This window comes from Mangifera indica, chromosome 10 (assembly GCF_011075055.1).
Source record: "Mangifera indica cultivar Alphonso chromosome 10, CATAS_Mindica_2.1, whole genome shotgun sequence".
Taxonomy (NCBI): Eukaryota; Viridiplantae; Streptophyta; class Magnoliopsida; order Sapindales; family Anacardiaceae; genus Mangifera; species Mangifera indica.
Genome location: NC_058146.1, coordinates 11,062,046 through 11,117,851, shown reverse-complemented (window position 1 = coordinate 11,117,851; position 55,806 = coordinate 11,062,046). Strand labels below are relative to the sequence as shown.

At 31.8% G+C, this 55,806-nt stretch overlaps 1 protein-coding gene and 1 pseudogene across 2 annotated transcripts; both read right to left on the bottom strand.

Moving 5' to 3' along the window:
* Nucleotides 1-34,391: 34,391 nt before the first annotated feature.
* On the bottom strand, nucleotides 34,392-37,943 carry LOC123226733 (annotated as a pseudogene).
* Nucleotides 37,944-42,516: 4,573 nt separating this feature from the next.
* On the bottom strand, nucleotides 42,517-47,217 carry LOC123227695 (putative disease resistance protein RGA3). Of its 2 annotated transcripts, none has more exons than XM_044652804.1 (5): nucleotides 44,084-47,217; nucleotides 43,795-43,921; nucleotides 42,894-43,580; nucleotides 42,711-42,809; nucleotides 42,517-42,628 (listed from the first exon to the last, which is right to left on the bottom strand). In XM_044652804.1, the coding sequence occupies exon 1, from the start codon at nucleotides 47,164-47,166 to the stop codon at nucleotides 45,808-45,810; it is 1,359 nt and encodes a 452-aa protein (XP_044508739.1). In that variant the 5' UTR covers nucleotides 47,167-47,217; the 3' UTR covers nucleotides 42,517-42,628; nucleotides 42,711-42,809; nucleotides 42,894-43,580; nucleotides 43,795-43,921; nucleotides 44,084-45,807. The 2 variants fall into 2 exon arrangements, with proteins under 2 accessions (XP_044508739.1, XP_044508738.1); XM_044652803.1 differs by having other exon boundaries at nucleotides 42,517-42,609.
* Nucleotides 47,218-55,806: the final 8,589 nt, after the last annotated feature.

Below are 55,806 nucleotides of genomic sequence, written 5' to 3'. Positions count from 1 at the left end.
ATCCTTGTTATGTTGCATGTTTTAGGCTTTTGGTTCCTTGGATCTATGTTATAAATGATGATTTTGAAGTTGAGAAATGTTGTTTTTCCATTTGGGGTGTCTATGTGTGTGATTTTGTTGATGGCAGAGAGTTGGATAATATTTACAGTTTTGCCACTGAATTTATCCCATGTTTTGACTATCTTATCTAATGAATTATGAGTGTTATTATAGCTTGTTGGAAAGCTCTTTGAATCCTATTTTCAATGATATATAGCTTGTATGAATTAGAGATTGTTTGGAATGTTAAATTGCTTGAACAAAAAAACTGTCTTATCAAATAAATAGTGAAGATAGTTTTTTGCCACTGATTTCATCCCACGTTTTGGCTATCTTATCTGATGAATCATGAGTGCTATTATAGCTTCTTGGAAAGCTATTTGAATCCTCTTTCCAATGATATATATCTTGTATGAATTAGAGATAATTTGGACTATTAAATAATGTATGAACCAAAAGGACTGCTTTACCAAATAAACAGTGAAGCCAGCTTTTTGCCACTAATTTCATCTCACGTTTTGACTGTCTTATCTAATGAATTATGAGTACTATTATATCGTGTTGGAAAGCTCTTTGAATCCACTTTTTAATGATATATAGCTTGTATGAATTAGAGACTATTTGGACTATGAAATTGTATGAAAACGAAGGCTGCCCTACTAAATGAACAGTATTTCACAGTATTTGGGAAAGAAAGAAAAGGAAAGAAATGAGAGAAAAAGAAAAACAAGAAAAGGAATTTGGAACTCAAGATTCAGGGGTCATCCCAAGAATATGGTCTAATGAGTTATGAATAGATTTAGATGGAAACAAGATTAGTAAGATATAAGGTACGAATGCATGCTATGAACTATGAGGGGACATTTTACGCTACACCGCCTACAATAGGACACGTCTGCAGTAGGACACATCCGTAGTTGGACATAGACTCCCAGTAGGGTCCACTCACAGTAAAGTATACTTGCAATAGAGCTCAATTCGAATTCAAAAATGGTGTAGTGAGAGAAAGAAAAAGAGCTCAAGCTTAAAAAAGTGTCAAATCCCTATAGTTAGCTTCTAGAAAGTATCAAATAAACACCAGATGGGACAAAGTATGACCCAAATAGTAAATAATGAACTAGATTACCCCCTCAATCTCTTATAGAGGTTATGATGTGAGGTTAAGTCCTGAGATTAAGTTAGAACAGGAAAAGAGATAGTTTACTTGATTCTTTCCCCTTACTGAGTGTTCTTATCTCTCACTTTCTTTTCTTTTATGATTATAGGTACAGGTGATCGAGGTAGCTGTGAGGTAGGGTCAAGTTAGCAAAGATAGATCCGATTGGAGCAGGTAATCACTGGTTTTTATTACATGTATACAGTCGTATGTTTTTGTTGACTTTTGACTTTTTTGAGATGATTGTACAGTTGTATAGGATTACTCCATATTTTCAGATACTTCCAGATGAGTTTTTATATGAGTATATACATCTTTTGTTCATTTCTAAATTTTCAGTTTTTTTGAATAATTTCTAAATACTTTCAATAATGAGTTGAGTTCAAAGTAGTTTTAAAAAAATAAAAAAATAGATGCTCCGGATATTAATTCGTAACATTTCTTCGTTAGTGGGTAGTACTTTTAGGGGAGGGATGTTACAAGTTGGTATCAGAGCATGATTTTGGGAACCCAAAAGATGTTTTCTAAAACAAAATGGAGTAATCCAAAGTAACACAGAGATGGAATACCCTCCAGCCACACTGACTACCCTCGCAGCCGATTACTGTAAGTTAAGTTTTCACTTATACCTGTTGAGTTTTATGGGACTAATGTGTTCATTTTAATGACCTATGAGTAGAACACTAGTAGATCCCTCTCAGAGGAGTCAAAGTGAAGGAGCAGTTCCCCAAGTACCCCAGAGGGGACTAAGTGCACAAGATGTACAAGAGATTTTCATAAAGATGATAAGAAAGCATAGCGGTGCTCCTACACAGGGAAGTGAGACGGTGCATACGCCGTTAACCCAAGGACATGATATGAGGGAGGTTACTTCAGCATCTATAGTAGCCCTAGTGAGGACTCAATTACATCTTATTTTCAACCTCCCTAGTATGCACCAACCTAAAAAATTTGATAGTGCAAAGGACCCAATAATAGTTGAAGAATGGTTGGAATCAGTAGAGAGTGCAATGGCCCTATTTGATATGACTGATCAGGAGAGAGTGAGATATGCCACTTATCTTTTCAAGCCAAGGGCAAGAATATGGTGGAACTTAGTCGGGGAGACAGTCAATGTCTTAGAGATAACATGGTCCGAGTTCAAGCGTCAATTTGAGGCAAAGTATAGGGGTGTCGATGTTATTGTATTAGGGCCCAAGAGTTTATTAATCTAGTGCAGAGGACAGATTCAGTAAAGAAATATTCTATAAAGTTCAATCAGTTGTCCCAGTATGCCCCCGAGATAGTTAGCATAAAAATGAGGCTTATACAAAAGTTTGTGTACGGGCTAGATCTAGAGATAGCTTGAGATGTTATGATAGGGGTGTAACCACCTAAGACTTATACAGAGGCCCTCAATAGAGCTTTGAGGGTAGAGGTTTTTGTTAGGATGAGTAATCATTCAATTTCAACACAAAGAGGCCCTCCTTCAAAGCGAGACAAGAAGGGTAAACGACCTCTCCAGTTTAGAGGCATGAAAAAGAATTGAAATAGTGGAAAGAAACAAAGAGGACTTGAGATACCTGCTTGCCAGAAATGTGGAAAGCAACATAGAGGAGAGTGTTTCACAGGCCAGACAGTCTGTTTCATATGTCATCAGTTTGGACATATTGCTCATTTTTGTACAGCTGCCCTATAAGAGTAGAGTAGCAGTAGCCTATCAGAGGGGCTACAGCCAGAGTTTATACGATCACCTAAGGCCCAGCAGAGGCTAACCTATCAGTAGTTACGGGTCTGATTCTCTATCTTGATACTCCTATTTATGTCTTAGTTGATTGTGGGGCTACTCATTGTTTTATAGCCAAGAGTTTGCTTGAGAGGCTAAAGGTACAACCCATTAGAATAGCCTTGAGGATTATGATCGAGTTGCCTATGGGGGGTTAGTCATTAGTGAGATGATGCTACTAGGACAGAGTATTATTATTCAAGGTTGACAGTTATTAGTGGACCTAATTGTGTTCGAAATGTCAGATTTTGACATGATTTTAGGGATGAACTTTTTGGGGAGATATGGAGCTGAGATTGATTATAAAAAGAAGAAAGTGAGATTTAACCTGGACTCTGGAGATCAACTCGAGTTCGATAAGGGTCATATCCGAAGTTTGATAATCAATATGTTGAAAGCTAGTAAAATGTTGAAAAAGGGGTGTACAGGATATTTGGCTCATGTAGTGAGCAAGGTTGAGTTAGGCCCAACTATTGATGAGACGCCAGTGGTACATGAGTTTCCAGATGTGTTTCCAAGTGAGCTATCTGGATTAGCTCCTAAGCAAGAGGTTGAGTTTAGTATAGAGTTGGCACTTGGCACAATAGCTATTTCAAGAGCACCCTATTGAATGATCCTTACCGAGTTACAAGAATTGAAAAAACAGCTTCAAGAGTTATGAGATCATAGTTTTATCAGACTGAGTCATTCTCCTTGGAGAGCTCCTATCCTATTTGTGAAAAAGAAAGATGGGTCCATAAGGATATGCATTGATTACAGAGAGCTAAATAAAGTCACAGTTAAGAACAAGTACCCGTTACCTAGGAGGGTGTGCAAATTTAATTAAAGTATCTTCAAATGGAATTCCTTTAATTAATTGAATAACAAATACCGATTGCTCATTACGAAAGCCAAAACATAAAAACATTCATCAATTCTACAATATTTTGGTTTGGAGAATCATAAATACAATACAAGGAACAAATTAGGACAAAGCATAAGAACGAGTTGAGTTGCAAGCATCATTACAAGTAAACACTATTACCTATCAAATACAAAAGACAAACTCAATCTCATTCTCCTATTTGCAGTCACAACAAAATTAGCAAAACTAACAAAATCTATTTGCAATCGCTCTAACTTCTATAAGTTTTCAATTCTTTTTATCCCTTTATTGCTTCATCAGAGATTGTCTTTCATGCTAAGTGACCAAATTTCAAAGAAACACCTCGTTTATTACCTATAGGTGGTTTATGTGTAGTGGTTGGCCTAGAAGAGGGGTGACTACTTCCTCTTAGAGGCAATGTAACCTCAATTTCACTATAAATTTGCATGAAAATATATGACATAGATAAATAAATAATAAAACTATGTATACATATTTTTTATATATAATTTGGATATATAAATAATATATTATCATGCGATTAGATGATTTTGAATTAAAGATAAAGTAATACTCAATCAAATGATGATACATCATTTATATACCTAAATTATGTAAAAAAATATGTACATATAACATTGCTCATAAATAAATAAATTAGATCGCTAACCAAGGAAATGAATGATAAGCAAAAGGAATAAACACAGGCTAAAATTGAGATTGGTGACGGCCTTCCTGACATCAGGTTGACTAGAAATTGTCTTGAAGCTCTAAAACAAGCTGGTTTTGAGGCAAGACTATTTATGCCTTTTTAATTTTAATAATCTGTTTCAGTTTACCTTTTATGTTTTACATTGTCTTATGGTCTGTACAATAATTATATATATTTTTATATATAATATTGTTTTATTCATGAAGGTGTTGTGGGAGAAAGATGTTGCTGTTAACTTTAGCTAGAATTCAATTTGATTAAAAAATGAATTAATCTTTTTAGTTTGAACTTAATAAACTAAATAAATTCAAACTGAAACTGAACCACTTTTAAAACTAATTAGCTTAAAGCTATTATAAAATAATTGTTACCTATCCAAGTAGCTTTCCGGTTAATCAAATCAGTTGATGCAGTGGGAATGCATTTAAATGCCTCTCATCTTGTACAATTGAAGTTCATTCATAAAAGTAACTTATAATTAAGTTTCTCAACTTGCCTCTCAATTGTCTCAACTTTATATTCCTTCGGTTATAATATAAATCTATCTCTCAACTCTTCTTCTTCGTATATTTATTATATTTATAATATATTATTACTACGATTTATTTTAATATTAGTTATTTTTTAATTATATTACTATTTTATGTGTATTATACAAATATAAATATCTCAATTATGATATTATCCTATTTGTATAATACAAATTGTGACTGTTTTAATTATTATTCTGTTTAAGTTTTTTACTATATTTATTTTTCCTTTTATAAAAAGCTAACTGTAGTTATATCAATTTTTATAATTGTTTCATATTCGTAAATGCAAATTATAATTGTTTCTCATTTGTAACCCGAAGTTTGTAAAATCATGAATCTGGACCCGAAATCATAATGTCATTTGATCATTTATTTGTATTATAGTAATTGTATCTGATTTGTAACTTCAAGTTTACAAAATTGTGAGAATATATATTTATATACATATAGGCTCAAAGTCCCAAATTTCATCAAAATATTTATTTGTTTTATAATAATTATATCTCTTTTGCAATCTGAAGTTTGCATAAATTAAATATAGATTTAAAATCTAAAATATCATTAGAATTATAATTTAAAATACTATAATATTTTGAATATTAATACAATAAAACTATGTGTACTTATTTTTTGTACACAATTTGTATACACAAATGAGGTGTTATCATATAATTGGATGTTTCTTTATCATATGATGACATATGTTTTAAAATCACCTAATTACATGATGACACTTCATTGTGTACATGAATTATGTACAAAAAATGGGTACACATAGCATTGCTCATATTAATATTCTAAATATTAATTCTAAACCCTAAACCCTAAACTAAAATTTTTGTAAATATGAGATAATATGTAAACCTGAAGTTTCAAAGATTAATCTCAATATATTATTTATAAAACTATAAGTTTTGTGAGTATGGACAATATTTGAACTTGAAGTTTCTGAAATTGGATAACTATAATTAAATTGACTTTTTACATGACTCTACCTAGAATTTATGAGCCTAGAAAAAGTGATTAAATAAAATGTCCCAAAATGACAAATCTAATGCCATTATATTATAGACATCACATTCCTGAATGATTGCAAAGTGAATATGTGGATATAATGATAGATATCCTAAATTTGTGGAGAAATTTGAAAGATAAATGTAAATATTAAATTTAATAATACTCCTAATAGCTCTATAATTTAGTACAACTTTGCAATTTTTAGAATGTTTTCCCTAATTAAAGTAATGTGAAAGAGAAAATATTCTCCACATTTCATCTTTATAATGTGCTCCTATAATAACAATATCAGGAAAAGAAATTCTAAATTAATGTTATATTTCTTGTTAATGAAACACTATCAAACTCTCCTCACAAACAATGCATCATTCCCTAAAGTAAACGCAACAACTAGAATTAATTATCATGGGTGTGAGCAAGGTCTTGGATGAAACAATTTTGACCCAAAAATGATTATAATAGAAAATCTCAATCATACCATTAGAAGTAAACTAAAATTGAAATGAAATAAAAAATAATGCAGAGTAAACTATAAAATAATCAGTGTGGTTGTAAACGTCATTGGTTGCATATATGTAGTATACACAAACATTGGGTGGATTTATATTAAATATCTATAAAAAAATAATCAATTTTTTTGATGATTTAAATCATACTGATCTAATGAATCTTGATGTTTCATGACTTCTTTCAAGAATAAAAATATGCCACTTGACTAATGACATGCATGCCCAAAAATTTTCATAATTAAAATCCATAATAAATCCTTATTTTGGAGTTATGAATATTATTTTGTGTTTTATTATCATGTTTTCCTTTATTTCACTATTTTGTGTACGTTATAATTAACGTAATTTTTAAATGAAAGGATATGAACTCCAAAATTGAAACATAAAAACTTCAAAAACTGATGATGGAGATATATATTTGGTGGACAATACAACAAAATACACAATTCTTAAAGAAAAGAATTTTTTCTTAATTTTAGCACTAATTGAAGCTAAAGTAAACATTATTTCAAGATCAATAAATCTTGTTGAAAGCTTCAAAAAAGCCACAATTTTATTGAAAAATGAGACCAAATTAAGCATAAATGATGTATTATATTCAAGTAGATCTAATAAAAAATCTACTTAAGTTTAAAGATATAAGAAATAATATTATCACATAGAAACCATGAGTGAAAGTGGTGTAGAATTTCTTTGTATAATTGGTAATGCTTCCAAAAAAAGGCTTGTACTAGAAAAATTGTTTACTTTATCATTAGATTGTATTATATAATTATAAAGGCAATTGAAAACTACGCAATATTGAACAAGAAGCTCTCTGATCCAAAAGAATTTATGTTTTGGCATAACTGTCTAGGCCACTCAAGATCTATAATAATACGTAAAATTGTTGAAAATTCATATAAACATCCATTAAATAATCATAAGATTTTATTATCCGGTGTAAAATTCTGCATCGTCTATTCACAAGGCAAATTAGTAATCTAAAATTAGGGATGGACTCAAATTGAGTTGAGTTTGAGTTTTAACTCACTTGAGCTTAACTTAGCATAAAAAGAGTTGAACTTGAGCCTAGACATAATCAAGTTCAATGAGATTTGAAGGATATACGCTCAAGTTAGAGCTCAATGTGTCGAGTGGTGTTTACACTCGACTTATATGGACTCAATACTGTAGATACAAGCTTAATCGTAATTGAGTTCAAGAATTAAAATGTAAATTTAATTAAAGTATCTTCAAATGGATTTCCTATAATTAATTGAATAACAAATACAGATTGCTCATTACAAAAGCCAAAACATAAAAACATTCATCAATTCTACAATATTTTGGTTTGGAGAATCACAAATACAATACAAGGAACAAATTAGGACAAAGCATAAGAACGAGCTGAGTGGCAAGCATCATTGCAAGTAAACACTATTACCTATCAAATACAAAAGACAAACTCAATCTCATTCTCCTATTTGCAGTCACAACAAAATTAGCAAAACTAACAAAATCTATTTGCAATCTCTCTAACTTCTATAAGTTTTCAATTCTTTTTATCCCTTTATTGCTTCATCAGAGATTGTCTTTCATGCTGAGTGACCAAATTTCAAAGAAACACCTCGTTTATTACCTATAGGTGGTTTGTGTGTAGTGGCTGGCCTAGAAGAGGGGTGACTATAGAGATGACAATTTGGACCCGACTTTAAGGGCCTCTACCTTCCTCGACCTTAAAGGGGAGGGGATTCCCCGATTAAAACGGGGGTGGGGATGGGGACAAAAAAAATCCTCGTAATTAGGGACGGGGATACATATATCCCCGCCCCCGCCCCGCCCCTCCCCTCCCCTCCCCGCCCTGCCCCATCCCCTCCCCACCCCCTAAATATAATTTATTAATATAATAATTTCTAAACTATTAAATTCTAAAAATTTTTACATTATGATTTATTAAAACTATAACTTTAATTTTACTAATTTTTGAATTATCAATTATCAGCTTTTACTAATTTCTGAACTATTAATCTAATATATTAAAAAAACCCCAGAATCTCATTATCATAAAATACAAATACACCAAATTAATTCTATTTCAACTTCAAAACATAGTCAGTTAATCCACTAGGTTTTACAAAAAAAAACAAATTATAAACTTGATAAAATCAATTGAAGTGAATGAAAAGTGTTAAATTTATTGTTATTATAAAATTACCCTAAATCATATACATGAAGAGCTACTAATGAAGAGATTGATTATTGCATATTGTTAGATTTTATGAAAACTTTGTATTTGAACTAAAATAATAATGAATATTTTGTAGCTCTTGTAGCAAGTGATATTTTAGGAGAATATGATTTATTTTATTTATTGAAATACGTAAAGAAATTAAAATTTATATTTACGGGGATGGGGAAGGGATGGGGAGGGGATTTTCCTTCGCGGGAAGGGGACGGGGATTATTTGTTATCCCCGTAACGGGGACGAGGCGGGGACGGAGATTGATATCCCCTACGGGGACGGGGACGGGGATTGATATCCCCTCCCCGCCCCTCCCCATTGCCATCCCTAAGTGACTACTTCCTCTTAGAGGCAATGTAACCTCAATTTCACTATAAATTTGCATGAAAATATATGACATAGATCAATAAATAATAAAACTATGTATACATATTTTTTATATATAATTTGGATACACAAATAATATATTATCATACGATTAAATGATTTTGAATTAAAAATAAAGTAATACTCAATCAAATGATGACACATAATTTATATACCCAAATTATGTAAAAAAATATGTACATATAACATTGCTCATAAATAAATAAATTAGATTGCCAACCAAGGAAATGAATGATAAGCAGAAGGAACAGACATTTGTACAAAGTAACTGACTAACTTTTCATATTTTTTCATCAATGCATGCTTCTGACTTAACCACATTCATACATAAACATATTTATAGTTTTTATAACTAAAGATTTGCTATATTATTCTAGAAGAAATATCGAATGTTCTTAGAGGCCACGATTTCAATTGCTTTAAGGGAAAGCATTTTGTCCTTGTTTGGATTGTCTTGCCAGTATGGAAGTGTATTAAAATATGACATGATTGAATACTGGGCAGTCTTTACACAACTTTCTTTTAAGTAGATTTCCAACTTTAACTAAATAATTGGTTCTTATTATATCCTCCTCGTGTGCTTCCTTAAGCACTACCAAATTTCATTTCTAACTGATTTACCATAGGAAATTCGAGACTTGGATGTTTTGCCTACAAGGTTGACATCCAAATAAATACATAATATTTTAAATAAAGTTTTTAAACAAGTAGTTAATGAAAAATTAGACTTGATTCAATAAACTGTGTTTGTGATTGTGCGATGCTTTATTTTTTTAAGGAAACAATGTCCACACGTTCATTGTATAATGATTCTATTGTCTTCTATTAACGATATAAAATGGGAAAAGTCAACTTACCATATCAAACTTTATCATAGAAAAATCACAAAGATAAATAACAAAGTAGAAATAAGTAAATTAGTAATATGTCTAATTGAGAACAAAATATGTAAAAATAAAAAAAGCCACAATTCATTTCAAGTTATTTACCTCAAATCCATAGTGCTTGGCAATAGCCATAGACACATTTACCTTTCTTAATACTTATCAAACTTAATCGTTATCCTAGTAATCATGCTTGCTACATACGGATCAACATCAAATTCTTATTCTGTAAAAATCTCTTTAATCTTGTTACTATATTGGTTACGTCATTGAAAATCTTCAAAAACTCACAATGACAACTACCTCACCTCACTTGTTTTGACATTCTTAACACTTTCTTGGATGTTTTTAATAACTTGTTTAATCTCATCAACCTTATCTTCAACCAATAGATTGACAATGAGAGTTGTGCACCTAATGTGTTATGAGATTTCTATCACACAAGAATGTTGCTGGCGATGTGAAACAGAGTCCTCAAACATGGCAATGTATCCAATGGTGGGATATGTTTGCATCTTCTACATTTTTTAATACTAACTGAAGTTAACTTTGTAAGAGAAAAAAGCCAATCACACAGTTTAATGCCTATGAATGATCGCACATTGATTTTTTTAAGATTTGGGTGTGGCTTTAGACCTTCTAACACCTTTACTTCATCTATTCCTTCATTTCCTTGAACCTCTCTATCATCACTTCTTCACCAATCCAATGTCAAAGACCGAAGAAATTGTTTCCCTTCTAAGTTAGTTGACTTTCTACTTGCCTTAAATTTTAGGTTTTTAATCTTAAGTTTTCCTCTCAAGTTGTTCAGCCCATAAAATTCCTCTATCCCACTATGATTACTTTTTCTATTGGCTCGTTTAGTACTTTGGCTTACTATAGATAGTGGAAAAGTCTGAAGATTAGTTAAATGCCTCAATCCATTTGGTATTCCAATTAAAGAATTACACTTTTTATTTATAAGAGGCCTAAGGTTCACCATTTTTTTAAAATATCTCTTGGTAGTTCCATAAGTTTACTATAGTAAAGGAGGTCTAATGTTTCCAAATTTACTAGTCTCTACAATGAATCAAAGAGTAGTTTAATATCTATACCAAAAAAATTAAGATATCGTAAATACTTCAACTCACCAATTAAACTCAAAACTTCCTCATTTGAACTCAACAGTTTTTTTTTTTTCGCTAAGTATGTAAGTATTGAATAAAGCAAAGGAACCCGAAAGCCTGAAACAAAGGAAATGGTAAAGTCAAAGACATATAACAACCCAAGAACACCACTCCCTTTCTTTCTATCCCGCCAAACAAAAACAAGATTGAAAACAATAGAGAGCATTGCACATAAAGACTAATGAAGAAACCAACCCAGATCACATTTACAACCATAAACAAAAATAACCATATACATCTATTTACACATGTACAACAAGACAAGACGACAACACCAACCACAAACTTTATGCCTTCTCAAAATGGAAAGAAAAGCAAGGAGCAACTCCAGGAAGCAAAATGAAGTTGTCCAACCAATAAAAAAGATTCCTACAAATTGAAACTAATAGAAGCAGCTTCCTTAAAGGGCAAAATCTAACAAATATCAATGCAGCTACCTAACCAGAAATAAAAGGGCAACATAGCTTCTGCCTTTAAAATTCTTAATGATAAGGAGAATAAGGGGCCAACAAGAATCAAGGAACAAATAAGAAAGGCCTTCAACATAACTTTTATCTTAAACAAGACTATCAACAACTCGACTAAGCAATCAAGAGATAGACCAATAGGACAAAAACAAGAGCAAAAAAATAACCAGCCACAAGAAGCAACAACAAAAAGGTTATTCATCTTTTTGCTAGACCCTTGCGAAACACACTACTATGAAACAAAACTGAAACCTAAGGCTCAACCTTCTTAAACAACTTTGACCATCTCAACGTATCTAACGTAAACATGAAAAATAACCCATAAGTTAGATAAACCAGCCACAAACAAGCAATCCAAAGTATTAACATTGTAATTCTTCTTTGAAGATACAACTCGACAAACCCCATCTTTTAGCAACTTCTTCATTCCTTCTTGATTTTTCCATATTCTCAAACTCTGCTTCTTTATGGCCATAAACTCTCTTAATGTTGCCTATAATCTGCACTTTGGAAGAAAATACATTTGAGAAACACCTTCAATTTCTTTCCATCCAAATTGCATACATCATGGCCGCAAGACTCATCTTGCATATCAAATTTGTCAAGTTGTTTTTCCTCTAAGAATGAGTGATCCCTTCCATATAAATGCTCTAAGGTTGACAAATTTATCTTTTATGGCATAACTTCAGCAACCCATACCAAATGAATTGGCTAAAAGAGTATTAGATGAGAATATCGTTCAATTCTTCCTTCTTTTCATTACAAAGGACAAACTTTGCCAAATTAATAACACCATACTTTGTAAGTTTAGCTATCAAAGAAAAAGAAGATGTCTAAGAATATATTTGTTATGACATACCATCCCACTCCAATAAACCTATTACCTTTTGGCTTTAATTTCATTCCAAGCTACGTTGATAGAGAACTTACCATTATGGTTGGGGAGCTGCACCAACCTGCCCCTTTCACCTGAAGGCAAAAAATCAATTAGGTTTTTAACCTCCATTAAATTCCAAGACAAAATAGTAGGCTATCTCCAAGCTTTTCCATTGACTATCATTTTCACTTTGCAATTTAAATTCAAATGAGCTTTATAGGTAATTCTTTTTCCAAACCTATCAATAATAGGACCAAGGGGATGCCAACAATCCTTTCAAAGAAGAGCAGCCTTACCATTTCGAATCTCCATCTTGATTCTATTATTAATAAACTCCCTAAGCTTCATTAATTTCTTCCAATTCCAAGGGTTAGAATTTTCAACATTTATCTCCCATAAACTTTTATTCCTAATTCTATTAGTTTTAATCCAATCTACCCAAAGAGAGGTGTTTGAAGGGTTACAAAGGTCCTATATGTGTTTTGAAAAGATAGCCTTGTTTTATTCCTTGTAGCTAAAAATTCCAAGACCTGCTTCATTTTTTGGTTTGCATACTTCATTCCAAGGTACTTTGACTTTCCTTTTATTTTGACCAACTTCATCCAAAAGAAAGCTCTCACCATGGATTCAATCTCTTTGATTACCTTAAAGGGAAGCATGAATATAAAGGCCCAATAAATTTGAATGCTAAATAACATGAAGTTGATAAGCACAAGTCTATCAACCAAAAAAAGAAACTTGTTTTTCCAAGAAAGAATTCTTCCTAGAATACGACTTAAAAGAGGTTTGCAATCATTAAAGGAGAGTTTGGAAGAGATCATAAATATACTAAGGTGAGAAAAAAGAAGAATCCCTTCCTCAAAATGTAAGTGCCTAGTCATCTCAAGCTTCTTATTCTTAGTTACACCAGAGAGAAAACACAACTTTTGTTCTCATTAGCCTTCAAACCTGGCCACTCAAAAAATTCCACTAAGTTAATAGTTGTAAAACTAGCTTTAGAAAAAATAATGAGATCATCCGTAAAACAAAGGTGAGTGACACCATTCTTTTTGCACTTCTATGAAACTCAAACCCATCTTTAAGTACCATCTTTTAGAGGATTTTAGAGAGACCCTTTATGGAAATAACAAAGAGATAAGGGGATATAGGGTCCCCTTGTCTCAATCCTCTAGAACTCTTGAAGAAACCTTTTAATTCCCCATTTATGCAAATAGACTAGGAAGGAGTGGTAATGCACTCCTTATTCCATCCTACAAAAGTAGAGTGACCCCAATCATATAGAAAACTTTGAATAAAAACTCTCATTTAATTGTATCATAAGCCTTGAAGAGATCAACTTTTATGACACATCTTTTGTTGACCCCATTCTCCTTATGGTACTTATACATTAGCTTTTGGCAAAGAAGGATATTATCACCAATCTTTCTTCCTTCTACAAAGGCTATTTAGGTTTGATTAATGAAGTTAGAAAGGATACACTCGAGTCTATTTGCCATAATCTTAGTAATACATTTATATATTGTATTACAATAAGAAATAGGTCTAAAGTCTTTACAAAAAGTAAGATTAGGACATTTAGGAACAAGCACAATAATGGTGCAATTTACCTCTTTAAGGAGAGCACTGTTCTTGAAAAAATCCTTGATAGCTTCAGTCACATCTTGACTAACCACATTTCAAGCCTTCTTGTAAAAATAAGCTCTAAAGCTATCCAAACTTGGGGCCTTATTATTAGCCATGGCAAAGATGACTTCTTTTATCTTTTCTCTTATGACCTCTCCAATCATGTGATGACTTTTCTCTGTGGGAATTTTATAATCAAGCACCTCCTCAATTTTCCTCTCCTCCTCCACATGACTTTGCTCTTGAAGAAGCTTTCTAAAGAAATTAATGAACTTTATCTTTACCTTCTCTTTATCCTTCACAAGTTCTCCATCCTCACGACAAATGTTTTCAATGGCATTTCTATTAATTCTCCCTTTAGTGCACTTATGGAAATAACAAGTAATTTGATCATCCTCTTTTAGCAAATTCACTCTAGATTTTTGTTTCATAAAATACTCCTTTCTCCAACTTAATCTTCTAAACTCTTGAGCTTTCTCTTTTTCTTCTTCAATAAAGCTACCATCATAAGGGGATCTAGAAAGCTTAGTTTGACTTCTTTCTAGATCCTTCCTAGCAAGCTTAACTCTATCAGATAAACACTAATGCTCTTTCTTGTTTAACTCCTTTAATTTAGCCTTGACTAATTTATGCTTAGAATAAAGCCTACACATAAGACTACTTCTTATATTTTTCTTCCAAACACTCTCCATAATTTGTATGAAGTTCCAATCCTCCACCTAACAGTTAAAGAACTTGAAAGGAGGCCTTCTAGTTTACATATCTTTCATACCAATAAGGAAACTCTAGCAGTGGTCTAAAATGATTTCGAGAAGGAACTAACCAAAAGATCTTGGAAATTTGTCCACCTACTTTTGATTTGCAAGAATTCTATTAAACTTGCAACTCACTTTCTTTTCTCCTTCACTTTGGTTGTTCCAAGTGTAGAAACTACCTATATATCTAAGGTCATCCATTTGAATATTCTTTCAGCATTCATTTAATTCATCTTTATGTCTTTCCCATGAATTAGAACCTCCATCTTTCTTTTGACTATTTCTTATGACATTAAAGTCTCCAAGGATGATCCACAAGGATTGATTTAAGCATCCATAAATCTTCTCAAGCGTTTCCCAAAGGTTTTTTCTATAATATAGCAATTCATACCATAAACCATAGTCATAAAAAACTTATCTTTGTTAGATAAAATAATAACCTCTATATGAATGCTTTGTTTATCTATATTGATAATCGACACATTCACAATTCTGTGATTTCAAGCCACCCAAATACGACCTCTAGAATGTAGGTTATTGTTATTCACAAAATCCCAATCACTAAAAATATTTCTTCTAATCTTCTCTATGTTTTCTTTCCTCACCTTGGTGTCAAGAATAGCACATAAGTCAATCTTATTCGTAGCTATAACAAGTTTTATTTCCTTTTGTTTTAGTGGGGAGTTCAATCCCCTAATATTCCAAGCTACAAGATTAATCATTAGAAGGTTTGGTGGAATTGGACTCCCTTCTCTTCTTAGCAAGTTTCTTCTTTTGGAATTTGCTTATCGTGATACTTCAGGCCCTATTTATATCTTTTTCATCTACCTTTATTAATTTTTTGAATGTTATAACTAAAGAAGATTCTATTTCATCATCATTTGAATTAGGCTCTTCTTCCCTTTTCCCACCTTTATTGATTATAATGCCTGAAGGTTTCCCATTTTTGTTCTTACTTATCAACGACTCTTTTTCTTTTCTCTTCTTAGCTTGCTTCTTACTAATCTTAATCACCTCTTTTAATTTTTCTGCTAATTTAGCCTCATAAGCCTAAGGAATTGACTCAATCCTTCCTGCTTTCTCATTGAACGTTACCTTCTCAACAAGGTGACAAATTGTTTTGGGAGCTTCTTAGTTCTATTACCAATAATATCCTAAGTTGGTAACACCCTACTCTTACAATTTTTTTTTAACAAAAGCCTCTTTATCGTTGCTTCTTTCTCTGCTTCCAAGACTCCTTTTAGGATGTAGGCCACTACTTTAAGACTTCTTCTCAATATTTATTCTACATTTTTCTTGAACATGGCCATAACTTTTACATTTACTATATTTCAACAGCCTTCAACTGTATTTAACTTTTAATTCCATATTACTTCCATCTGGTAGCTTAATGTCAATAAAATTTGAAAAATTTTCTTCTATATTTATTTCAATACACACTCTTGCAAATTCCAACTATAATCAATCATCTATCACCGAGTCCAAATAAAGTGGCTTTCCAAGGCTACTCATCAAGTAACTTAGCCATTTGGCACTCCAAAATTCCAATGGAATATCATAAATTTCCACAAGTTATGAATGCTCATAACTTGTTAAAATTTCATGACCATTATCCAAGTTGAAACCCTAATTTAATATATAAAACAAAAGCAAAGTTCTTATATTATTTCCATTATATAACACAACTAGAAATGTCCATGATGTTTTTACTTCACCACAATCAAGTGATAAATGGCGATATCTTACATTCACATTTTTAACCTTATCAAAAGTTTGCATTGTGCATTCAATTCGTATAATTAATTCTACAAGGTCATGCATATGATCATGCATCTTACAAGTGAGTATATTACCCCATCTATCATGTTATGGATTTTGGAAAAATGATCCTAAAAATAAAGTCCTAAAATACTTATTACTAACATCTTTTGGACATTCACTGTTTGACATTTGAAGAAACCTCTGTGCCATCCAAAGAAAAATAAATTTTTGTTTCTTAATCTTATAATCTTTAGGAAACAATGCATAATACGCAAAACATTGTTTCAATTTTGAAGCTAGATGATCATAACTAAGCTTGAGTGATGGTAAAATATCACCTTTGGCATTTCATTATCCTTAAAATTTAACCAATATCTACCTTAGTATTACCAGACAATAATAGTGCTATTATCATTATGATAAGAGGTACTCCACCACACTTTGCTACAATCCCCTTTCCCATCTTTACTAATTTTGAATCTAATGATTCCACCCTATGTTTAAAGGCAATTTGAGCAAACAGAGACCAAGATTATTTTTCATCTACTGCTGCCAAGGTATAGACATAGGATTCAAGTTTACAAGTAACTTTAGCAACTACTTTAGTACGTGCAGTAACCAATATCTTGCTTCCTTTTGAACCATTCATTAATAGATTAGTCAACTCATTCCATTTATTTTGCTTATCATTCCATACATCATCCAAAACTAGTAGATATCTTTTCCCATCAATTTCTTTTCTATCGTGTTGAATACGTGATGAATACGGGACAAAATTTTTTTATCCTAAATTATATAGTGAATTAGTGACAAATTTTTTCGTCATTATTATACAATGAATTTAAGACAAATTTTTTCGTCCTTTATTATGCAATAAATTAAAAACAATATTTTTTGTCCTTGATTGTATAACAAATTAGGAATAAAATTTTTCATCCTTAATTGTATGTTGAATTGAGGACAATTTTTTTTTTTGTCATTGATTATATAATGAAATTAGGGACAAATTTTGTTGTCCTCGATTATGTGATGAATTGAAGACAATGTTTTATGTCATTGATTATATTGTGAATTGGAGACAAATTTTCATCATTAATTATGTGGTGAATTAGAAACAAAAATTTCCATTCTTGTTCATATAGTGAATTTGATACGGGAATTTCATTCTTAAATTAAAATTAATAGTTATATTAATCCTCAAAATTCAACCATTCATGCAAAACATCATTTCAACTAAGTAAAAAAATATTAATTATATTAAACTATTACTACTAAAATCAACTAATAACTAAGCATTAAATTGTTAGTACTACTACAAATCATATTAAAAGCTTTAACAACAAGCACACAGGGCAACATGACTACTAGAAAGTTGGACAACCCCAAACTTGTCCTCCTTGCATGAGTGCACAGTCAAAGAAGAAACTGCCCCCACACACCAAGCACATAGCTGCATAAATTGGCCCAAGTCATTGAATTTGTTGATTTGTCATCATAATTCACATAAAACAAACTTAAAACATACCTAATCTTTAATGTTGGTTGATCTATAGCACGAAAGTTGCCTCGATGAAAAGTTTATTCCAAGAGTTTTGAATGATTGTACAAATTGTATCCTAAGAATCAACACATAATAATATGAAGAAAAAAAAGAATCATTGACAACAGCACAAGTCATCAACACCTATTCTTCACATACATTAGTATCTTTTCCCAAATGCAAACACAGGCAATATAAGGATAACACAGAAACAAAGATTAATGCAGACCACTTCTTAGGCTAATTAAACAGACAACCCTCTAAAACCATTAAACAATGCCTAACATTTCTTTGCATCATACAACAAATACTGACCATCTAATATGACAAAACACTTAAATACATTATTTTACAATTTTAATTTACTAATCAAAGATATTGTTTTGTGGAACTCAAAAGCAACATATAGCCAAGACTTTTTTTTTTCTTTTTTTTTTCCAAGCATCAAAACAGAATAAACTTGTATTACTCATTTAAAAAAAAAAAGAGTTCACGAAGGGATAGAAGGGAACAAACTGTCTTGTATTCCACCCCACCATAGAGTATTTTTCAAAGAAATGTCATATCTTGACACAACCCATTTTGTACTTTGAAGCCACTGAAACATTACATCATAAGTTTAAAGTAATGGCACAGGACAGAGAGACGATGATGTTTAATGCTAATAGTTTATAAAAATGTGAAAGAAGAATCATGAAAACCTTATGGCTTGTAAGAATATATGATTAAGATCACATTATTTTGACTCATGTAGCATTGAAACAAGCTGCTTCCATGGAAAATACATGTCCATTGACAATGACCAGAATCCCTAACTCTTCTATAATAAAGCAAGATTCTTTCAACTAAACTATCCAAACCAAATTTCATTTCCAATAAGGTTGAATCACCATTTTCCACCTCACAATCTCTTTTACCTTCCCTAGATCCACCATAGAAAATGACACATATGAGTAGTTTCACCTATTTGCCACATTAACTTGGATTCAAAAGAAAGAATGAAAGCATAGAGACCAGAAAGATGACTGCAGTAACAATGACATAGATCCTACGACCTTGCTTATGAAAAAACAAAAGATAGTGTTGCACAAGATTTAAAAAAAAAATCAAATTAAATAAGTTATCAATTGTCAACATATACACATAAATATAGTAAATTGGACCTATAAGATTAATCAACAACAATTTCTTTTATCTAGAAGTTGTGCACTAGCTCAAATGACATAATAGTCATGTCGTAAACACACAAAAAATAAGTCATATATAACAGCCATGCTCTGTAATTAGCTTTAGCGTAAAAGATGGAGCGTAACAGACACATGATATACATAAGACATTTTACGTTTGTTAATTAGGTTTGACTAAAATTTAAAAAAATCAATTAATACCATAGACTCAAATAAACCTTGCCTAAAACAATGAACACATCAATTCGTGTTAACAATACAAAGCAAAGGTCATATGCAACATTAATGATCGTCTAGGAATGAACACAAAACACGAAATCTAACCATATGGAAGGTCTGATAAAGGACAATAAAATGAAAGTTAAGAAGCCAAGAAACTAGTTAGGTCAAGCTTAACTAAGTTGACTTACGATTTTTAGTACTCACTCCATAGATATCAAACTGGAGATGAATCATATATCAAAATGAAAAATTTTCTCTAACACAATTAAATATGAAAAAAAAATTCTACAAAAAAATCACAAATGGAAACTAAAAAAAAAAAACACTTCAAAATTCATAAGCTACCACAAATTATCACATAATATATAGGCTAAGTAATATGATTACTAGTGACTGCGTATTTTTGTGGTTTCATCAGCTGCATTTTCCACCACCATAAAAGAATCAACGCTACGTTGTTTCTCGATCAAAAAGAAAAACTGCTAAAAAAGCGAAATTATAAAAAGAATTCGCTCGAGATTAGAATTAGCAAGTGAAGTAGTGATAATTCAGAAGAGGATTTACCTTCAAAGAGGAAGAAATGTGATTGATTTTGGAGCCTTGTTTTTGTAAATGCTATTTTTTGGATTTCAGAGAAAATTAGCGAACCAAAAATAATATAATAAAAAAAAGGAACGAAGGAGGTTGCCATGAAACTACCCAATTGAATTATAAATTTGTATCTAACTTAGTTATGAATTTAAATTGAATCAAGATCTAGATTTGAATTATTGATCAAAAATCAATCTGAAACAAACATCTTTTAACTCGAGGTTTATTTGATTTAAAATAATATTTTAGGATAAAATTAAAATTAAAATCATTCTAAAAATAAATTTTATGTTTTGGAGATGAAATTAAGATTTTGACCCTAAAAGTAACATTCCAAGATGAAATTAACATACCCTTTAAAAACAAATCTTATGTTTTTTAGATAAAATTAAGATTTCATCCCCTAAAGTTATTATTTTGGGACAAAAATAAAATCATCCTTGGAAGTGATATTCTAAGACGAAATTCAATTAAACACTAAAGATAAATCATACATTTTTTGGGACAAAATTAAGATTTTGTGCCTAAAAGTGACATTCAAGAATGAAATCAAAATTATCCCTAAAAATAAATCTTAACTTTTTGGAGATGAAATTAAGATTATGTCCCTAAAAGTAACATTTTGAGAGAAATTAAAATCATTTCTAAAATAAATTCTATGTTTTTAGGGACAAAATTAAAATTTCATCCCCTAAATTTATCACTCTAAGACAAAAATGAAATCGTCCCTAAAAGTAACATTTTAGAATGAAATTAAAATTGTCCCTAAAAATAAAACCTATGCTTTTGGGGATGAAATTTTAATTTCGTCTCCTAAAATTATCATTATGGGATAAAAATAAAAACGTCTCTAAAAGTGACGTTCTAGAACGAAATCAAAATCGTTTCTAAAAATAAATCTTAACTTATTAAGGGCAAAATTAAAATTTTGTCCTTAAAAGTAATATTATAGGATAAAACTAAAATTGTCCCTAAAAATAAATTCTATGTTTTTGTGGACAAAATTAAAATTTCATTCCCTAAATTTATTATTCTGGGACTAAAATAAAATTGTCCCTAAAAGTGAAATCCTAGGACAAAATTAAAATTGTCTCTAAAAATAAATCATACGTTTTTTGGGACAAAATTAAGATTTCGTCCCCTAAAATTATCATTTTGCGACCTTAATTAAATTGTTTGTAAAATTATCATTTTGGGACAACATTGAAATTGTCCTTAAATATAAATCTTAACTTATTGAGGATGAAATTAAGATTTCGTCCCCTAAAATAATTATTTTGGGACAAAATTAAAATTTCGCCTTTAAAAGTAACATTCTGGGACAAAATTATAATTGTCTCTAAATATTTTGTTCTTAAATATAATATTTGTTGTAGTGTATAATAAAAACCATTCAACAATAAACCAAATCCATAGAAGTCAATACTATTATATATATTTTAACCAAGTTCCTAGAGAAATTCAAATTATATCTTAGTTTAAGTAGAACAAGCACTACGACCAAAAATTCATTGAATATCTAAAGCTTATAGGACTTTATGTAGATATAGGATCTGACTATCTTGCAAAACTAATTTACATATGTCTATTCCTTTTACTACACCCCTAGAATTATTGCCTATATAAATCCATCTCATCTCTTTAAAATTCGATGAAATTCCATAAAAACCCATTTATCATAGGCTATATGGTTTGTGGTTCCTAAATCTAGAGTCCATGTAGAATAAGACTCAGTTAATTGTACAGTAATGGAAACTAACGTTTCATCACTTAAAGTAGAATGAGACAATATCTTTTTTGGCTTCGTGCATTCACAGGCGATATAACCTTTATTGCTACAATTGCAACATGTCATTTTGGTTTTGTCTCTTCTTCTAGCATGTTTATCACTCTATGTCGTTTTAATTGCTTGTTCTTATAATTTGAGCCTTATGTGACCTTTTTCCTTTTCTTAGACTTGTACCACTTACATTTGAAGCTATAAATAACTCTTGGAACTTGATTTTGCAACGTATGCATGAGTACTTGATCCAATTACTTCAAAGCACTTGTCTTTTAGCTTAATGTTATGAGAAATGTCAACAAAAGTCTTTATATTCTCATTATAGGTCATATGCACCTTTATATGTTCCCAACTACCAGGAAAATATCGTATTCCTACATGAACCTATATTTCATCCATCAAGTTGTGTCTAGTTCACTTCAGTTCCATAACCATATTTGACATGTCCCTCAGATATTATTTCATCGACTTGTTGAGGACCTTTTTCTATATGTCAAATTTGACAATCAACTACCTTAGTTTGAGGATTGCAGTTCCTCCAAATTTTTTTTCAAAACCATTCTTATGACATATACAGTTGGGCATTACTAGTACTTTATACCAGATTATCATTCACGGAATTGGTCAAGATACCACATGTTATGAAATCTTTCTTTTTACATGCGTGACATATGTCACATCATGTTTGTGTAAGACACTGTTCGGGTATCTACCCCTTAATCAGTTATGGCTCTTCCATACCCTCATTTTACAGCCTTGAAGACATTTTGCCCATCTAGGATGTAGTGTATCTTTAAATGTCATACGTTATAATTATCCCTATTCACTCTCTTGGCCTTATTCAAGTCAATAATTTCTAGAATGGCTTGATTAATTAGATCATAAAGACATATCAAACACAACATTAATTATTGCAATTACATACACATCAATTATCGTAATTGCACATTTAAATTTAAAATATTTCACATAAGACACAAAATCAAAAGTTCACCATATTCCTTATTATCTTTCATGACTCAAATGTTTGACATTTTAAAATTCAATCCAATTGCGTTAATATTAATTTCTGGATAAGACTTTCATTAAATCATACAAATCTCAAAGTTCCCACATTTAACATTTATAATATGTGATACAACAAGTGCAGCACAATTATAACTAGGACCATTTCATCATCTTGTACAATTCTTTGAGTTACTTTATTCATAATAAGGTCTCTATGATAGGCCAAATGTCTCACATTTCATTGATTTGAAAATAGCAATAAAGTAATGGGTTTTTTAATCTTTATTACTATGTGCCACTTTTTAGCAATTTGTAATGTATCCACATAATCCCAAAAGTTCTTCACATTATTGTCTTGAATAACATCATTTATTACGTGAGTCTAATGGTCATGCATGAATATAATTAGGCTATATATCATCTATTTTCCAATTGAGAGAATGTGACTTACTTTTTAGTCTAAATCTTTATTTTATATATATGTATATGTATACATATATATTAGATTGTTAGTTAATCATATCTTATATTATATGTAATGGTCCTTAGTTAACAAGCTTGCATGAATTAGAAATATGTGTTTTGAAATACCGATACGTGTCTACATAAGCCGAAATGAGGTATTACTTGATTTTACTTTTTGTAGGACCCATAGATTTTGTTCAATGGATCGATATGAGCATAAAATAGTTGTCGCATATTAGAAGGAAGCATTCATGCTCTCTAGCACACTTGAAACAATAATCCACAAGCTGTCACGCACCAAAACATGGTCCCACACACCTCCACAAGTTGAAATAGTCTAGTATTACTAGTACTCGTATAATGCACTCTTATGACGTATATAGTTGGGCAACTTGCAACATATTTTTCAACTCAAATTCCAATATGGATTCATAACTAAAATGCATTATGTTCAAGAGCGTGTCCAAGATTTCATGGGTACCTTTTAGAAGTCATTGACATCCCCGATAAGCAGATTTTCTAGTTCGAATATGGCTTGTCATCTAGCCCAAATATGTATAATATATAGTATTACAATGCAGCCAAAACATGAATCCTAATCGTCTGAAATAAGAAAAATAATAAATAACCAAACTGAAATTCTAATCCTATGGAATAGGAAAATAATAAATAACTAAATTGGAATCCTAATCATATGATATAGGAAAAATAATAAATAACAAGTCAAAATCAGACTGAATCAAAATTAGATTAAATTAGAATCAGATCTAATTAGAATTAGATTAAATAAGAATATGTTTAACACTCCCCTATAATTACAATGGGAGTTCTTGAAGCTACAATTGGAGACAAAAGCTAAAAAGTCAACTGCTTTAGAAGAGAGAGAACACGTTAGGGGGAAAGGTTGGGGTTATGTTGGCTCAATCTTATGCGATCGAAGATAAAAGAAAAATGTTTCCAAAAAGAGAATCACAAACCATTGAAGGCAATGGGGATTGAAAATAAAACCATAGTAGTAGAATTAATAGTGATTGAAAAAAGGTTCGAATTAGCCATTAAAAGAAAAAAGAGACAAACAGTAAACAAAAAAATTGGTTTATTTCAAAAATAGAGAAATGATGGGACATCAATAGTATGGGTGAGAAAACAACCAATAGCAGAAAAATGAAAGCAGGTGCTCAATAGTGTGATAAATGAGAGCTAGTGTTTAATTATGTGAGAGACGAGAGTGATGACTCAATCGTGAGAGAGACTAGAGCGAAGGCTCAATTGTGAGAGAGACAAGAACAAAGGCTCAATCATGAAAAAGACCAGAGTAAGGGCTAAGGAAAAAGAAAAATCAATTTTCAAAACTAAAGAAAATCAATTTTCAAAACTGAAGGCCAAAAATGGATATTAACCACTCTAATACCATGTAGAATTATGAATTGGGTTATAAATCAAATTAATATTATTGACGAAATATTGTATAATATATAGTATTACAATGTAGCCTAAACGAGAATCCTAATCCTATAAAATAGGAAAATGTTGGAAAACAATACCAATTTTGTAAATTATGAAAATAATTAATTACGTACCCAAATTACATCAAATTAATCGTTGAATGATCCATAGCATTCGATACATTATTACTTTTATATCCACAACATAGTTTGCTCATGTACTTGCATTTTTTTAAAAAAGGAACTTTTGTAGTTTGGTGTTGGGAGGAGTAATAAACACTAAAAGTAAATATTAAATAACAGTAAAGAGTCTAAAGGTATCTAAATAAGATGAAACTCATAAAGTCTCACACAGTGAATGAGTAGGGATTCATCCTCTCACTATTTCAATTGGTCAACTTATTTATGTACCTATGGTATGAAACATGTGCTACAGTGTGTATTTTCTATAAATGTCATTACATCAACGCTGTAGAGATCTTATTTTAGTCATTACACCTAGTACCTTACTTAAGTTCTTGATCATCTTCACACTTACAAATATTAATTAAGAACTCATATTTGATTGCCAAAAGTTATTTGGACAAGGGGAATCCGAAGTCATTATCAATTTTATCTATTCATAACCTCATATTGATTAATCATCAAGGCAACATTTCAATTAATAATTCATTCCTCGAGCAACTTGTCTCCTCTTTTTGCATTTTTTCAGTGTTACTTTTCTCAAGAAATATGTCCCATCTTTGCACACTTTCTCAACACCAAAGGTGACTACTCGTGTGAGTGAGCTAATCTTAAACTTGTGTGACATTCTAATTTTATTGAACTTTCAAATAAAATGATGTGTATACAGTGAAATAACATGAATTTCAGGATGCAAGTTCAAAAACAAAAATGATCTTGAATTCATGGTTTTTAACATTATGTCACTAGTACAATATGTAAGCTTAACAATTTATCAATCACAATTTATGCAATCAGAGATTTAACATGTGCAAGATATGCATCTCTTAGAATAAATTTAGTCAAAGGATCAGTGACCATATGATATGTAGTTTTATATTGTATGCTCACTTTCCTCTTGAAAATGATATCAATCATAAAATTATGTATAGTGTTGATATGTTTGGTTCTTCTATAAAATTTAAGATCTTTGGTAAAGCTATTCTAACTTGATATGATAGTGAACAACTATTACTCCAACAATATTGTTTTGTATACCCAAATTCAGTAAAAATCTTCTTAACTAAATAGTTTCTTGCACAATCACTAAACAAGCTATATGCTTGGTATTTATTATGGATAAGACTATGCTTGTCTATTTCTTACAGTTTTATGATATGGACCCTTTTATAGTAAGGAAGCATAACTAGAAATAGGTTTGTGTTGGTCTAAATTACCTCCCCAAATGGCATTTAAAAAGCCAATGAAACACAAATTTGATCCTTGATAACATAAACAATAATCCATAGTACCTTTTAAATATCTTAATCATCTTAAATGGGTTTAGTGTTCTAATGCTCTTTTTTAAGATTCAGCTGATATCGACTAACTAATTTGATAACAAAAATAAATGTCTAAGCATGTACACACCATAGCATACATAAAGCATCCGACGACATTTAAAATAGGATACTATTGATATTTCTCTTCTTTCATCTTGAGTTTTGGGACATATCTCTTGATTGAATAGTTCGCCTTTTGACATAGAAGTATCAATGGGTTTACAGTTTACCATGTTGAATCGTTTTAGTTACTTTTTGAATATAATGCTCTTATGATAAAATCAAAAGTTTCTTTAAATGATCCCTTTTGATTTTAATTCTTGATATGTAATCTGCCACACTTGTATCCTTCATGTCAAAATTCATAGATAATCAACCTTTAATAGTCATCAAATACTTCAAATCGTTTTCACCTATTAACACATTATTTATGTACAAAGATAAAATTACAAATTTATCATCAAACTTCGGCACATAGACACAGTAGTCATGTTTAATCATCTTAATGTCATAAGATTTTATAGCCTTGTGAAATTTCAAGTACCACTGTCTAGATAACTATTTCAGGTCAAATGTCGATCTTTAAAGTTTACACACTTTGCGTTTCTGACTTATAATAACAAAATCTATAGATGTTTTTGCATAGATATCTTTGTCAAACTTTCCGCTAAAGAAATTTGTCTTGACATTCATTTGATACAACTCTAAATCAAACGTTTCACTATAGTTAGAATAAAAAAGATTGAAGTGAATTTTACAACTTGCAAAAACATTTCTTAGTTTTCTATACCTTCTTATTGAGTATAGCGTTTTAACACAAGATGAAGTTGTATTTATCTATTGAGTCGTCCACCTTACGTTTGATTTTGAGAATTCACTTGTTCCCAATAGGTTTTCGACCCAATAGTAAATCAACCAAACTACAAATTTGGTTTTTCATCATCTTGGGGAGTGGTTAGGAAAACCTCATTTTCAATTTTAAAACGTCATTTAGGTACTTTTTGATGTCTACTTTTATGTTATGGAGGATCATCACTCCTATTATCTGAAATAGATTAGATCTTAATCTTACTGTTTTTACTAGGTTAAGATGGATGAGGCAAGCAATTAAGAATTATTACTTCCAAAATAGGTTAGAGCTCAATCTTATTTGTTCCCACGATCTAGAACAAGTATAGATACTACCTTTTGAGACTCAACTAATGGTCATCGAGATGTACTTATCCCCATTATTCTTCTATCTCATATAAATGAAGACTTATATCAGTATCATACCAACTAGGAAAAACATCTTCTATGAATATAACATATCTTGATATGATTTCAATTAATATTCCAGTGGAATTCTTCCTAGTGAACAATACCCTTTTGAGTATTCAACGTATCTTATAAAAATATGTTTCTTTCTCTTGGTCCCAATTTTTCAAACTTATAGGGAAAAGTCATGGATAAACACTGCTAACCTATGAAGTCATAATTAATTTAACTCAAGTTTTCTACTTGTCAATAACTCATAGGGAGTTAAAGTAACTGATTTAATAAACACTCGGTTCAGTACCTCGGTAGCAATTAACACACATCACCTTAAAGTGATTTTAAAGATTTTTCTATGCCATCTTTAAATGAACTATTTCCATTAGAGTTCAATTTCTCTACTTTGTTACACCATTTTGTTACAGAGTTCTAGAAATTATTAGTTGTATTACTATTCCTTTATCATTACACAGATCCTTGAAGTTTTTAGATAAATTCTCAAAACTTTAGTTAGTTCTTAAAGTTTTTATCCTTTTGCCTAATTGATTCTCAACCTAATTTATATTTTCTAAAACAGTTTATTGCTTCTAACTTATAGGAGATAACGTAGATATGACCAAATCGAGTATACTCATATGTAAGAGGAATGAAATATAAGGCAACATGCTTTGCTTTAGCATTCATAAGACCATATATGACTAAGTATATGAATTAAAAAGAATGTTAAGCTCTTTCAGCTTTGTCAAATGGATTTCTAGTAATTTTTCTAGCAAGGCAATACTCACATTTAGGCAGTTCAAGTTATATGATAGTTCCTAATAAACCTTCATGAAGCAATCTATTCATTCTATCTTGGCCAATGTGTCTTAATCTATCATGTCATTTATTTGCATTCACATCTATACCTTTGGAGTAAAAAATAATGAAAAACTAGCATTATCATTATCATAATAAGGGTGTCTAAACCTATAAAAACCATGCAACAACAAACCAAATCTGTAGACGTCAATACTATTATATATATTTTGACCAAGTTCCTAAAGAAAATCCAATTATATTTTAGTTTAAGTAGAACAAGTACTAAGACCGAAAATTCATCGAACATTTAGAGCTTATAGGACTTCATGTAGGTATAGGATCTGACCACCTTGTAAAACTAATTTACATATGTGTATTCCTCTTACTACATCTTTAGAATTGTTGCCTATATAAATTCATCTTGTCTTTTTGAAATTTGATGAAATTCCATAAAAACCCTTTTATTATGGGCTACACGGTTTGTGGTTCCTAAATCTATAGTCCATGTAGAATGAGACTCAATTAATTGTATAGTACAGGAAACTAACGTTTCATCACTTAAAGTAGAATGAGACAATATCTTTTTTGGCTTCCTGCATTCACAAGCGAAATAACCCTTATTACTATAATTATGACATGTCATCTTGGTTTTGTCTCTTATTCGAACATGTTTATCACTTTATATCGTTTTAATTGCTTGTTCTTGTACTTTGAGCCTTATACAACCTCCTTAATTTTCTTAGAATTGTACCACTTACGTTTGAAGCCATAAATAACTCTTGGAACTTAGCTCTGCAACGTATGTATGAGTACCTAGTCTAACTACCTTAAGGCACTCGTTCTTTAGCTCAATGCGGTGATAAATATCAACAAAAGTCTTTATATTCTTATTATGGGTCATATGCGCCTTCATATGTTCCTAACTATCAGAAAAATATCATATTCCTACATGAATTTGTTGTTCATCTATCAAGTTATGTCTAGTTGACGTCAACTTTGTAATCATATTTGACATGTCCCTTAGACATTGTTTTATCGAATTATTGAAGACCTTCTTATATATGTCAAATTTGACAATCAACTACTTTAGTTTGGGGATTGCAATTTCTCTAAACTTTTCTTTCAAAACCATTCTTATTACATGTGCAGTTGGGAATTACTAGTACTAGTATACTAGATTGTCATTCGTTGAACTGGTCGAGATACCACATGCAATGAAATCTTTCTTCTTATATGTGTGATTTTTGTCTACATCATGTTTGTGTAAGACACTATTCGGGTTTACCCATTAGTCAGCTATAGCTCTTTCATAACCTCATTTACGACCTTGAAGACATTTTGCTCATCTAAGATATAGTGTATCTTTAAATATCATACATTATAATTATCCCTATTCAATTTCTTGGCCTTATTCAAATCAATAATTTCTAAAATGACTTGTTAATTAGATCATAAAGACATATCAGACATAACTTTAATTATTGCAATTATATACACATCAATTATCGTAATTACACATTAAAATTTAAAATATTTCACATAAAGCACAAAATCAAAAGTTCACCATATTCCCAGTTATCTTCCACGACTCAAATGTTTGACATTTTAAAATTCAATTTAATTGCGCTAATATTAATTTTGGATGAGAATTTCATTAAATCTTACAAATCTCGGAATTCTCATATTTAACATTTATAATATGTGATGCAACAAATGCAACACAACTATGACTAGGACTAGGACTATTTCATCATCTCATACAATTCTTTGAGTTACTTTATTCACGATAAGGTCTTTATGATAGGCCAAATGGCTCACATTTCATTGATTTGGAAATAGTAATAAAGTAGTGGATTTTTTTTTATATTTATTACTAGATGCAACTCTTTAGCAAGTTGTAATATATCCACATAATCCCAAAAGTTCTTCACATTCTTGTCTTAACTAATATCATTTATTACGAGAGTCTAATGGTCATGCATGAATATAATTAGGTTATATATCATCTTTTTTCCAATTAAGAGAATATGACTTATTTTTAAGTTTAAATCTTTATTTTATATATAACTTTTAAGTTTAAATCTTTATTTTATATATATTAGATTATCAGTTAATCATATCCTATATTATATGTAATGGTCCTTAGTAAACAGGCTTGCATGAATTAGAAACATTTGTTTTGAAATACCGATACGTGTTTGTATAAGCCGAATGGAGGTATTACTTGCTTTTACGTTATGTAGGACCCATTGATTTTTTTCCACACATTGATCTGAGTGTAAAATAGTTGTCGCACATTGGAAGGGAGCATTCATGCACATTGACACACCTGAAGTAATAATCCATGAGTTTTCATGCACCAAAAGATGGTCCCAAGCACTTTCATGTGTCAAAATAGTGCTCTGATATCAATGTTAGAAAATAAACTCATCAACCCTAGACTCTAATGCTAATGTTGGAAAATAACGCCAATTCTATAAATTATGAAAACAATTAATTGTGTTCTCGAATTGCATTGAATTAATTGTTGGATGATCTACAACATATGATGCATTATTACTTTCATATCCATAACACAGTTTGCTTCATTACTTGCATTTTTGTGAAGAGAGGAACTCGTGTATTTTGGTGTTGGGAGGAAAGGAAGAACCAAAAAAAGTGTATAATTCTTTTGCATAGGGAAGGTTGTTTTTGTAGTTTTGGGATATTTAAATATTTCCTCAACTACCAACCGTTTTCTCAACTCCGACTAACTACCACCTAGGCAATTAATTGTAAACGAGTCAGGTCAACCTGTCATAGGTGGATCCAAATATAATAGAAAAATAATAAATAACTAGACTAAAATCTTAATCCTATGAAATAAGAAAACAATAAATAACTAAACTGGAATTCATATCCTATGAAATAGGAAAAATAATAAATAGCAAATTAAAATTAGACTTAATCAAAATCAGATTAAATTAGAATTAGATCTAATTAGAATTAGATCAAATAGGAATATGTTTAACAAAATTAAGCAAGCAACATACAACCATGTATTCATTCATGGGATTCTAGCCATCAAGAAGCCATCTAAGGGGCCATCATCAAACCAACAATTCATACAAAAAAAAAAACACGTACACAACATATACAAGCACACACTATAAATGCATATTTCATACATAAATATTTAGGATTCAAGCGTTTTTTTTACAAGGTTTGCAACAAAAGTCCAATGCATAAAGCCAACAAGAATTAACCCCAAACATGCATAAAACAAGGCCAAGATTCATGAAATCCAAGAGAAGAAAGTGACATCCCTACCCACCTAAAATTTGGTCCAACAAAGTTGGCGACAGGTTGGTTCTTCAAGATTTTGGTTGTCAGAGAAAGTTCCCTACCTGTCAAATTTCTTCCTTTCAGTTGTCAAAAGGTTGCTTTTTGATTTGTTACTTTAATGGGGAAGGAAAAGTGGTAGAATCCACCTTTAAGCCTGGTGGGAAATTACTTAAATATGCAATACATCCCACCTCATTTAGGGTTTTATTTTTGTTTTTTGTTTTTTTATTTTTTTTTTTATGTCAATACATATTTTGGTGGCCAAATCCAAGCCCCCTTTTATTTTTGACCCAATCAGAATTCTATTTTTGATTTCAATAAAACTATGTATACCTATTTTTGATACATAATTTGTGTACATAGATGAGGTGTTATCATGTGATTGAATGTTTCTTTGTCATATAATGACACATGTTTTAAAATCATCTAATTACATGATGACATATCACTATGTATATAAATTGTGTATCAAAAATGGGTACACATAGCATTGCTCTTTTGATTTTGACCTAGTCAAAAATGAAAATTTAGGAAAATGACACTAGTGCCTCAAACATAACTAAGGATATTACAAATTCTAATGCATTTCTTATGCGTTCTTTAGAAAAGAAAAGACGAAGAATATGTCATATTTGTCTACGTAATACAAAGACTCATTCTTTACATTTATACACAAATCAATATTATTACTTCTATATGCAGTCACACAAATTTAATTTATACTATATATTAAATCAACAACCTTTAATGGAAAAATATGAGTTTTTAAAATATGCTTTGATACCACATGTAACGCATAATTACATTTATTATAAAGAAACAATTAAACATCAAACTATCATATGCATGTAAATCACAATTTCATTCATGAAGATAAGTTAACCATCAAATCATTATACCTATAAATTTTAAACTTCATATTTCTTCACATAGTTTGAAGATAGATAAATATATCTTGACCCATTGTATTTTGAAATCTATAAAACATAAAGAGAAATCATGAAGAATTTAGAAAATATTGATTTCTTTCACTTGACTCATTTATTTAATGATGGATAAAAATAACTTAAGTTTTTTTGTTTGTAAGTTGTTGCTATTAATGTGTTATAGTGTTAGTATGGTGTAAATGGTAAAAAAGGGATCAACTTCTATTTATAAAGTAAATTATGACTTTTCATCAAAAATCACATACTTATAATCAGTTACATCTTTCATTAGTCTAACCAATGTGGTTGAATGATCATACTTAGAATTGTGTGTATATTTTTTTAATCTCCTAATAATATGTGAATAATCATATTTAGCTATCAGATCACTTCGGTTTATCTTCAATTGAGTGTGACATCAAAAAATGTCCAAACATATCTTTGTATAATGTTCTTGAGATAGCATTATCTTATCATTCTTTTTTTTAATTTCACACCGAAAATAACACTCAAAGTTAGAAGCTATAAATCCTTTAATTTTATGTATTATCTAAAGATTAGTACCGAAAATGTGCATATCATCTACATATATATAAATATATAATCACACATTCATCGTCAACAAGTTTAGAATAAACATATTTATGTATTTCAATCGAAGAAAAACCATCACATAAAAATGCATAATCAAACTTCTCATGCCACTATTTGGGTGTTTGATTTAGGCCATACAAAGAGACTTTTAAGTCCTCCATGACACCACAAAATTATTTTCAAAATTAACTTGTTCATTTTGTGCAATTTGTTACATTAGAGATATATTAATTAAGTTGGAAATAACATTATAATATTTCTTGAGATTATGCAGTAAAAAATTAAGGGTTTAAGGGTAAGGGTGCAAAATTTGGTTTGATATTGTAATAAAACTAAAAATGACCAAAATGACATTGTTTTAATGAATTTATATCAAAATTTTTTATGTTCATATGCTTGACGATTCAAATACCCCGTAAGCTCAAATTCAAACTCAAGCTAGATAATATAAAATTTTTAGGTTCGAGTTTAAGCTCAAACTCGCTAAACTAAGTTCAATTGAAACTTATTTAAATCAAGTCAATAATTGAATTCGAGTCAACTCGACTCAAATCCATCCTTAAAAAAAGGAATTGTAAATATAGGATATTCTCATATAAAATTTTATCAAATATCTATCTTACTACTCATTAGCATAACCATTTCTCTCTCTCTCTCTCTCTTCCTTTCTATAACAATAGGTCATTACAAAATAAATTATTTTTTTCCATCTAAAACTTGACAAACCAAATAATTCCTTAAACATCCTTGAGCACATTGCATATTAATAGAAGACTTAGCATGCGAGTTGATAAAAAACTCTACAAAAACACTTCTGACAACAAATCGACATGACAAACATTTCTCTGAGTTGAAACAAGCAGGTAAAACTTTCAACAATGTAATGAGATCAATTTTGTTAATAAGGTTGCTTTGGCTATTATCACCCAACAATGGTTTGCCGATATATCAGTATATCAATAAATAATTAAACTTGTGAATTCCAACCACCAGACCCAGATGATAAAAAAATGACAACTTTCTCTTATTCAATATCATAACTTGATTGAAATGTATACTTATTCAGCTTTTGTGGAAGCAATATAAGATGAGGATATAATTTATACAATGGGAATATGAGATACTCAATTTCAGCGAGTGAGAGGCTTGTCAAAGTCCTTGACTTTACTATACTCCACCGGCAGTGGGATATTGAGCTCCGAACAAACCAACTCCATGATTCTTGCAGTTGTAGCACCATATGACATTTTATTCAATGACACTGCTATAGCAAATCTGTTTTTTACGTCACAGAAACCTGTTGATCCACCCATGCCTGAGTGCCCGAAACCAATAAGTGATCCATCAGCAGCTTTATTCCTCTTAAACCCCAGTCCAAATTACCCATTTGGCAAGGCCAAATGCTCATATTCACCCACACACAGGAACGCATCATGGATTCTAGGGTTATTAAAAATCTTGCCAACCATATTTATGGGCCTAGTGCTATCATCACCACTAGCATCTTTACCCTTATCATTTGTATTGTTCTCTGAAGCAGAAGGCACATCCTTGTTTTTCTTACCTTTTGGTTTTTTGACTTCTCTTGAGAAGGAAATTTGGGGATGTGAGGGCGACTGCCAAGCGGTGGATTGGATAAAGAGGAATGTGGGGGTGGAATCTCTCCCCCATCAGCTAGAGTTGCATAGTAGAGTGCGACTGCACGTGCTGAGCAATGTAAATTACAAGAAGGAATGACAGCACGGCGAACGTACAAGATGTTGAAGAAAACTGGCAAGGAGGTGATGATCTCTGCAACTTTGTCAAGCTGGAACTCAGGGGGTAGAGCAGAATAATAAGATGTGTCCGAATACTTTATGCGATCATATTCATCTATTGAAAGAGTTGGAAGTCGAGATTCCACACCTGAAGGATCGACATTGGAAGGCATCATAATGCCATTGATTACGGTAGACTACAAAATTTCTGGTCTTTTTATTAGAATATAATTTTGTACACATGTACCTGTAAGCTTTGTACGAAGTAACATGAGAAGATTAAGAAAGTGGAGTTTGACGAGTACCTGGTGGAATTCCAACATACAGCTCCCCTTCTATATTTAAAGGTCGAACGAATATTTCTTCAAGAATCTCCTGAAATTTCTTGCCAGATGCTCGCTGTATTATTGAAATTCACTCTGAAGGCCAGCAAATTCTTTACACATTAACATAGAGAAGTTGAAAATATAGTCAAATTCTTTTATCACTCTGAAGGCCAGCAAAAAGATCTACTCACAATCAATCAATCCTAGGCCATGTGATACCTAGGATCACATGGCATCTTTACACATCAACATATAAATATAGGCAAGATATTTGTTATCTATAGATTTCAGGGTTCATAAATCTTCTGATTGAAACCATAGTTGAAAGTTATATTTAATTGAAAGCAACAGAAGCAAGCTATAATACCTCAATTATTGCACCACACAGCCAACCGAAAGACAGATAGTGATAGACCTGCTTTTGGCCTGGTTTATTTTCAGGTTCTAATGCAGCAATTTTACTCAAACAAACATCCCAGTCAGTATATTGAATGGGATTTTCCTGTCCCATTTCAGCTAAAGCATTGTGCAAACCGCTCGTATGGCTAAGCACATGATGGACCTAAAATCCAAAACCAAGTTATGTTCAGTTACCTTCATAAGAATGGCTAACCACAGGGCATGTTTAAAAAGGTCATGGGATAAGATTAAACCTTTATGAGATCTTTTCCATTTGATCCGAATTCAGGCCAAATGTCAGCAACATTATCCTCAAGCTTGAGTTTTCTGCAAGACAAAATGCCAAAATTTGTAAAATTGAAGAACAGCTAAACTAACATTGACAATTGAGATCACACACTGGTCTCTCATGTACCGAAGTATCCATTAATTTGCGAATCTTTTTGGATCAATTTGCTGTTTGCAGATTTGTTCCCAGTACAAATCATTCACAAATTCGCAGAATCTTTTTGGAATTCTATAGGGTATGATAGAATAGTTCGTGAACTAAGGCCATATGATTTCAAACCCGGATTATTTAATTATCTCAAAGTACACCAAGTGTGATATAATGAAAGAAGCTCTGAAGTCTACACTATTACTACATCTTTCACTGACTAAAATGAATAATCTGAGTATTTACTATTTCGCTTTGTAAGTATGTATCGTTGGTCTCTCATATCTTTGAGCTTATTGGATTAAATATCAATATTGATATCTAGCTTAAGCTTTTAGGTAGAGTACTAACTTAACACAATATCATTGCCAAAGGTTGCAAAGTTTAAATCCCTACATTTCAACTAGATTAGAAAAAAAGAAAAAGAAAATCCATGTTCTATGAGAGAGAGTCTATTGGATAAATGTCAATGTTAACAAGCCCTCCCTACCTACTAGCTTAAGATTTTAGATAGAGGGGTATCCTGGCACCTAAAATAAAGATTTTTGTTATTTTGCTCATGATGAATGACCTGAAATGCACTAGGAACTTAAATTTTTTTTTTTTGTAAGTAATTTTTTCAGGTTTCACAAACATGGCAAAAACTCAAACCGAAGTAATTTTTTGTTTTGGAATCAAGGATTAGTTTGGATTTTTATACAAAAAATCCTAGAAACTTGAAATATTGGGTAACAATGTGTAAAACCAGTAAATAAAACTCAGGTTGAGGGACACTTTGGAAGCCAAATCTTATGATTTCGCTTTTTTAATTCTAAATTTCTTAAATAAACAAAAGTAAGTAGGTGTATCACAAGAAAACCAAAGGTTTGATGCTAGTTATGACATTTACAAATGCATATCTCTATTGGTTAAGAAGTTCTCAAGTAAAATATATTGCATAGTCATCTTTTCTTCATTTACTCAATTACAGGAAAGAACTCTACTTTTCTTTCAAGAAGAGAAATAGATTTATCTCCAGGCATCAATATTTTGGACTATGTCCAACTATATTACAATAATACCATGATCCTCAATAAAATATATTTTCTGTATTTCTGAAAAGAGACCAAGAAAAAAACTGGGGAAAATCACCAAAATTTAAAAAAGGTCATGCAAGTAAATCTCTAACCATATCAACATTCAATTCTACCGGATCATATTGAACTAAGTGCTATGTATAAGAAAGTCCGTTGTCATGCAGTTTAAGTGGACCATCCAAAACATCGGAAAATCTTGCCTTGTAAAAAAAAAAAAAAAACACATCTCTAATATGTCTAGCCAGACCTCAACAACATAAATTAGAAACCTGATTATCTGTTGTATATTAGCAGGGAATAGATATTAATGGACATAAAATAACCAGCCAAATAGAATTTTAGCACAGCAAAGCATACAGATTTACAAACATAAAACATAGTACCCATAAGAACATTAACATACCCTTTGTCAACAAGCGAGTGTAACAATCCTGCTGTGATGCCCTTTGTTACCAAAAGAACATTAAAAAGACCATCAAGCTGAACAGGACGGGGATCTGTTAGGATTAAAGTGTATGTGAAGAAACAAAGGAAAAATGGAGCTGAAGAGAGGACAGGTGGCAGTATTCAAGACGAAACAAATAACAGACAACTGTTGGCAAAAGAAAGCTTGGAGGAAACAAAAGGGAGACAAGAAAAAGCAGAGACGGATTCAGAGACAAAACTGGCATTAATGAAAAAAGAGATAACAAAGACACAATTGATTAAAGGGACACCCAGAATGTCTCAACCAAAAATGGCAAACCAGGAAAGAAGGTCAACTGGGAAGGCAACAAGGAAAGATATAGACCTGGAGAGGGAACTACAGGAGGAGAAGAATAGAGAATGAAGAAGAATTAGAGTGTGGAGAGACCAGCCTCTTGAAAGCTGGAGTTGTTATGTGCCGCTGTGAATTTAATCAAAGTTTGTGTTTGTTGTGGTGTGTTTGCATCTGTTGATATTGATGACTTTTTGTAATATTTGTGTTGGTAGAAATATTGAGACTGTGAACTAATATCTATATTCCAGAAAATCATCAATACAAATATCTTTCATTTCCATTATTCTTGTTACAATATTGTTTCCATACATATTCTGTTACATTGTCGTCGGAGTAATTCACTGACGTTACAATTAATTGAACGAATAGCCGCGTGCGATGTCAGCGAACCAGGTTTGTATCAATGTGGTATCAGAGCATGACGAGGATGGAAAATCAAGTGGAAGGGCTCGAGAAAGAGATGTCTACAGTCTAAGAAAAAATGATAGAGGTAAGGAGTAAATTGGAGGAGATGAGCCGAGATGTCGAAGCTAAGATGAAGGAAACACAAACTCGAATGGAAGGGCTAGAAAAAAGTATGGAAGTCATGAGGGGGTACCTTAAAGACTTGAAGGAAGCCATGTTAGGAAGGAACGACAGTGATAAAGGCAAAACGCCAATGGGACAGGAGGCCTCCCCCTCTAACCCGACCCCCAAAGAACCCATACCAATGCCAATCCCTGACAGAACTGAAGAAATAGCTGGAGAAGACGAAGCTACAAACAGCGGAGGCAGAATAGAGATTCATAGCGGAAACATGCATCGAGATTTCCAATATCGACGACTAGATCTACCTCTCTTCAATGGAGAAAACGGTTTAGAATGGGTGGAGAAAGTGGAGCGCTACTTTTTCGTTAATCAACTAACAGAAAGAGAACAATTGACCGCTGCTGGAGTTTGTATGGAAGGAGGGGCATTCCACTAGTTTAGGTAGAGAGAAAAGAGGCAACTGTTTTCTAGTTGGGAAGAATTTAGAAGTGAAGTGTTGAAACGCTTCCAACCAGACGACACACGAACGGTGCAAGAAGAATTATTCTCCCTTAAACAAACCAACACTTACGACCGAAAGAATATCAATGAAGAGTGATCTTTGTTAAGGTTGGAATCTTCTTTTAAATCAATAGCAAAGATTATCAATGGAGAATATGAGTGCTATTGGATAGAGTTGGGACTAGTAACAAAGGAAAGTGAAGATTGTCAGAAACAAATTCATCCTGAAATAGTTGAGCTATTGGAAGAATTCACAACGATATTTGGAGAACCGAAAGGCCTACCGCTAAAGAGAGACAAAGATCACGTTATTAGACTAGCAACAAGGGCTCAGCCACCCCACTTATGACCCTACAGGTACCCATATTATTAGAAGGGAGAGATCAAAAAAAATGTATAGGAGATGTTGGCTGCAAGAGTAATCTGTCCCAGTGTGCCCCCATATTCAAGTCCTGTTATTTTAGTAAGGAAGAAGGAGAGGAGATGGCGATTTTGTGTGGATTATAGGGTCTTAAACAAACTTACGATACCTGATAAATTCTGTATGCCGACTATTGACGAGTTACTTGATAAACTCACTGGAGCCGACATCTTCAGCAAGTTTGATCTCAAGTCAGGTTACCACCAGATTAGGGTGAGGGATGAGGACACAGAAAAAACTGCATTTCACACTCACAATGGACATTACGAATTTTTTGTAATGCCTTTTGGGTTATCGAATGCATCTGTGACATTCCAATGCTTAATGAATGACATTTTTCAGCCTTACCTTCGTAAATTAGTTCTTGTATTCTTCGACGACATTTTAATATACAACAAGGGGATCAAGAATCATTTGTGGTACCTACGGACTGTCTTGAATGCACTTTCAGAACACCAGTTGGTAGTGAATCCAAAAAAATGCATATATGGGCAGAACAAGGTTGAGTATCTTGGGCATGTTATTTCTCACAAAGGAGTGGAAGCAGACCCACGAAAACTCAGAGATATGGAATCATGGCCAACATCGAAAGACATACGTGACTTGAGGGGTTTCCTAGGTTGACTGGGTATTACTAGCGCTTCATAAAAGACTATGGTAAGGTGACAGAACCACTCACCAATCTTCTAAAAAAAAATGCTTTCTATTGGAGTGAGACGACACAAGAATCCTTTGAAGCTTTGAAGAGAGTTGTAACCACTATACCAGTCTTGGCAATGCCAAATATTTCCAAGGAGTTTGTGGTAGAAACAGATGCAGTAGGAATATGGTTGGGTGCAGTATTAATGTAAGAAGGAAGGTCGATAGCATACCTTAGTAAAGCATTGTCTTAGAGAAATCGAAGCAGATTAGTATATGAGCATGAATTAATGGCAATTGTGTTGGCAGTACAGAAATAGAGGCACTATTTATTGGGGAGGCATTTCAAGATTCGAATGGATCAGCGTAGTTTAAAATTTTTGACAGAACAACAGGTTATTAATCATGATCAATAGCGTTGGTTGGTTAAATTACTTGGATACAACTTCGAGATCATATATAAGCTGGGGTGCGAGAATAAGGTAGCAGATACGCTCTCTCAGAATTCTAGATTTGTTAGAGAATTTAAGGCCATATCAGTGGCTAAATTGGGAACTGAAGAAGGGCTATTGTGAGAAATTAAGAACAATAACAAGCTGCAACAAAAAATTCAGGCTATTCTGTGCAAACCATCAAAATTTCCTAAATATTCTGTGTGTGGAGGACTGTTTTTTTATAAAGGCAGGCTGGTCATCCCAGGTGAGTCCCAATTTAGAATTTAAGCTGTTAACTGAGTTTCACTCTTCTCTCATGGGAGGCCACTCTGGCTTCCTTAGAACTTATAAATAGGTTGCAGTGGTTCTTTACTAGGAGGGTATGATTTCTGACATCAAAAAATTTGTTTCGGAGTGTGAAATCTTATGTCTCCTGCTGGACTTCAACAACCCTTACCGATTCCATTACAAATTTAGGAAAACGTATCAATGCATTTTATCACCAGGCTACCAAGAATCAAGGGAATAGATACCATTCTAGTGGTAGTCGATCGTTTATCAAAATATGGGCATTTCCTAGCCATTCGAAGACCATATACTGCACAAGACATCGCTGAATTATTTGCTAGAGAAATAGTACATTTGCATGGGTTCCCACAGTTTATAGTCACTGATAGAGATAGTGTTTTTATGAGTTACTTTTGGATAGAGTTGTTTAAGATAGCAGGAATGACTTTGAAATACAGCTCAGCCTATCACCCGTAGACCGACGGCCAAACCGAAGTTGTCAATCAAAGCATTGAAACGTACTTACACTGTTTCTGCAACGGTAAACCTAAAAGTTGGCTTAATTGGCTTACTTGCGTTGAGTATTGGTATAATACATCATTCCACGGCTCCGCTGGAATAACGCCTTTCAAGGCAATCTATGGAAGGGACCCTCCACTACTCCTTCGATAGGCAGAAGACAGTTCCAAAATTAAGGGGGTAAATGCTCTCATAAGGGACCGGAATTTAATCATTTCTGAGTTGAAGCAAATTTACAAAAGGCGCAAGAACGAATGAAAATTCAAGCTGATCGACATTGTCGGGAGGTAGAGTTTGACTTGGGTGACTACGTATACCTGAAACTGTAGCCTTATCACCTTCGTTCGTTGGCTTTTCGACCTAATGAAAAACTAACCCATGGTTCTACGGTCCTTATAAGATAATTGAAAAGGTGGGTCAAGTAGCTTACAAATTGAAGCTTCCAAAGTCAGCAAAGATTCATCCCATTTTTCATGTCTCGCAATTGAAGAAACAAATTGGCTCTGCAGTACAAAGCCAAACCTTACCTAAGTGTTTGAGTGATGACGGGAAGCTAAGAGTTCAACCAGAAGAGATTCTGAATTTTAGATATTCTTGTCAAGGGAACTTGGAATTGCTGGTAAAATGGAAAAATCTTACAAGCTTTGAAAATGAAATAATTGAAAGATACCATTCAGGTTATTAAGCTGTCATGCAAAAATTAAAATTGATGCAGACCTAAATTCCAAGTATTTTGTCCTTATTCTCCAACTGAACTAAGAATTCCCTCAACTTGGCCTCCACTTCAGAATGGGTTAGAGAATCATAAATCCACTGGGGATTTGTTGCTGGTCCCTTGTTCATGTTTCTAAGCAGTTAAATTACGTTGTAGTCAGATATATGATAGTAGCAAATTCAATGAAATGACATATCAAGTTTAGAATGAACTGACCCTTCTAAAACAGATTCAGCAAATGGTCTCATAATATCCAGATATACAATGCGAACATTCATCATAGATGAAAGACCTGAACAATGTTAGATAGTGAGGTAAAAATACAAAGTTGGTTAAAAAAATGTAAGCAATTGAGGCCTCTATACCATACCTCTAAAAAGAGTAAGGACTTTTGAAAACATCACAAAATCACCAGGGAAGGCATCAAACTGGAACCGAAGTGTTTAACTATGTTATAAAAATATAAACGTTTATTTTTAACGAATGTCTCAGACAAACATATTGAAAAAGGGAGATGGTATGGCCTTACAGGATCAAAGCGTTTAATTTCTTTTTGGGTAAACTGCATCTTTTCCTGATTATGTTTCATGCTTTTTGCCTTTTCCTGAGTTATAGCATCCCTGGTTTTCTGTACACAAGGAGATTAGCTTCATTTAATACACACAAGGAGAATCCCAGTTGAGAAGAGAATCTCAAAGTAGTGTAAACATACATGAGATTCATCTGCTGGCATGGACTCACGGAATAATAGAGTTGTGACCTCCATAGCCTGCTCAGGCATGTCTAGACGCAGCTTAAGTCCCATTTCTGCCATGGCAGACAAAAGAGCTACATGGTCTCCCTATGAAAAAGACAAAAATATTGATTTCTTAGTTTGCAAAGAGAAATAGTTTGAAGATATGTCTAAAGCAGAAAGACGAGCTTTAACAAAGGTTAATCAATTCAAACTCTTAAGGACTCAGATTTAAAATTCTGATAAAAAATAAAATTTAAAAAAAGTCATATACAAATCCGACTCACAAAGTTGATGAAAAATATTGAAAAAAAGATATTCTCCCCCATCAAATCAAGCTAGTAGCACTATGATAAATACCTAACAATCTAAGTACGTAAACTAACGAAGGTTTAGCCTCAGGCATTAGATATTCTCTAAAATTTTTGTCATAACTTATGATAATAAAAGCATAAACAAATATTCCAGACTTTTCACTTTACAAATTTAAACATAACAGTGAGTCACCTAAACCCCAAAATGCAGACCCAGCACTTTAAATTTGAATCCGTAGAGAAATTCATGCCTGAATAACTTCGGGAACAAGAACATCCACTGTATTGGCAGACTTGTTATCTTCGCATTTGTTTTTGCAGCAAAGATTGGCATGCACAGTTCTAGTATTTTCTACAAACACAAAACAAGCATCAATAAGAAAAATCAGTGAGCATGAACAAAAAAAATTAATCCATACATTGTAAATGCAAGGACATTCCCTAATTATCTTATCAAAACTCATGCACGTATCACATTCTGCAGGAACAAAAAACAGCCACTTTTTGTTGAAAAAAGAAAACAAGAAAAAAGATCCTCTGCCCATTCAAGAAAAAAATAAGCATACCCTCTTCAAGTTTGAAGTCATGTTCTCTTGGAGCTTCTCTGCACCACTCGTCTAAAACAGGATTGAAGTTATATACAGGGTATGCCCAAGCTATCCAGTCGACAATGTATTTTACATCCTTCAGGTCCTATAAATATTAGCGGATAGTTGATGATTCTTGCATCAGCATATTTGTTGAAGCAGCATAACAATTGCAAATAGAATAACAAGGAACTGAATCGGAAGACATTAAAAGGGCAAGTATTTACTCAAAAATAGTACTAAGAATGATTGATCGAGAAGTATTGACCTGTTTAAGAAGAAGTCTCCTCTGGATTCAACTGAAATCGGCCATGAAACGAAGACCCATGCGACGAATATCTTCCCATTCCAGCTCAGGTTCTTCATAGGATGTAATTTTCCAATTTTGTAAAGATGGGAGAAACTTTAATGCTTGATCGAGTTGACTAATTTTTGGACATGACAAAATTTTCAAATCCACAAGAGCAGTCAGATTTTGCAAGGCACCCACTGGAAGAGATTCTAGATCAGGAATTTTAAACATAAGCATTGACTTTAAATTGGAGAGAGGGGCAGAAAAGCGAGGGGAAGTTGATGGTTCTCCTTTATTCTTCATCGTCATCGTCATCATCCGCTGCAGTGGTTTCGAGCTAGTCTTGAGCAATTTCAATTCTACCAAAGATGGATACAGTGGCATGAACATCAAATTGGGGCAGTTTTGGATATCTAATTTGGAAAGACAAGGAAATGAAGGCAACTCTGTATCATTATAATCATGCTTCCTCCACCATCCCTTTAATTCAGGACAATCGCAAAGGGTGAATTGCTCTAGGGATGGGAAGAATGTTGCTGGCAATGTGGACCAACTCTTATTTGCTTCATCTGAAATATACTCCAGATCATCTAGATGGCTAAGACACAGAGTCTTCAAACATGGCAATTTATCCAATGGTGGGATATGTTTGCATCTTCTACATTTTTTAATACTAATTGAAGTTAACTTTGTAAGAGACAAAAGCCAATCACACAGTTAACACCCATGAATGATCTCACACTGATTTTCTTAAGATTTGAGTGTGGCTTTAGACCTTCTAACACCTCTACTTCATCTATTCCTTCATTTCCTTGAACCTCTCTATCATCACTTCTTCCCCAATCCAATGTCAGAGACCAAAGAAATTGCTTCCCTTCTAAGTTGGCCGACTTTGTACTTGCCTCAAATTTTAAGTTTTTAATCTTGAGTTTTCCTCTCAAGTTGTTCAGCCCATGTAATTCCTTTGTCCCACTATGATTACTTTTTCTTTTGGACTGTTTGCTTACCACAAATAGTGGTAAAGTCTGAAGATTAGTTAAATGCCCCAGTCCATTTGGCATTCCAGTTAAAGAATCACACTTTTTGTTTATAAGATGTCTAAGGTTCACCATTTTTTTAATATCTCTTGGTAGTTCCATATGCTCACTACAGTAAGACAGATCTAATGTTTCCAGATTTATTAGTCTTGACAATGAATCAGAAAGTGTTTTAATATCTACACCAGAAAAATTAAGATATCGCAAATGCTTTAATTTACCAATCGAACTAAAAAGTTCCCCATTTGAACTCAGCAGCTTATGAAATTTTAACCCTCCAAAATCCAAGGCTCGTAAGTATGCATAACTAGTTAGAATTTCATCACCATGATCCAAGTTGAAACGCCAATTTAATCTACAAAATAAAAGCAAAGTTCTTATATTATTTCCACTATATAAAACAGCTGGAAATTTCCATGATGCTTTTACTTCACCACAATCTAGAGATAAATGGCGACATCTTACATTCACACTTTCAACCTTTTCAAATGTTTGCATGGTGCATTCAGTTCCTGCAACCAATTGTGCAAGGTCATGCATAAGATCATGCATCTTACAAGCGACTACATTGCCCCATCTATCATTTTCTGGATCTTGGAAAAATGATCCTGAAAGTAGAGTAAAAAAATATTTATCACCAACATCTTCTGGACACTCTCTTTTTTACATTTGAATAAACCCTTGCGCCATCCAAAGATGAATCAATTTTTGCTTCTTAATCTTATAATCCTTTGGAAACAATGCACAATAAGCAAAACATTGTTTCAAGTTTGAAGGGAGATGATTATAGCTGAGCTTGAGCAATGGTAAAATATCACTTTCTTCTTTAATCACCTTTGACATTTCATTTTCCTTAAAATTCAGCCAATCATCTTCCTTATTATTACCAGACAGTAATTGTGCTATTGTCATTATGACAAGAGGAACTCCACCACACTTTGCTACAATCCCTTTTCCTATCTCTATTAATTTTGAATCTTTTGGTTCCACCCCATGTTGAAAGGCTTTTTGGGTAAACAAAGACCAAGGCTTTTTTTCATCTAGTCCTGTCAAGGTATAGACATAAGATTCAAGTTTGCTAGTAACCTTAGCAACTACTTTACCACATGTAGTAACTAGTATCTTGCTTCCTTTTGAACCATTCATTAATAGATCAGTCAATTCATCCCATTTATTCTGCCTTTCATTCCATACATCATCCAAAACTAGTAGATATCTTTTCCCATCAATTTCTTTTCTAAGGAATTCTTGCAATTCGTTCAAATTAAAATTTCCAAATTCTTTACGAGTTGCAGATTTTATTATCTTTTCGACAATTGTCTTTACAGTAAAATCCTCAGATACACACACCCACATCCTTAACTGAAAATAGTTTATGACATTCTCATCATTATAAACAAGCTGCGCAAGTGTGGTTTTTCCTACTCCTCCTAGTCCAACTATGGTAACAACCGAAACATCCACAGAATCATTTGAGTCCAATACAAGTCTTATAACTTTACCTTTATCATTATCTCTTCCAATTACCTTTTCTACACGTATGAAAGAATGAGTTTCCCTTTCTATACTTATGACTCCCTTTTTAACAAGGTGCTCAGAAAAGTGGTACTGCTTATCATTTTTAATCTCATCGAGTTCCTCCCTGATGGTCTTAATCTTATGAGCCATTCTAAGACTATATGCAATTTGATTATATTTGGAGAAAAAGATTCGTACCTCATATGCCAATTTGTTTCCAGCCATCACCTCTCGCCATCGAAGTTCAGTAGAGAAATCATCTAACAAGTCATCTGCATCATAAAAAGCATCTTTAAGCCTCTGGATCCAATCGGTTACCTGTTGGTTCATTTTGTTGTGCTGCTCCTCAGCATCAAGAAGTGTTGATTTGATAGTGTTGACAGTCTTGTTGAGTTTTTGAATCTCATCCTTAACACCCCATGGCAATTTCCCTTCTCGGAGAAGCAAGGATTCCAACCCTTCCAAGATTTTGCCCGCAACACTAAATAGAATGCCTTCAGCCATTTGTTCTCAGTTGCTGTGATGCAAACTGATTTGTTTCAAGAGGTAGCTGTAAAAATTAGTTGTAAGGCAATATTGGTGATGTTTATAGACAAAAGTCAGGACTCTTAACATAAAATATGAAGAAGACACTTGACTTGTTGATGGAATCCAAAGCTAATAGGAAAAAGGTCGTAAATTCTTTTGGCGTAATGATAGAAAAAGACGAGCAACTATCAACAGAATGTTTTGCTTTGTGAATATTAAACATTAATCTATTAAGGGTTTGTAATTCTTTATTTGCATCAAAACATTATTTACTACCAATTTTTTTTATGGCCACGTTCTGTGGTACGCCGGGCAGGGTCTACCCACCAGATGTGCCATTAGCCGGCCAGTATAAGCAAGCAATAAGCATCAAGTAATTGGGGCGTGTGCAGTCGAGTATAATATGTTTCAAGAGTATTTTTAATCCAAATTAAAAAAACAGATTAAAAAATTTTCAAACTTAACCAAACTAAAAAAATGTAATTTTGTTTGGTTTAAATTATAATTTGAACATATTAAACTCATTTATTTATAAATATATATTATTTAATAAAATTAAAATTTTTATTAAATAATATGCTTTATGAATTATGGTGGTAGATATTTTATAATAAAGAGTATGACCCATCATAACTATTAAATATTCCTTTTTCTCTAAAACTTTCTACAACTAAAACAAAATTCTTTTTAAGAATAGATAATTACATTCAGAAAAGAAATCCACAAATTCATTATTAATTGAATACTAAACGACTAAATAATATTTTTAATTTAATCCTATAAGTTATATCAAATTAAGTAATTTTACTGTTAACGTTTATTATGGTCAAATAATTGTTACCTGTCCAAGTAGCTTTCCAGCTAATCAAATCAGTTGATGCAGTGGGAATGCTCTCATCTTGTACAAATGAAATTCATTCATAAAAGTAACTTGTCATGAAAGATATAATTGGCCTTTATTGAATCTGGACCTGAAATCATGAATATCATTTAAACATTTATTTGTAATATAATAATTGTATCTGATTTGTAACTTCAAGTTTACAAAATTGTGAGAATATATATTTATATACATATGGGCTCAAAGTCCCAAATTTCATCAAAATATTTATTTGTTTTATAATAACTATATCTCTTTTGCAATATGAAGTTTGCATAAATTAAATATGGATTTGAAGTCTAAAATATCATTAGAATTAAAATTTAAAATACTTAATATTTTGAATATTAATATTCTAAATATTATTTCTAAACCCTAAACTAGAAATTTTGTAAACTTGAAGTTTCAAAGATTAATCTTAATATATTATTTACAAAACTATAAGTTCTATGAATATGGACAATATTTGAACCTGAAGTTTCTAAAATTATATAGATATAATTAAATTAACTTTTTACATGACTCCCTACCTAGAATTTATAAGCCTTGAAAAAGTGATTAAATAAAATGTCCCAAAATAACAAATCTAATGCCATTATATTATAGACATCACATTCCTGAATGATTGCAAAGTGAATATGTGAATATAATGATAGATATACTAAATTTGTAGAGAAATTTGAAAGATAAATTTAAATATAAGATTTAATAATACTCCTAATAGCTCTGTAATTTAGTACAACTTTGCGGTTTTTAGAATTTTTTCCCTAATTAAAGTAATGTGAAAGAGAAAATATTTTTCACATTTCATCTTTATATTGTGCTACTATAATAACAATATCGAGAAAAGAAATTCTAAATTAATGTTATATTTCTTGTTAATGAAAAACCATCAAACTAGCCTCACAAACAATGCATCATTCCCTAAAGTGAACACAACTACTAAAATTAATTATCATAGGTGTGAGTAAGGTCTTGGATAAAACAATTTTGACCCAAAGATGATTATAATAGAAAATCTCAGTCATACCATTAAAAATGGACTAAGATTGAAATGAAATAAAAAATAATGCAGAGTAAACTATAAAATAATCAGTGTGGTTGTAAATGTCATTGGTTGCATATATGTAGTATACACAAACATTGGGTGGATCTATATTAAACATCTATAAGAAAAAAATCAAATTTTTCGATGATTTAGATCATATTGATCTAATGAATCTTGATGTTTCATGACTTCTTCCAAGAATAAAAATATATGTCACCTGACTAATGACGTGCATGCCCAAAAATTTTCATAATTAAAATCCATAATAAATCCTTATTTTGGAGTTATGAATATTATTTTGTGTGTTATTATTATGTTCTCCTCTATTTCACTATTTTGTGTACATTATAATTAACGTAATTTTTAAATAGAAGGATATGAACTCCAAAATTGAAAAATAAAAACTTCAAAAACTGATGATGGAGATATATGTTTGGTAAATAGTGCAACAACATACACAATTATTAAAGAAAAGAAATTATTCTTAACTTTAGCACTAATTGAAGCTAAAGTAAACATGATTTCAGGATCAATAAATCTTGTTGAAAGCTTCAGAAAAACCATAATTTTATTGAAAAATGAGACCAAATTAAGCATAAATGATGTATTATATTCAAATAGATCCAATCAAAAATCTACTTAAGTTTAAAGATATAAGAAATAATGTTATCAAATAAAAACCATGAGTGAAAGTGGTGTAGAATTCCTTTGTATAATTGGTAATGCTTCCAAAAAAAGGTTTGTACTAGAAAAATGGTCCACTTTATCATCAGATTGTATTATATAATTATAAAGACAATTGAAAACTATACAACATCAAACAAGAAGCTCTCTGATTCAAAAGAATTTATGCTTTGACATAACTATCTAGGCCACTCAGGATCTATAATAATGTGTAGAATTATTGAAAATTCATATGAACGTGCACTAAATAATCATAAGATTTTATTATCTGGTGCAAAATTCTGTATCGTCTATTCACAAAGCAAATTAGTAATCTAAAATTAGGGATGGACTCAAATTGAGTTGAGTTTGAGTTTTAACTTACTTGAGCTTAACTTAGCATAAGAAGAGTTGAACTTGAGCCTAGACATAATCAAGTTCAATGAATTTTGAAGGATATATGCTCAAGTTAAAGCTCAATGTGTCAAGTGATGTTTATGCTCAACTTGTATGGACTCAATACTATAGATACAAGCTTAACCATAATCGAGTTCGAGAATTAAAATGCAAATTTAATTAAAGTATCTTCAAATGGAATTCTTTTAATTATTTGAATAACAAATACAGATTACTCATTACAAAAGCCAAAACATAAAAACATTCATCAATTTTACAATATTTTGGTTTGGAGAATCACAAATACAATGCAAGGAACAAATTAGGACAAACCATAAGAATGAGTTGAGTGGAAAGCATCATTACAAGTAAACACTATTACCTATCAAATACAAAAGACAAACTCAATCTCATTCTCCTATTTGCAGTCACAACAAAATTAGCAAAACTAACAAAATCTATTTGCAATCTCTCTAACTCTATAAGTTTTCAATTCTTTTTATCCCTTTATTGTTTTATCAGAGATTGTCTTTCATGCTAAGTGACCAAACTTCAAAGAAACACCTCATTTATTATCTATAGGTGGTTTATGTGTAGTGGCTGGCCTAGAAGAGGGGTGACTACTTCCTCTTAGAGGCAATGTAACATCAATTTTATTATAAATCTGCATGAAAATATATGACATAGATAAATAAATAATAAAACTATGTATACATATTTTTTATTTATAATTTGGATACACAGATAATATATTATCATGCGATTAGATGATTTTAAATTAAAGATAAAGTAATACTTAATTAAATGATGACACATCATTTATATACCCAAATTATGTAAAAAACTATGTACATATAACATTGCTCATAAATAAATAAATTAGATTGCCAACCAAGAAAATGAATGATAAGTAGAAGGAATAGACATTTGTACAAAGTAACTGACTAACTTTTCATATTTTTTCATTCAATGCATGATTCTGACTTAACCACCTTTATACATAGACATATTTATAGTTTCTATAACTAAAGTTTTGCTATATTACTCTAGAAGAAATGTTGAATGTTCTCTCAAAGGCCACGATATCAGTTGCCTTAAGGGAAAGCATTTTGTCCTTGTTTGGATTGTCTTGCCAATATGAAAGTGTATTAAAATATGACATGATTGAATGTTGGGCAGTCTTTACACAACTTTTTTCTAAGTAGATTTCCAGCTTTAACTAAAGGATTGGTTTTTATTATATCCTCCACATGTGCTTCCTTAAGAACTACCAAACTTCATTTCTAATCGATTTACCATGGGAAATTAGAGACTTAGATGTTTTGCCTACAAGGTTGACATCCAAATAAATACATAATATTTTAAATAAAGTTTTTAAACAAGTAGTTAATGAAAAATTAGACTCGATTCAATAAACTGTGTTTGTGATTGTGCGATGCTTTGTTTTTTTGAGGAAACAATGTCCACATGTTCATTGTATAATGATTCTATTGTCTTTTATTAACAATATAAAATGGAAAAAATCAACTTACCATATCAAACTTTATCATAGAAAAATCACAAAGATAAATAACAAAGTAGAAATAAGAAAATTAGTAATATGTCTAATGAGAACAAAATATGTAAAAATAAAAAAAGCCACAATTCATTTCAAGTTATTTACCTCAAATCCATAGTGCTTGGCAATAGCCATAGACACATTTACCTCTCTTAATACTTATCAAACTTAATTGTTATCCTAGTAATCATGCTTGCCACATACTGATCAAGATCAAATTCTTGTTCTGTAAAAATCTCCTTAATCTTGTTACTATATTGGTTACGTCATTGAAAATCTTCAAAAACTCACAATGACAACTACCTCACCTCACTTGTTTTGACATTCTTAACACTCTCTTGGATGTTTTTAATAACTTGTTTAATCTCATCAACCCTATCTTCAACCAATAGATTGATAATGTGAATTGTTCACCTAATGTGTTATGAGATTTCTATCACACAAGAATGTTGCTAGCGATGTGAAACAGAGTCCTCAAACATGGCAATGTATCCAATAGTGGGATATGTCTGCATCTTCTACATTTTTTAATACTAACTGAAGTTAACTTTGTAAGAGAAAAAAGCCAATCACACAGTTTAACACCCATGAATGATCTCACACTGATTTTCTTTAGATTTGGGTGTGGCTTTAGACCTTCTAACACCTTTACTTCATCTATTCCTTCATTTCCTTTAACCTCTGTATCATCACTTCTTCACCAATCCAATGTCAAAGACCGAAGAAATTGCTTCCCATATAAGTTAGTCGACTTTCTACTTGCCTCAAATTTTAGGTTTTTAATCTTGAGTTTTCCTCTCAAGTTGTTCAGCCCATATAATTCCTTTATCCCACTATGATTACTTTTTCTATTGGCTCGTTTAGTTCTTTGGCTTACTACAGATAGTGGTAAAGTCTAAAGATTAGTTAAATGCCTCAATCCATTTGGTATTCCAATTAAAGAATTACACTTTTATTTATAAGAAGCCTAAGGTTCACCATTTTTTTTAAATATCTCTTGGTAGTTCCATAAGCTTACTATAGTAAAAGAGGTCTAATGTTTCCAAATTTACTAGTCTCTACAATGAATCAAAGAGTAGTTTAATATCTATACCAAAAAAATTAAGACATCGCAAATACTTTAACTCACCAATTAAACTCAAAACTTCCCTATTTGAACTCAACAGTTTTTTTATTTTTGCTAAGTGTGTAAGTATTGAATAAAGCAAAGGAACCCAAAAGCCTAAAACAAAGGAAATGGTAGAGTCAAAGACATATAACAACCCAAGAACACCACTCCCTTTCTTTTTATCCCGCCAAACAAAAACAAGATTGAAAACAATAGAGAGCACTGCACATAAAGACTAAAGAACAAACCAACCCAAAACACATTTACAACCATAAACAAAAATAACCATATACATCTATTTACACATGTACAACAAGACAAGATGACAACACTAACCACAAACTCTATGCCTTCTCAGAATGGAAAGAAAAGCAAGGAGCAACTCCAGTAAGCAAAATGAAGTTATCCAACCAACAAAAAAGATTCCTACAAATTGAAACTAATAGAAGCAGCTTCCTTAAAGGGCAAAATCTAGCAAATATCAATGCAGCTACCTAACCAGAAATAAAAGGGCAACATAGCTTCTGCCTTCAGAATTCTTAATGACAAGGAGAACAAGGGGCTAACAAGAATCAGGGAACAAGCAAGAAAGGCCTTCAACATAGCTTTTATCTTAAACAAGACTATCAACAACTTAACTAAGCAATCAAAGGATGGACCAATAGGATGAAAACAAAAGCTAAAAAAGAACCAACCACAAGAAGCAACAATAAAAAGGTCATTAATCTTTTTGCTAGACTCTTACGAAACACACTGCTATGAAACAAAACTGAAACCTAGGGCTCAACCTTCTTAAACAACCTTGGCCATCTCAACATATCTAACGTAAACATGGAAAATAACCCACAAGTTAGATAATCCAGCCACAAACAAGCAATCCAAAGTATTAACATTGTAATTCTTCTTTGAAGATACAACTCGACAAACCTCATCTCTTAGCAACTTTTTCATTCCTTCTTGATTTTTCATATTCTCAAACTCTACTCCTTTATGTCCATAAAATCTTTTAATGTTGCCTATAATCTATGCTTTGGAAGAAAATACATTTGAGAAACACCTTCAATTTCTTTCCATCCAAATTGCATACATCATGGTCACAAGGCTCATCTTGCACATCAAATTTGGCAAGTTGTTTTTCCTCTAAGAATGAGTGATCCCTTCCACATAAATGCTCCAGGGTTGACAAATTTATCTTTTATGGCACAACTATAGCAACCTATACCAAATGAATTGGCTAAAAGAGCATTAGAAGAGAATGTCGTTCAATTCATCTTTTTTTTCATTACAAAGGATAAACTTTGCCAAATTAATAACACCATACTTTGTAAGTTTAGCTCTCGTGGGAAGTTTTCCCTTCATAGCTATCAAAGAAAAAGAAGATGTCTAGGAATATATTTTTTATGACATATCACTCCACTCCAATAAACCTATTGCCTTTTGGCTTTAATTTCATTCCAAGCTATATTGATAGAGAACTTACCATCATGGTTGGGGAGCTGCACCAACTTGCCCCTTTCACCAGAAGGCAGAAAATCAATTAGGTTCTTAACCTCTATCAAATTCCAAGACAAAACAGTAGGCCATCTTTAAGCTTTTCAATTTACTATCATCTTCATTTTGCAATTTAAATTCAAACAATCTTTATAGGCAATTCTTTTTCCAAACCTATCAATAATAGGACCAAGGGGATGCCAACAATCCTTCCAAAGAAAAGCAGCCTTACCATTATGAATCTCCATCTTGATTCTATTATTCATAAACTCCCTAAGATTAATTAATTTCTTCTAATTCCAAGGGTTAGAATTTTCAACATTTATCTCCCATAAACTTTTATTCCCAATTCTTTTAGTTTTAATCCAATCTACCCGAAGAGAGGTGTTTAAAGGGTTGCAAAGGTCTCATATGTGTTTTGAAAAGGCAACCTTATTTTATTCCTTGCAGCTAAAAATTCCAAAACCTTCTTCATTTTTTGGCTTGCATACTTCATTCCAAGGTACTTTGACTTTCCTTTTATTTTAACCAACTTCATCCAAAAGAAAGCTCTCACCATTGATTCAATCTCTTTGATTACCTTAAAAGGAAGCATAAATATAGAGGCCCAATAAATTTGAATACTAAATAACATGAAGTTGATAAGCACAAGTTTATCAGCAAAAAAAAGAAACTTGTTTTTCCAAGAAAGAATTCTTCCTAAAATACAGCTTAAAAGAGGTTTGCAATCATTAAAGGAGAGTTTGGAAGAGATCATAAAGACACTAAGGTGAGAAAAAGAAAGAATCCCTTCCTCAAAATGTAAGTGCCTAGTCATCTCAAGCTTCTTATCCTTAGTTACTCCAGAGAGAAAACATAACTTTTGTTCATATTAGCCTTCAAACCTGACCACTTACAAAATTCCACTAAGTCAATAACTGTAACACTAGCTTTACAAAAAATAATGAGATCATCCGTAAAACAAAGGTGAGTGACACCATTCTTTTTACACTTCTATAAAACTCAAACCCATCTTTAACTACTATTTTTTGGAGGATTTTAGAGAGAACCTTTATGGCAAAAACAAAGAGATAAGGGGATATAGGGTCCTCTTGTCTTAACCCTCTAGAACTCTTGAAGAAACCTTTTAATTCCCCATTTATGCAAATAGACTAGGAATAAGTGGTAATGCACTCCTTATTCCATCCTACAAAAGTAGGGTGAACCCTAATCACATAGAGCACTTTCAATAAAAACTCTTATCTAACTGTATCATAAGCCTTGAAGAGGTTAACTTTTATGACATATCTTTTGTTGACCCCATTCTCCTTATAGTATTTATACATTAGCTTTTGGCAAAGAAGGCTATTATCACCAATCTTTCTTCCTTCTACGAAGGCTATTTGGGTTTGATTAATGAAGTTAGAGAGGATACACTTGAGTTTATTTGCCATAATCTTAGTAATACATTTATAGATTGTATTATAACAAGA

Bases quoted from the DNA above. Each gene is read 5' to 3' on its own strand.
- LOC123227695 (XM_044652804.1), bottom strand. From the start codon at position 47,166: ATGGCTGAAGGCATTCTATTTAGTGTTGCGGGCAAAATCTTGGAAGGG.